The sequence below is a fragment of the Pholis gunnellus genome (genome assembly GCF_910591455.1).
Source record: "Pholis gunnellus genome assembly, chromosome: 13".
NCBI lineage: Eukaryota > Metazoa > Chordata > Actinopteri > Perciformes > Pholidae > Pholis > Pholis gunnellus.
The window spans coordinates 11,121,548-11,192,963 of NC_136540.1; the positions used below are offsets into that span (position 1 = coordinate 11,121,548).

At 40.1% G+C, this 71,416-nt stretch overlaps 6 protein-coding genes across 6 annotated transcripts in view; 2 read left to right on the plus strand and 4 right to left on the minus strand.

Annotated features, from left to right (window-relative positions):
- Positions 1-1,190, minus strand: part of arhgap31 (Rho GTPase activating protein 31) — a gene marked incomplete at its 5' end in the record, with an annotated part of 11,027 nt that extends 9,837 nt beyond the window's left edge. Inside the window, one exon of the mRNA XM_079172402.1 lies at positions 1,091-1,190. Coding sequence (XP_079028528.1) covers positions 1,091-1,190 — 100 coding nt within the window. The remainder of the gene's footprint in view (positions 1-1,090) is intronic.
- A 5,053-nt stretch (positions 1,191-6,243) lies between these two features.
- b4galt4 (UDP-Gal:betaGlcNAc beta 1,4- galactosyltransferase, polypeptide 4) lies at positions 6,244-10,507 on the minus strand. Its single transcript, XM_079171785.1, has 7 exons — positions 10,371-10,507; positions 9,194-9,726; positions 8,235-8,467; positions 7,659-7,846; positions 7,352-7,474; positions 7,141-7,245; positions 6,244-7,049 (listed from the first exon to the last, which is right to left on the minus strand). Exons 2-7 carry the CDS (start codon positions 9,453-9,455, stop codon positions 6,914-6,916), a joined length of 1,047 nt encoding a protein of 348 aa, XP_079027911.1. The 5' UTR covers positions 9,456-9,726; positions 10,371-10,507; the 3' UTR covers positions 6,244-6,913.
- A 2,701-nt stretch (positions 10,508-13,208) lies between these two features.
- On the minus strand, positions 13,209-17,914 carry casr (calcium-sensing receptor; the record flags this gene model as incomplete). Its single annotated transcript, XM_079172276.1, has 6 exons — positions 17,693-17,914; positions 17,302-17,608; positions 16,267-17,106; positions 15,938-16,168; positions 14,437-14,560; positions 13,209-14,344 (listed from the first exon to the last, which is right to left on the minus strand). The coding sequence occupies exons 1-6, from the start codon at positions 17,875-17,877 to the stop codon at positions 13,209-13,211; spliced, it is 2,823 nt and encodes a 940-aa protein (XP_079028402.1). The 5' UTR covers positions 17,878-17,914.
- A 3,319-nt stretch (positions 17,915-21,233) lies between these two features.
- LOC306705206 (cationic amino acid transporter 2) lies at positions 21,234-25,739 on the plus strand (the record flags this gene model as incomplete). Its single annotated transcript, XM_079171910.1, has 11 exons — positions 21,234-21,603; positions 21,744-21,899; positions 22,065-22,221; positions 22,479-22,612; positions 23,103-23,325; positions 23,533-23,669; positions 24,273-24,375; positions 24,773-24,906; positions 24,999-25,165; positions 25,376-25,484; positions 25,597-25,739. The coding sequence occupies 11 exons, from the start codon at positions 21,234-21,236 to the stop codon at positions 25,737-25,739; spliced, it is 1,833 nt and encodes a 610-aa protein (XP_079028036.1).
- A 1,616-nt stretch (positions 25,740-27,355) lies between these two features.
- On the plus strand, positions 27,356-35,282 carry kif20a (kinesin family member 20A). Its single transcript, XM_079172403.1, has 19 exons — positions 27,356-27,482; positions 28,323-28,496; positions 28,658-28,780; positions 28,862-28,981; positions 29,176-29,314; positions 29,457-29,632; positions 30,071-30,170; positions 30,576-30,788; positions 31,174-31,285; positions 31,378-31,452; positions 31,571-31,714; positions 31,841-32,009; positions 32,118-32,270; positions 32,517-32,656; positions 33,112-33,214; positions 33,409-33,604; positions 33,689-33,780; positions 33,884-34,021; positions 34,580-35,282. Exons 2-19 carry the CDS (start codon positions 28,329-28,331, stop codon positions 34,955-34,957), a joined length of 2,739 nt encoding a protein of 912 aa, XP_079028529.1. The 5' UTR covers positions 27,356-27,482; positions 28,323-28,328; the 3' UTR covers positions 34,958-35,282.
- A 616-nt stretch (positions 35,283-35,898) lies between these two features.
- On the minus strand, positions 35,899-42,962 carry cdc23 (CDC23 (cell division cycle 23, yeast, homolog)). The gene is made up of 16 exons (XM_079172168.1): positions 42,849-42,962; positions 42,447-42,519; positions 40,642-40,779; positions 40,472-40,514; positions 40,269-40,374; positions 40,019-40,151; positions 39,634-39,811; positions 39,460-39,557; positions 39,263-39,344; positions 38,862-39,015; positions 38,350-38,469; positions 38,154-38,229; positions 38,011-38,072; positions 37,728-37,806; positions 37,352-37,471; positions 35,899-37,249 (listed from the first exon to the last, which is right to left on the minus strand). The coding sequence occupies exons 1-16, from the start codon at positions 42,959-42,961 to the stop codon at positions 37,097-37,099; spliced, it is 1,728 nt and encodes a 575-aa protein (XP_079028294.1). The 5' UTR covers position 42,962; the 3' UTR covers positions 35,899-37,096.
- Between the last annotated feature and the right edge of the window lie 28,454 nt (positions 42,963-71,416).

Consider the following 71,416-nt stretch of genomic DNA (forward strand, 5'->3'; position numbering starts at 1 on the left):
TCATTTAGCGCCTCTCAGTCTCTGCACTGAGGGAAGAGCTCTGCTTCTTGTCGACTGGCAACAAAAGTACAGTTTGGACAGATTTCTAAAGGCACTTTATGTTGACACATGAAATCAAATTGTTTCATGGTGTGTTAAGAGGTAAACTATCTATTGCTCATTATTATTCTCTCACTACTTCTTAACTTAACATCTACTTTGTGTCTGTTAGTTTGTCAGGAGCTTGCAGTAATATTCAAAAGCAGTAACAAACTAATGCAGTACCCAATCTAAAAACACAATATGTCTGCTGGACATCCGTGACGGAGAGGTACGACACAAACCTCCTCCCTCACTTCCTGCACTGAATGCACCACTCTTACTGGTCTTCCTTAAAGTTATCCTCGGCACCGCTATTCATATGCCTCTGCACGTGGGATACTTCTCTTTTTTGGACATATCATGGTCCCCCCCCCCCCCCCAAAACAAATTAAAATCACAGATAATGGTTGTAACAAAGGAACATACGATCAGAAGACTGAAAATAGATCCAATGACATATTACCCCAAACAAACCTGACTACTTATTTTAATATTTAATGATGCGTTTAGTTTCTCTTCTGTTTTTATCAGAACTCATGGTTTTCATCCATAGTCAGCAGCACCGCCCAGTCTTTCGTCAGACATAAAACCAGCCATAGGAACTATAGTCACCTTAAATTAAAACTAAAACAAGAAATGTAAGAGCCACACCCAAAGTCACAAATGACCATTTAATACAGCCAATGTGCGAATGAATGGCCTTACTACAGTAAATGTAGAACACACGTAGACCTACTATTCATATATGTACTCTTTGAACAAAGCCTGTATTTGTTACATAAACATACTTTTTTTGTCTTTCCTGTCCTAATTTAGCCACATGAAGTGTATGTAAAAGGTTATTATAGCTATAATAATCCAGAAAATGACTAATAAACCTTAATTTTCAGTATAAATATTATCCTCTACATATGAGTCAAGTAATAAATGAAAGAAACCGTGTGTAGTTTGATGATAGCTGTTTGTAAAGGAGTGTTGGTTGTAAAAGAAAGCTAAATAAATAGTTTACCATCTTGTCCTGAGTTCTGGAGATGTTCTATCAGGTCACAGCCGAACACATTTTCACTTCCTTTCTTTTTGGACTTCTGCTTAGTCCCTTTATTCTTCATGTGGCTCCAGTTAGTCGTCCCGATGATTAAAACAAACAGATCCTTGGGAGCACAGCGATCGATCCATATGACCCCGACAGAGGTTGAGTTAGTAGGTCAGAAAAGCAGCCACATAGAAATCCCAGCGAACAGCTCCGAAAACTCTGCATCCGCTCACATTCTGATTAACCACACTGTTGGAGGCTGAGAGCAGAAGTGACGTCACATTTTGAACTTTTAAGTCCTTTAGATTGTCATAACTTGAAGTGATGATCAATGAAAGTTCCTGGTGTAGCTGTTGCTTGGTTGGGACGTGGCAGTCTGTTGCTTTATCTCTGAAGGATTTGCAGAAACAGCATTAGAATCGGTCGGTTTCCTGTTGTTTTTTCTTTTACCCCCAGCCAGTCTCTCTCTGCTCCTTTTTTATCTCCTCCTCTTTTCCTTCATTCCACAGTCTCCCCTTTTCACTAGCTCCTCTGTAGCCCAGGAAGCATATGAACAGAGGCAAATCCCCTCAGGAGCATTAGTTTTTATTTTAAATCAGATTTCCACTTTGAGATTTTTAGAATATTCTATATTTAGAGATGGACTCGTGGCAGGGATTTATGAAATGTGTAAAGAGGAGGGAAGTCAAGTGAGGGGAGGAGAACAGCTGACTTCTGTTTCTCTCCTGGTTTAGGAATTACTGACCTCCTCTATCCATTTTTTTTTTCATGTGTCCAAACTTGGAGCTAACGGGAAAGCTGCTCTCTGCCTTCCTGAATGCTCCCAATGTGTACAATTTCCTGTGCAAAGAGCCCGGGCTCGAAAACAAAAACAGACGGGTTCTGAAGGAAGAGGGAAGTGGGAGGCGACTGAAGTGAGGGCCTGAAGGGCACAGATGGGAAATGGGGGGGGGGGGGGGGTTGGAGGGTTAAGAGTGAGGAGATGGACGACACACATGGTTCTCGTTACTAACTGCTATGCACGTTATGTTTTTCTTTTTCAAACCAGACTGCAACGTTATCACAAAGACGTAATCCGGGTTTGCATTAAACGTACAGCTTTTAGTCATGTACCACAGTGTCTTTATTACTTCCTGTCTTTACTAAATGTAATTAAATTACATCCCCAAACTAACCTGAGACAATTCATGAAAAACTCCCTGGGTAGTGATAACATATTCCTCATATGTTTCGCTGTAACTTTCCCTGGGGTGATATTTAAAAAGCTAATCACTAATTGCAGTATATCTATGTTAACCCCTGTTGGTCCACTGTCAAACCACTGACCGCAGTGATTTACTGCGTTGGAGATAATTTATTTAACTGGAGGCCGAAAAGCTACTCTATGTTTGGAAACTTGGTTTGATTTGTTGGCATACACAGTCTAGTCTTACTAGCCTCATAACGGTGCAACAATTATGGTTTCCAAGTCACATTTATATGAAAGATTAGCATTCTGCAATAACTTGGTGGCAGTGAAAACAAGCTGTGAAACAACACCACAAATTATCACCTTTTAAGTTGATATAGCAAACTTCTTTGCTACACTGTAACGAATTACTGTGAATTTACGGTGGATTTTCAACGGTATCTTACAGTATTTCATAATAACTGTAACATACAGTTAAATGTTCATCCCTTCAGTGGCGGCTGGTGGAACATGTTCTAGGTAGGGCCATCCAATCAACTTCAGCAAACATCCCAGTATGATTTAATGCAAAAAAATTAAGCTATCAAAGATGCATTACTACTTTGCATTTAAATATTTAACATTTATTCCAACACGAAAAAAAGTAGTAAATAACACTTTGATAAACACGTCAGGACATCTTATTTTAGTCACCCTCACAGGGAATTCAGTATAATATATATATACAGTATAATATATATCATATAATAATATTCAGTATAATATAAAACACACACATACATATATAGATATAAGCTATGATGAGTTTTCACTGTTAATTTACCATCTCATTTAAATGTTGATGCCTCCATGACCAAGTTGTCATGAAACTATGTAGAAGAAAAGATGTTCACTTTGCCTAACATGTAGCTTGACAGAGTTCTCATGTGTGCCCTGGTGTTCTCATGTTTCCTTACCTCCTCCTCCCTCACTCCCGTAACTGTCCGTGCTGGATCTGTCCCCGTTGTTTTAAAAAGCTAACTCAGTTATTAGCATGACTGCATCCAGCTAGCCAAACCTGTCTGGTGTACAGCTAGTTGAGAAGCTTCGCATGTACTGCCTCCCTTTCCCGCTAGTCTGCTGTCTGATTGTGAGGTCAGGCTGATCTGGGATCAGCTCTTTGGGCTGAAGTTTCTCCACCAAAGTTCTCCTCTCAAACGGGTCTTGGAGGAGTAGTGCTCGCGCTCGCCTGTAGAGACTTCTCCTGACGAAAACGCGCAGTTTTGGGCCAAATCGGTTTGGCCCCAAACTGACTCTATTTGAGGATGCTGATTGGCTAAATTGTATGTCACTCATGTATATCTTTAATCAGTAACTGGCTCAACTGCTTCATAGACCCGCCTCTTTTCGGCCAAATTCATTTGGCCCCACTCGCTGCGCGTTCTAAGACGTGTCGTGCACACAGGCGGAGAGGACGAGAAGAAGAGCAGACAGGCGGAGAGGACGAGCAGGAAAAGCATATGTTTTGTGCTGATATCATATTTTACACATATTACTATATACATTCCATAGAGCTAGACTGTGATGCAGTTCTATTACACTGTTCTTAATGCTATTTTAATTCAGAGTCTGAGGGAATTACACCGAGATTGAAAAGTGTCCGATGATGCCACTGTGGTTCAGCGGTAGATACCTATCCCTAGAGTGGTATGCTGTTCAGCGGTATTTACCTATCCCTAGAGTGGTATGCTGTTCAGTGGTAGGTACCTATCCCTAGAGTGGTATGCTGTTCAGTGGTAGGTACCTATCCCTAGAGTGGTATGCTGTTCAGCGGTAGGTACCTATCCCTAGAGTGGTATGCTGTTCAGTGGTAGGTACCTATCCCTAGAGTGGTATGCTGTTCAGCGGTAGGTACCTATCCCTAGAGTGGTAAACGGTAACATCCTGGCCTATACCTTAAAATCACCGTAAAACCCAGTTATCCTACTATCACATACCGTAATCCAGTATACGGTAAGATACCGTAAAAGTAAATTAAGTTTGGTTCACCATAAAAAAACAGTAAATTACTGGGCAGAGTGTACAGTTGCCCATTTAGACATCCAGCAGACAAAAGTAACTTCATTTGAAATCATGTTTCTTGCCACCTGATGAATATACTGTAAGTCTAATCACTTTCTTTTAGCTTTGTTTTTGGTCTCCACCCTTCCTGAGGGAAATATGTCTTTTTAGCTGCTAAATGCTCAACAATGTTCACCAGCTAGTCGCTAAAATTGGCTGCCTGATGTTTAATGTTGGCCAGGTAGTGTAAAGTGGATTTATCAGAGATATTTTGCAAAAACTAGCTGCCTGATGAGGCCAAAACGACACTGGTGAGAGTGCTGAACCAAAATTGCGAAGTTGCAGTCCTGAAAACCAAAACAATGAGCTAACAGAGCAAAAACATGATTTACATTTTTTTTTTAATTGCTTACTTTTCCGTCAAATAATAATCTTTTGAGAAAGCATGAACTAAACCAAGAAGTTTTCATTCAATCTAAAGCAAAAATGATTGCTCTCCTTGCTATTCAAACATAAAGATACGAACACCTCACTCTACATTCTACACTCGTACAAGTGTTACTATATTTACAAGCAGGAACGATAAAGTACACATTCCAGGCACCACTGGCATTTTAACATATCTGAATGGACCAGTTTGTAGTGCTCTGACTTGCAGAGTTGATATTTTGTGTGCTAGAAGTCACATGTGATCTAGATGACCAGGCTCGGCCTCAACAAGACAAAGCTTTCTTTCTGCACTATAGGAAGAGGAGATGACATCATTCTGTCCATACAAAGCGTCAGACACCCCGCTCTTTCTTTGCTCTGGTAAAAAAAAAAGAAAAAAAAAAGCTATGCTGTCTATGCTGAGAAGACAGTTCATTGTATCTGAATAGTAAAGGGGTTATTCTTGTCCTTACTTTTAGTACATGTCCTTTATGTCCTCAGAGGGATGCAGTGCTGTGATATATCTGCAGCGTAGTTTAGAAATCGCAACACATTCCTTTTGTTGATGTGAAGATGACAATTCAATTGTAAAACTGATTCCAGTTGCCCTCAGCTATATAGTCGGCATATGGTGCTAGACAATTCATGTTTTGGATGCCATGATGTATATTCACACTCTGTATCTCTCCTCTCACTAACAATGCGTCACTAAGGGAATAAACTTCTTTTTATGGGAATGTGAGCAGCTGATTTTATTGACACAGTAATGCAGTGTTCAACTTAATCCAGACCGTCCATATTTGTGCAATCATATATTTACAAGAGTAAAATATTTTAGTATTTAACATTTATTCATCTTTAGTTGTTTTCTTGAGGGCAAACAACATCAAACGCATCTGATTTGTCATTTAAAAATGAAAAATCTGCCTTCTTTAGTTTACACATATATGGTCCACGCTTGTGCTGTGTGACGTCTTCCCCCATTTCAACCAAACTAGACTTAAATAGGTTGTTATTTTGTTACCATGATGAATTAAGACTACTGCTGTGCAAATTGCCAGGCAATAAAAGCACTCTTTTCATATAGTTAACAAGGAGCAGAGACTTCACTCCAGAGGCTTTTCCACAATGGTGGGTTTTGTGCTCTCAGGGCCCCCTGCTGGTCAGATCCACGTACTGCACACTGTTACCATCTTGGTGCCAATTATATATAACTACTCCAATCATCCTGTAACATTAATTCCATAAAATAGTAGTAACACAATTAGTTATGGTATTCCAAATATCCAGGGGAGAAGCTTTTTAGAGGGAGTTTGTTTTATCCTAAAAATCATCCATATCCAATCATCAATCCATAGTCAGAAATATATACATTGTTATAAATTCAAGTGCACATCTTATCGAATAAACTAAAATTGATTTGCCAAAACTGTAGATTCATGCCCCTGCATTTATAAACACCAGAAGACAATTCATAAGAAAATACTATTTATTATATATGTGTTCTAAAGAGAAAAAATCCTATTAGAGGTGATGATCTGGGTTCTCCCATCAACACATACAAAACATGACAAATCAACACGCAAACATTCAAAAGTAATCCAACAGATGACAGTCTCAAAGAGTTAGTATAGCATCATGAATTTCATACATTGATTCATATTAAGTACAAATTCAAATAAAAAGTCAGTGAAACGTGTGATGCTACAATATTACCACAATTTTCTTGGTTGTGATATTTTTACAAAATCTTATTGAGAAGTTGTAGTTTAAAAATAGTTTTACATGTAAAAGCGTTCAACCCACAGGAGAAAACCAACCCTAAAACAATCATATATGTATGGAATGTGACCATGAAAGGAACAGACCGACCACCAACAACTTGTATAAAATGTATATCTAAAAACAATGTAACTCTTCCCAATGGCTGCAGCACTCTGTAGACTTAAGAACAGTTATTCAGTTCACCAACAGTGTGAATAGAGCAAACTGTAGTTATAATAAAGCTTATGAATACATGAAGAGGAGTGGTTGAAGTAAACCGTTTAAATGTGTCACTATAGTTAGTAATATTGCTTAGTCTTAAAAGACGTGTACCATGAAATATTTTTTGGTCACAGTAAAGCTTCACAGTTGTAATCTCAATTCTGTGGCTTACCAATGTCCACAGTAACATTCACATAAAGAGGCTGCCGCTCGAGCAACATAGTCTTATATGAGCAGCTGTTCAGTCCGTCCTTTTTCCAAACCAGAGGTGTTCGTCCTAACAACCTCATCCTGAAAAAAAATCAATAAAGAGATTACATTTAATTGACCACTAATAATGTGCTGAGACAAGCACATTATCCCTATCTCTACATTTACTGACCTGTCTTTGTTTATTTCGTTGCCACTGTCCCGTTTGTGAAACACCATAGTGTAGCGAGCGACCTCAGCGGGCGGCCGCACAATCTTCATTTTCTGCAGCTCAACCCTGCAGACAGCAGACCCACACATGCATTAATGACGGAGAGTCCTACATCTGCTCCAGATGTGATGAAAAGAACAATTAATCCTGTTTTCTCTTGTTACTGTCTCACCTGATGCGAAGGTCGTCATCTTCTCCGCCCCAACCCCAGTAAGTGTTTGAGAATCCATTCACTTGATAAAACTGGTCTTTGGTCATAGCTGTGACTCCTCCAAAGTAGCCTTTGTAACGCAGCCTGAGAGAGGAAGAATACGAAGAAACATTACTGTTCTTTGTTTGGATTTTATATCCGAGCTTTCAAGATAATAGCAGGCCTGAGGAGCTCGCCATCCGTTAACATTGTGTAGTTTATTCACATGGGTAATATAAAGTTTGACTGCTATTGGCTTGCAGTAAACGACTCTTAATCATATACTTACTTGTATCCCGTGGCGTTCCTGCCGACCACTAGGTGTTTGGGCTGCTTGTCACAGACGTATAAATTGTGATCATTTTCAGGAACCAGGTCCACATCGTGGAAGATAAAGCAATCCCAACTGTAGTCCTTCAATGCTTCCAAATACCCGACATTGAGTAACTTGGCACGGTTAAAAGTTGCATCACCAGCCTTTAAAAGAACAGAAAACATAATATAAGTTGACTATCTGCTGTTGAACCGTTTAAAGTTCAGTGTGGATGTCTGTATCTGATGCGTCATTATGCTTTATCAATTAAAAAGAAGATTATTAATAGGTAGGGGCTCGGAGTGTCGAGTCAACTACAGAGCAGCCGCAGCTCAGAAAGTGATTTAATGCTACTTGTGTGGGCCAGTTATTAAATAAAATATTCTTATTAAAATATACTTATATGAAAGAGTTGATCAACAATTGATCAACCAGCTAGTTGTTTAGTTTTCCTTGCAAGAGCAGTTCATAAATCAATACTCTCAGTTCTATGAGCATGACACCTAAACATGAATGGGTTTTAAAACCGTGCGTGGTGTGGAGCCTGTATACCTGCTGGATGACATATATGGCGTAGTGTAGCTGCTGCCTCTGCAGAAAGGGGTGCAGGTGGTTCAAGAGGTAGAGGAGGTGTCTCTCTCTGCTGCGATGAGGGATGAGCACCGCCACGCTCTGCCTCGCCGTGCAGTCTGAGGGCTCGTACTCGCCTTCAGTCACTCCTTTGTTTTTACTCTCCACGTCCTTCAGCGTCAGAGAGGATTCAAAGGACAGCTTCACAGCTCCCTCTGTGGAGGTTAGCAAATGCAACAACAGATCTGAGTCTCTGGGATTATACCTTCATAGGTAATTCATAGCGCAGTACATATCACATATAAACGATTTATTTTGCTCCCTTTTCGAACCTGTACTGGACAGACAACATGTAGCCTCTACAAACGTGTTTATGGAGGAGTAATCCCTGTAGTGCTGGGCGGTATAGCGGTTCAAATGGAATACCATCATACCGGTTACCCGCTAAGACCAAATCTGTTGGAGCTAGTTGCTTTATGTGTCTTGAGAGGGAACCCTAGTCATGGTTATAACTTTAAAACAACAATTAACCCACAACTAACGCTCTTTAACAGGGCATAACACCACGACACAACAGTTTGAAACTGCCAGAATCTTAAAAAATACCGTGATACACATTTTTGGTCATACCGCCCTGCACTACCCTGAAGTGTATGTTTGTGTACAACAATATTGAGAAACATGTACTTACAAACTAAAATTGTCTATCATGCACAGCACAATCAACCATTCATTTTTTTTTTTGAGAAACTACGCACACTGCTGTAGTCGTTAATGTTCAAGGTGACATCACAGACTAGATTGGCACAGACCCTTGTCTAGTTTATTATAGTAAGTTAGCTACACTGTCATGTCGTCACTTTAAAAAGGTGGAGAACGTATAGAAGGAAACAAGAGGGCACCATAAGCAGATAGATTTAAATTACAAACGTAATACGTACGTAGCAATGGTGACTCCTGAGGGCATTCGACTTTTGTCGGTGGAGTTTTTAATCGATTGGGTGCCGCCGTCCGAGTGTTGGGTTTCTCCATCAGACTGTCTGCTTTGATGAGAGTTTGTGGGGAGGCTGAGAAAACCTGACCGGATTTCACCGTTTCACCTGAAAAGGTTGCGATCCATGCCAGCACGGACAGCGAGACGAAGAGCAGGAGAAAGTATTTCCCCCTCCGCAAAGTCTTGCACACAGGCGAATAGAAGCCCATAGCTGTGTGACTGCACTGATGTGGAACAGTAAAGGTGGCAAACTGTAGATGCTGGTGGTTCTAGTTTAGGATATTTCCTCTGTGCAGGACATTTAGGCAACAATGCCGACAGCCACAGGTTCACTATCCGGTCATCCCATGGCGATGAAACATGATGAAGTAAACAGTGAATCAAATATATGATCACTATGAATTAAGGAAAAAGTTATTGGTGAAAATCCATCGCTGAACCCCTCAAAATCCAGTTCCAAGGACTTCAGTTCTCCGACAACTGTTGATTGATAGAGAGAGACATGAAGTTACTGCCATAAATGGTATGTGCGTCACAATCACTCTGTCACTACCACATGATATCATGTAAAACTGCACCCTGATAAGGCATGTTCTAGTTTTAAAGAGATATCACCATTGCTTTACATGTTATCTTCGAAAACAAATGTAGACAAAGTGTTCAGGTTCCTTATCTTTCCCATTTATTCTGTTACACACCACTGAAACAGCTTTCTGAATGGTAACTTAACACCAGTAACTACACACCTATGCTTTATACCTGTCTTTCGTCTTTTCCCCTTGATAACGTTTAGTATTACATTGCAGAGTCTCACTTTTCTCCTCACTTGAACATGTTAATATATCAAAATATCCAACGGTTTTTAATTATTGATTAATTAATTGACAGATCGACGAATCATTGTTCTAAAAGCATGCCAGATAAAATGTTGACCTCGTCAATTCACTTGTTTTGTCTAACCGGTAGCTCAAAAAGCAATATATTCAGTTTACAGTGATACAACTATATTAAACTGTAGGCCATGAATTTCAACACTGTATCAAATACAACAACATGAATGGAGAGACAGGAATGCGGATGTTACGCTGTAGAGCGTTGCCAAACAAACACTCTGAGAAACATACCGTTATTCATATAAAGCTCCGTCGTCTCCTCATTAAACGTTACGGTCCGTGGTTTTTTATAAAAGTAAAAGCTCAAATATATTCCGCAACCTGCAGCTGCACAAAGGTGAGCTCTCTGAGCAGAGTTAGCGTAGCTGTTTGCTAGCTGACGAATGCGGATGTTACTGTAAAGTGCTGTAAAAGTGAACGGTGCGGAGCTTGAACACACCTTGTTTTCAGTTATAACCGCTGATTTAACGCTTCAGATTACGGTTACTGGTTTGGTTGACGCATCTTACCTTTGCCACGAGCTCACATTATTCCATGTTACAACCCGGCAGTGTGTAAAGTCAATATAAGTACACAATACTTCTGCTGGGTGTATTTCATACTAAAAGCTTTCGCACTAAAACTGCGAAGAATATTGATTAAAAAAAGAGCAATTTATTTAGCAATGTATTCTGCAGATACCTCAGATACCTCAAGATATCTGTGTGTTTTATTATGCTACTGAAACAAGATTAACTCACAGCATTTTGAAGGCAGCATCAACAAAAAGGAAGTCATTGCTGTCTTTAGGTGGCTTGATGCATAATGTCCACGCATGTTTTGTATGGACACTTCCGTTAAGTGGTTTTCAAAGTAAAAGCTCGTCGCTCCTGGTGACAATTGCTCTAACTCTGATTTACATGATATTTTTCAACTTTTGTTTCATAAAAAATATATATATATATATCGCTCTATGCTACTTTGCAACTGCATAGCTATTTCATTTTAATATTACTATTTGTAGCACAAATAAAACCATGTATATTCTGTTCTGACTTCAGCAATTTGTAAATGATATGGATAAATTATACAAGCTCCTCTTGTGCCCAGGACTACGACTGCGACAAACATTCCCATCATGCAATACCCATCCTGCAGATCAAAACACAGACAACAGCTGGTCTCTCTGGGCTGCACTGGCTTTGAGGATAAATGTCTTGTCCTCCTGCCAACAGAGGAGGTGGTTGTCCAGCTGCTCCTCAGCCTGTTTCAGGTCAGCTATATGACACTGGATGTCTCAGCATGTCATCCTCCCGTTGAGCGATGTGTGAGGTCCTGCAGTCCTCAAACGCCTTTTTACATACTTTTTATTGTGTGTAAATAGTAAAACAGAAACAGTGGGATGCATTTACAGTATCGTACTATTAATTGCTGTTGTTTTGCCCTGACAACATTATATCACTCTTTATTGAGTTCATTTGATTATTAGTATATCTTGTCTTGCATGTTGTGGATTTTACCACAGATTTTTCTTGATGAATATTTCCTTGGGTGCAATTCCTAGAGTGGCATCGTCGAGTCACACTCATACATTCAACCATGCAAGTTCCCAAAGACCTTAGGGAATATTTTAGGAGCATGGACAAACACAAAGTATTTCTCTTCTCAGCTCACATTACAGGAGCCTTTACTTGGTATTTATGTGAAAAATAAGTACTCAAATCCTTTTCTTACAATACGTAAAAGGGAAAATATACATAACAAGTAAAGGTCGTGTTTAAAATTAGAACTTCATTTATAAATACAAATATACTTAACCGCTCCAAGCTGCTCCTCCCTCTTCTCTATACCTCCTCCAAACTGTGAGGCCATGACTGTGTGGTGTAGTCCTATTGCGAGAATGACATTAACATGTGAGATAGGCCTGTACTGTTTGCAGTTGTCAGAGACTTGTGATAATTTCAAGCAGCGAATGTTCTTTGAGAGATCTACACCAAAATGTCCCATCGACCTCCATCAGCATGTTCATTGTTTTGTTTGGATCAGGTTTTTTTCTTTTATTCAGATCTATATTTCTGAGAGAATTTGAGTTATTTATAAAAGCATATTGGTTGTAATCCTAGATTATACTTCAAACTAATTCAAGTACTTTCAGTTGTGTGAGCTGTAATACAACATTTGTAATTTTTAAATATTAGACAGAATGCAGAAAGGAGACTTTGTCTGGACGGAAACCGAGAAATACAGAATATCCCGAATATCCCGAATAAATCCCAAATGATAGATTACGAAAGAGTCTAAATCAGAATAGGGACACTTTAGACGTTGTGGTTTAGTCTGAATGTGATGACAGCAGTGACGCTTCTTTTATTAAACCAAACAAATATGTCTAATTTATATCACACTTTGTTCTACCCAAATACACCCTGAATAAAGTGGCATGGATTTGGCAATGTCAACGGACTTCACATCTGTTTCTTTTGTTGTCTTGTCGTTGACCACAATAGAATAGAAGTATGGAACGTTGTGTCGACATCCTGTAATTGTGTATTTACAGTGTGACTCATACATCCTCCTGTCTCGCTTAAAGAGCCTGGGTTGTCCTCTGTTCAAATATTGGCACACCAGGCATGTCTTTGTGCTGACCATGGAGGGTTGACTTGTCAGTGTACTTAAGATGTTAGATAGATGGATAGACAGAGACAGACAGACAGATAGAGATAGACAGACAGACAGACAGATAGAGATAGATAGATAGATAGATAGATAGATAAACTAAAAGTTCACTAAAGCAAATAAGATATAATGTCTCCAAAGAAAAAACAACAACTTAAAGATTTAATGTCATGTTTTTTAATAGTACAAAATTGTTGTTATTAGCTTAGTGTACATCAGGGTTATGCTGAAAATAATAAGAGTCACAGGATTCAGGTATACTACAGAATATTATTATGTCTGGTCATCTTTCAGACAAATTGTTAAGAACATGGTAAAATGAAAAGGTCTACATGTAAATGCATTTAAAAATAAAGTCCCAAAACCCACCCCATTAATGGGTTAAATGAAGCTGATGTTTTTACACATATGCTATCACATCAGAGAGCTCCTCCTCGACTCCTCAAAGCTCAAGGACAGAGTAACTGTTCCACTGCCAAAGCTCACCCTTGGCTTGTGCTTCCCTGAAGCCGTGTCGCAGTCATTGCCGTTGGTCTTGAGGCTGATGGATGAGGACGGAGTCGAGGCAGAAGATCCGCCGATGCTGCCAGACTTTTTTCTCGCAGCTGTATTATGTTTCAGCGTAGCTTTTGCAGCCACTTTAAAAGCGTGGGCTGCGGTGCTGCATCGGACTTCCTCGATGGTGTTCCTGAAGGGTTTGAAGAGGATGATGTAGACCTTGTTGAAGAAGATACAGGCCAGCATCCCAAAGCTGGATGCCAGTATAGCAATGACCTCCACAGCAGAAACAAACTTGCCATAAGTACTAAAGTACGCAGGGATAAAAGAGATCCAAACAATAAAGAATATGAGCATGCTGAAGGTGATAAACTTGGCCTCTGTAAAGTTTTCTGGAAGTTTCCGTGACTTGAATGCAAAAAAGAAACATATAGCTGCGAGGAGGCATGTGTAGCCAATAAGAAACCCAAGAGCCATCACAGATCCCTCATTGCAGGTGATAAAAATGATCTCATCAATGTCGTGATTCTTGTAGCTTGACGGAGGGGCATTGTAAAGCCATACCACACATATCATGACTTGAACAAATGTGCACAGAAACACCAACAGAAACTGCAGGTTTAATCCCCACCATTTACGGTGGAGACTTGTAGGGATCTTGGCTTCAAAAACCAGAAGTACTCTGTTAGTTTTCACAAGGATGCAAGATATACAGAGAACAAAACTGATCCCAAAGGCAGGTTGCCGTAAACGGCACATCCAATCCTGTGGCTCTCCGATGAAGACGAGGGAGCTTGAGAAGCAACAGATTAGTGAGAACAGGAGAACGTAGGACAGTTCTCGGTTTGTGGCCTTCACTATTGGGGTGTTGCGGAATCTGACAAAGACCCCCATCACAAAGGCTGTCAAGAGCACACCCAGTACTGCACATATGGCCAAAGCTATCCCGAATGGTTCTGTCCAGGAGAGGAACTCGATTTCCTTCAGGAAGCAGAATGTGTGATTCCCATTGGACCAAGAGTTATATGGACACTTGGTGCAAACACTGGCATCTGTATAGATAACAAAAAAACACATTTGTTTCAACACTAGCCAGGTGTAACATTAGTGGATATGAGATTGTGAATGTTTGGCATCTCAATACCTTTATGAATACTGTACTCTCCATCTGAGCACTCGGTGCATTCAAAGCAGCATGTGGGCATACTGTCAATGATCCCCTTTCTTGTTCCAGGTTCACAGTCCTCACTGCAATTAGAGAATGGCACCTAAAGGGATGCAAACAGACAGAAAAGTTACATGAGAAAAAGCAAATGTGGTTCATTGGTGTAACATTTTTATTGAAAGAAGAATAGGGAGATGGAAATGCGTGAACTATTTTAGGAGCATTTTATACTTTTCCTATGAAGTCAACACGAGAGAAAACAAACAAGACATCAGGAGCAAGATGGGTAGTCTTTTGTTTTCGCAGGCTGAATGCAGTGGAAAGTTTAAATACTCACCAAATTTCAAACGTTCACATGAAACTGTGTAATTTGTAATCAACCCATACAGTACATTTCTATTTCTATATTGATTGCACATTTGGCAAGTGAGGAAATGTTGATTAAGTATTATGCTATAATACACTGTCACTGTGTCCTCTATTTTGGATATATTTCAAAACTGTGACAATATGTATCATAATAATAATAATAATATAATAATCTGAGAATAAATGTTGGTAGTATTTAACAAAAAGTTAATTGATTATGCAACTTTTGAAAAATGTAGAGTGATAGACGACCTTTGTTGCACTGAAGCAAGGTTTCTTCACAGATTCGTCATGATATATGTTGCAAAAAGTCCTGAATGACCTGGTGATTTTTGTCAACTTTTTTTTCACCTGCCAAAAAGGATATGGCCATAAATCATACCCTCTTCATTTATTAATAATTGAATGCATTAATATTATTATTATTGTTGTTTTTTTTTGTTACACGATGATAATAATAATAATAGTAAGAAGAAAAATCTAAAGGATTGTAAGAGGATTAAGAAAACAATCAGGTCCCCATTTCCCAATATCAGCTTAAAGCTGCCCTTATCAATTTTTATGAACAATTGGTTAAATGTATATGTGGAATGTGAAAAGCAGTAATGTAGTAGTAGTGACACACCTACAGATAATTATCAGCCAACTCTTCCATTCCCCTCAGCTCTACAAAGTGTTCTAACATCTTTCATTTCATTGTTTTGGTTTTTATATCCCTCACACTTACTGTTTGGTTCACTCTCACTGCTGAATGCTGAACGCCACCAAATGCTTGCTGCCCAGACAGCCAATGTTAGCGACTAGCAAATGATATGAACAAGTATTTGCTAACATGTTTGCCATAACATGTTCAAGAGGTATCAATGTTGTGTTTATAGTGAGTTCTGCCGCCCACAAGTGGACAAAAGAATCCAGTTGCTGCAGCTTTAAGTGACCCTGCAGCAATGGTAACAATGCACATTTGCAAAGGTGTCAATGTTTCCCTTTTTTGCTGTGATTACCTGCTTATTAATCTTTCTAGATCATGCCAAGAAAAGGAAAATACACCAAATAACAGGGGAGGGAAACAATACATTAATGTGGACATCCTCTACAAAACAGTTAGACTGACCTCAGAACTGTATCCATTCCACAAAATCTTTGTCTTGTCAATGAACAGTTTGGCTCCTCTCTTGAAGTGCACGTTGTAGTATCCGACCTCCTCAAACACCACAGAGCTGTCCTCGGCAGACCTGTGCCAGTTTACAATGGTGTAGTTTGCTGCCAGGTCTGCGTTCTCGTCAAAGTGCATCTTTTCCCCCATGCTGTTGGTGTAGTTCAAATGTCTGAGCTGCTTCAGGGCCTGCGAGGCAGAACCACACATTTAGATTCTTCAAACATGGCTAAAGGTATATGATTTGGCAATGAATTGATTTGGTTTGGGGTTAATGTGTATCTTACCTGCCATGCTTCCATTTTCTTTATATCTGCACAGGAATTGTTGGCAAAGAGTCCATGTCCAGGAGTGCAGGTGAGTATGTCCTGCAGGGCCTGTGCAATGGAATAAACTGCAACATACACGTTATAGGAGATACGAAGGTGTGTGTAGTCCAGGTACGGGGTCTCAACACTTGTGATGTCTTCCTCACCAGTACAACAAGGCCTGAAACTTGTGCTGCCATTCTCACTTTCTTGCTGTCTCAGGCTGTCTTCCAGATAACAGTTGAAGGTTTCTTCCCAAAACTCCCTGACAAATTCATTATGACTGTCTCTCTTCGGTTGCACTTGCTGCAAGAACTCTCTTAAGCCAGGAATATTCCCTGCCTTTAGAACAAAGCCAATAGTCCCCGCTACAACACCAAGATACTCTGGTTTAGCTATAAGAGAGGAGCTAGCCCACGCTTCACTGGCTAACCAGATACGATCTGTGATGTTTCTCCTCACCATCTCTTTGATTAAAGGCTCGATATCTGGGCCGCTGGCAAACACCACGATGACTTTAGCTGTGGAGTTCTCAATCCTGTCAGCCAGCGCTTGGATTTCATGATCCTCAAAATACTGAGAAATAAGTTCATTTAGGTGAATGCAGATGTCTCGCTCCTCCATCTCCTTCTCAAACTTTTCAATCCCTGGGCGTCCATAGTCGTCATCTGAGGCCACAGCAATGACCCAGTTCCACTCAAAGTACCCAATGATGTCTGCCATGGCTGTGGCCTGGTACTCATCTGTAGGAATGGTTCTCATGAAGGACTTGTACTGATTCTTGTTGCTCAGTAGGCGACTAGAAGAGGCATAGCTGATCTGAAACGGTAAAGATTCCAGGTAATCTTTGATTATCATTATTTAACATACAGGTTTTGTCATTTTGTTGTTAAAACACATCATCCAGGATGCATTATATTTCCTGTAAAATGTATAATCCACTGCAAGTAAACTGTATGTTTGCATAATATTCAGGATACAGTGTTGCCTTGTGACCAGTAATCACTTACTCACCTGAGGAATATAAAAGAGACCCAGTAGGTTTGCGACAGCTGTGGAGACTGCGGATCCAGCTGCTCCTACTACTGCAATGGTCGCTGGGATGTGATCAGTGCAGTTGCAAAATTCATCTAAATTCAAGGAGTCAATCTTATTTTGGGCCACAAAACTAAGCGTAGCTTCCAGGGCTTTTGACACCGTGTTGCATGTGTCAAAGATCCTGTAGCCGAGGGTGATGTTGGGCAGGAGAGTACTGCTGTTGTTAATCTCATCAATCGCAAAAATCATGGCCTGCAGCCAACGGAAACCACGGAAATTGAACCTGTAAGAGCAAACAAGGCATGGATTTAGACAAGTTAAGCACACTCATTCAGTCAAATAATGTAAACCGGTCTCAAAATGTTACCTGACACACTGTGTGGACTCGGGCCGAGCGGCGAGGTCTTGGTCTTTGGATGCAACTCCAAAGTGTATGGGGAAAAGACCCCCGAGCAAAATATCACCAGTCATCTGTGCTCTCTGATGGGGCCCATAGGTTGAAATCACATAACTGGACCCCAACACTATCAGGTAATACAGAACCAATCTCATCTTTCTTTTTTTTCTAATGCGTAGGATTATTCTCTACAACTCCCGAGAGTGAAGGTATTTCTCAGTATTATCTTCTCCCATCAATCTGCCTGCTGCGCTGTTTTGTGTTATTCATGTTTGCACTGATGAGATTGTCTGACTGTAGAGAAAAGGGAAAAAACACATCATGCTTTTTTAATCAAATGGGCTACAGTCTGATGTTCAATATATTTCTATTGAAAAATAAACACACATGTAGAAAAGGAAACTTTGTTTTAGTTTGAGATGCTTTTTATTTTCTTGAAAATTCATTCTGTGTGGAAAAAAGTCCAAGCACTGAGCTCGCTTATAAGCATGGAGAAAGGTAAGAATGGTAGAAGCCGACATGACCCTAGGCTATTATTCTCTAGCAGGGCTACGCAGTTACATACGTTTTTTTTAAGAGTCTGGAAATCGTTTTTTTTTAAGAGCTGACTCCTCTGGTAATGTTTCTAAGAAGAGTTTAATTTTAACATTTCACACCTCAGTAATGCTGCAGTCATGCTGCTTGAAATATCCATCTGAACTGAAATAGATTGTGGACATACATGAGTGAAGTCACACTCTAATGACCCTCCTTCTTTTAAGTGCTGGGTCTCATGCTGTGGCCAGTGAAGCCAGTCACCATGGAGAGAAGCCTACTGCATCTGGCTAATACTGCTGGAAAAATGCTGGGGCAGAGCTGTGATAATGAAGTGACTAACGGCTGTAAGAGCCAATGTTGGCCATATTACCAGTATTAGGAGAAGTTCTTTGCACAGCCTTATAATTATATTTAATTTTCTTAATGTCAGCACTTTGGATGGGAAGGATATTTTGCATTAAATTATCAATTTAAACAAAATGATTAGAGAGTATAATCAAATAATTATCCATTGTTACATTTAGTATCCAATGTCCCCCATGTCTTCTTTTTAAATAACAATGATAAAAAGGCCGAAATAACAATTCACACATTTTTTGCCTATTCCGAATTTATTAAAAATAGATAAACAAATGTTTTCAAAGCTAAGTCAGCATATAGTAATTGACTGTATGACCATCTGTTTTAAAAAACGGGTTAATTCTTAATCAAACCTTAATCAAAAAGTAAGCTGACGATGGCTGAATTCTAACTCTCTAACAGTTATTCAGTGCTTTTTAACTCCAAAATAAAAACAATAAAAACATCAAACATGTAAAATGATACAGAATCAAACTTACCACCTGAACTCCTGAGTGCGTGATTTAAATGAAAAAGTTAATCTGCAGGCATGGACAGATTTTAAGGTCTTTTTCCTAAAATATCCAGGGTGCTGAATGAATTCACTGAACAATAGTGTGAGCTTCTGAACCTCTTTCTGCAGATGAATCATTAACAGGGAGAGGGATAGTCCATTTCCTTCAGCTAATGAAGTCTACTCAGTTCACTCCTCCTGAACTAAAGTCATCGCAACCTAAAGTGGGAGAGATTTAGAAATGATCGACTACTACCACATAACTAGAATACAATCATACATGCTGGCTTATAATATGAGAAGAAAGAGACACGTGGTGAAGGTTGTCTTTGTCTACGGCCTTCATAAACGTGTATTTTACGTTGTGTAGGCCTAACTGGATGTTTGTCTGTATTACTACAAACATAATAATTAATTTTTCCAGCAAACATTTAGGTTTATTTTAATTGATCCTCATGGGGTTGACAGTCAATGATAATTTTTCCAGTCAGGTTTAAACTTATATTGCATTTTGCCAGAAGAGCTGCAGCATGATACCAGGAACCCCTGGAAGCAGTGGATCGCACCATTATGTTCCTCAAACAATTAGCTGCCTCCTTATGCTCTGATGAACGGGTCTTCAATTTGTTGCTGGGCAGATGTCTCCTGTGAAAACAATTTTACTTTACAACATGTTGACTTATCTGTGACACGACCCAAAGCTGTGCGTCGTTGAGATATCAGGCACAAGGGATAAAAAGCCTGCACTACACGTTACTCATAGTTTCTTATTTGTTTGAATCATTGAAAGAAAGTCATCCACCTCTGTGATCATGTCTTTTTTGCATCAACATGACCTTTTCTTTGTGTATTGTTTGAATTAGTTTAATTCACAAAAGCAAACTCACAGCATAACTTAGTTCTCAACAGTGTCAATAATTGTGTAAAATTCATTATGTTTTTATGGCAATCATGGTATTATTATTATTATGATTGTGTTTTATTGTAAAAAGAATATGAATCACAAATGTGTGTGTGTTTTAATTTGTTCATTGTAAAATTGAAGTAAAATCTGGCATAAAAGCCTCCATGCTTTCTGAAATGTGTGTTATTGTTTGACATTGCAGAAGTGCCCTCAAACAAATCATTCGTATCCCGTATTTTTCAGAAATGGCATGTATGTCTGAAATGTAACATAATGTGTCAAAAATGTTGAGCAGCAAAGAGTTCACAGTGAATGGATTTATGCTCACAAGTAGCGTGTGGTCACACACACTGCGGTATTCAGCTGAAAAGGTAAGGATGTCTTTCTGATAAGAATAAGTCTATGAATCTACTGGATATGATCTCAGTTTGTTAGATAATATAATATGTCTAGCTCTAAGTGTCTATCATTGTGAAAATAAATGTTATTAAATGACTCCTCGTGTAGTTATTAATAATCGATACGTCATGTAAACAGTAAAATAAAACTTGTACATTAGTGGAGCGACTACCTACTTTAATTTCTTCTTGTTTCATAAACACTGAGCTTTAATTACTTACTGTGGGTGTTAGTGTGTGTTTGTGCTTGCTGCTTACTGAATGTGATGTACTAGGTGATCATTTTCTTAGTGATTGCTTGGCTGAAAGACTTCCTGCGTTACAGCAATTTTACAGCAACTGTAAAATGCAACTGTAAAATGATATGATGGAATTGTGACAATTTAATCATGTAAATGTGTGTCTCTCAAACTTAGACAATTTTTCAGTTTTAAACTATTGCAGTATTTGTTTTTATCAATAGCTGAACTTGGACTCAACCTTTATGCAATGCAATTCTGATGAAATGGACTATAATGAGAAAAATGCTGAGGATTAGAATAACATTTAAGTTACAAATGGTTTTATTAGTGTCTAACATTTGATTTGGAAAAGTACTTTGGAAAATGTAATTGAGTATGTTCTGAATAGCTGTAAACTAAATATTTAGGTAAAATCATAATGAGTGCTATTTTCAAACAACCGTGTACTGAGTAATATTCTATCTTTTCATTTCTTGCTTGTCTTTAAGCTCCTTTAAATTCAACATACATGCTTCAGCTGTTTTTATGTTGCTTTGTCTTGAGCGATCAATGAAACCCTGATGTCTTGATTAATAGGATGTCTGGTGCAAAGATACTGCTATTCCTGCAGAGCTTGTCCCGTAGGAAACCTCTGGAGCCTGAAGGAGAGGTGTCCAACTTTCGGCGATGCCTGACCACCCTCGACCTGGTGGCCCTGGGAGTCGGCAGCACACTGGGGGCCGGTGTGTACGTGTTGTCGGGAGAAGTGGCCAGAACCGTGGCCGGGCCGAGTATCATAATCGCCTTCCTGATCGCAGCAGTGGCCTCCGTCTTTGCAGGACTTTGCTATGCTGAATTTGGAGCTCGTGTTCCCAAGACTGGCTCTGCCTACCTCTACAGCTATGTGACTGTGGGAGAGATATGGGCTTTTATCACTGGCTGGAACTTGTTGCTGTCTTATGTCATTGGTAAAGATAGTGCCACTCTCTGAATACATTTACTGGATGTGATGGGTGTTTATTAGTCATCTTGGAAAAGTATCCTGTAAATACTTCTGTCCTCTTAAACTTTCAAATGAGCCTCAAATCTAAAATAAATTGTCTTTAAGGGACGTCAAGTGTTGCCAGAGCATGGAGTGGGACCTTTGACGATCTCATTGGAAATGTCATTGCCAACTCTCTGGGCAAACAAGCTGCGATGAACTTACCTGGATTGGCTCCCTACCCAGACTTCTTTGCAGCTGGCCTCATAATGCTCTTGGCAGGCAAGTTTCAGTTTGTAACCAAGTGTAAGAGTTCAATATTGTAATTTATGTGTGGAAACTGAAGGAAACAATAGTAGATTATAACATTTTATAAGATCTTTTTATGAACAAGGTTCCATTGTATTCATGACCAACTTTTATATTTTCTGTCTGTTTTCTTTCTAGGGATTCTTGCATTTGGTGTTAAAGAGTCTGCTATTGTAAATAAGGTTTTTACAGCAGTTAACATCCTGGTGTTGCTGTTTGTTATCATCTCTGGAGTCATTAAGGGGGACATCAACAATTGGTACATCGGTGAAGATTCTTTCCTGGATGGATATGAGTATGGGTTCTTGTATTTTATATATAATGAAGAAAAATAAAAGTGCTTCCACCCCATACTGTGCCACACCAACATGTAACATCTCGACTCAATTAGGACTGATGTTGTGCTTTTATGTGTTTAATAACAGTATTGTACAGTAACAGTATTATTCAGGCTGCTATTGTGGACCTTTCTTGCTAAATGTAGGTTTGAAATATGTATCATTCATTGATTATTGTTGCATGACCAAGCATCAACACGTCTTCTCTTTGCAGTAACTACACATCACTGAATGACACAAGCAGATATGGCAGTGGCGGATTTTTCCCTTTTGGCTTCGAGGGAACATTAGCAGGAGCCGCCACATGCTTTTATGCATTTGTTGGATTCGACTGCATTGCCACAACAGGTAAACTAACACCGATGTGCAAGACTGAGAGGGGATGCAGGGGCTTAGCTCGATATAAAAGTCCAATGTTACAATATTGTAAGATAACCCTAGTTCTATAAGCACAGGCAGGGTCCCTCAATGGCATCTATGGGTAATAATCTTCTCCAATCACGACCACGCATTCGCCCACTTAAAATGTCCACAAGCGTAGCTGGCAAATCAGGACATGCCTCCTCAAATATGAGCTGACCCCAGAGTCTATAACGAAGCATACACTGCTGTCAGTTAGGTCCATCCCTGTTGGGGGTGCGCCCGTGTACACCGTGATGGAGGAGGTCAATCATCCCAAGTGTTGTTGGTACCCCCAACTCTGGGGTCCATATGTATTCGGGTAGGCATGTCCTGATTGGCCGGCTGCACTTATGCAAATTTTCAGCAGGCAAATGCGGAGCCTGTGTGAGTTAGAACAATAAGTTACTATACAGTAATAATGTGTTATTTTCTTCAGGAGAGGAGGTTCAAAACCCTCAGAAGTCGATCCCACTAGGCATCGTGGCATCCCTCCTCATCTGCTTCCTGGCTTACTTTGGTGTGTCTGCAGCCCTGACTCTTCTGATGCCGTACTATTTGCTCAGTGTTCACAGCCCGTTGCCGGTGGCCTTTACATACATCGGTTGGGGACCTGCAAAGTATGTAGTGGCTGTGGGATCCCTTTGTGCACTGTCAACAAGGTATGAAATGCAATTCAACTCTGCAAATCAAAGCCAAATCAATCATTACTTGGATTTACCTTTAAATTTAAAATTAAATTGGATGGTTTCATTCTCGGCTAACCTTTCAACTTGGCTAACATACAGTACATCCTGTAAATTAAGATAGTTGGAATCACTATTACGGATTAAAACAAACGCAAATAACATGAATAACCATTCCCACAGCTTACTAGGATCGATGTTCCCGATGCCCCGTGTCCTCTTTGCCATGGCCAGGGATGGACTTCTCTTCAGACCTCTCAGTAGAATGAGTGACAGACAAAGTCCTGTTATCGCGACCCTGGCTTCAGGGGTCGTAGCAGGTAAAACTGCCAACACAAGTCATAATAATTTGAAAGCTTTTTATTGTTTCTGAAAGATTGAGCCTGTTTTGTTTTTGTTTTCAAATACTGTCCTATTTTGAGCTCAGGAGTTAAATGGTTTATGTAAACTACACTTATTCTAAATATATAAATGTATTTATTTATTTGAGGGGAAATATTTGGTGAGAGGATCATTTTTTACTTTTAAAGTTGTATGAAAAAGTCAAAGTCAAAGTCAGCTTTATTGTCAATTTCTCAGTTGAAAAAAACGTTTCTCTCCAGTCCAACATATAAAGTGAATACAGATAATAAAGTGCAAATAGAAAAACATTGAGACAACATATATATTAAGAAAAAACTATCATTTTGTATTTAGCAGCAGTGAGACATAAAGGAGGGAGAGAGTTCAGCTTCCTAACAGCTAAAGTTGTATCGTACAGAGTTGAGTAAATCTGCAGAGGGAACCCTTTAAACTGTTGGTGTCGATTAATGTATGATTGTAGACCAACCTCAAGATAAAGTTATATGAAAAAGGGTTAATTAAATGAGCATTTAAGGAAATTATTTAAGTTTATGTTGTCATTATTATTCATGTCATTTCAGCTATCATGGCGTTATTGTTTGACCTGAAGGCGCTTGTTGACATGATGTCAATTGGGACCCTTTTTGCCTACACACTTGTTGCCATATGCATCCTCATATTAAGGTATGATTCATGATAATGAACATATGTGTGGTATCATTACTCTATGTTTGTTTGTGATGTTTATGAGTGGTGTTGGTGTCGTGGGTGGAAAATGGTTAATGAGCTGTTAGCATAATTTGGTCATTTATAACAGCTGGCAGATACTTTCAGCTTCTACCTTAAGAATGCATTTTTTATTCCATTTAACTACCTTCACTGATAATGACAAAAGATCATTAAGTAAGATGACATTGATCTGTATTATAGACTGGGATTCATTTAATTGATGTGAACCAGGAAAAACAAAGAAACAGGAATAAACTGATGCCACTGATCCTACGTTTAAGTCACAGCTTTATCAATATATATAATTAAATTATGCTTGAGTGCATTTATTTATATTTCCTCACTTTCACAGGTACCAAGCAGACCTCAGCGAGGATTCAAGTTCCAGTAAACCAGAACCCTTTACAGTTACTGGATTGATATTTCCTCCTTCACAAGCCACGTCACGGACATCAAAGAATGTGTCTCTTTTAACTGTTTCTATGAGTAAGTGAACTTAACACCATCCTTGAATATTACACAGCATAGAGATGATTTCCATTGTTAACAATCATTGGAACTTACATTGTCCTCCTCAGTCTTTTTAACTATCATCCTAAGCCTCGTCATATCTGGGGCTGTGGACTCCCAGCAGGCCCTCGAGTGGTGGTGTTTACTTTGTGTCTCTATCATCATACTGATGCTGATCCTCATTACTTTGATCATCTGGAGACACACACAGAACACAACCAAAGCTGCTTTCATGGTATGACTCACCAAACCTAAAGTGCCTAAACCTAAAGTGCACGTTTAATGATTTACATTACCAAATGTAGGAAAAACAGGGAGAACAAAAACCCAACCAGTAACATTTCATATATTTTGTGAAACTGCGTACTTCTAAACAGGGAAGTTGAGTATTTTTTCATTGCTTTGATATTATTGTGTCAATGTTTCTGCTCTTTCATATGCACAGGTTCCTTTTGTGCCAGTGCTTCCTGTTTTCAGCACCTTTGTCAATGTCTATCTTATGGTTCAACTTGGATCAGACACATGGATCCGCTATGCAGTGTGGATGGCAGTAGGTAAGTGAATCACCATCACTGTAAAATACACGTTTTCATTTAACCAAAATGTGCACAGGCATCAAAATAACAAACATGATCATAGGAGATGTATTATTTTCTCTTCAAACAGGTTTGATCATCTACTTCTGTTACGGTGTTCAGCACAGTGTGCAGAAACAAAGGCTCCAGAATTCACACAACCATGTCAGTATTCACAGCATCACCACCACTATGGAGCAAAACTTTGAACCAGGAGAAGACTTACATGGCTAAACAATGTGACGTGCAGATTTACTGATATAAGCATTCAGTGGGTGATTCATCAAGAAAAGCTAAATGCTTTCAATTCATTTAAAAGAAATGGCCAGTATGCATTAATGTCCGAATGGTGTTTGTTCATGAATTCAGAAAGTTAAATATGGTAAAAATATAATAAAGCATTTCAGTCACAACCCTGACCTCTATTTGTATCTCGTTTTCTGGGAAGCTGAATGTCTGGGAAAGTTTGTTTATTTTTTATTTTTTATTTTAACTGTTATTCGTGAATAAAAATTGCAGTCACTTGTATATAAATCACACTGACTGATTATCCCTGAATGAGGCTCCATGCAATATTGTGTTTTCATTTAACTGTTTCAGTTATTGATATTACCTAACAGGCTAGAGTGTACAATTTTGCAAAGAATGGAGCAATGTTTGAGGTTTAAGAGAAACTATTCAAGTACTTTGTCTAAGTGCCAAAACACAACATGAAGCTGATACGTCAGAGGAAATTATGTTATTAAATACAGCTCTTCCAATGTGTAAGTCATTATTTTGTTATCAATATACTACATTTGTTCAGAGACATTACAGTGTTTCACATCCCTGCATGTTCTTTATAGGTGACATGGTCATATTACCCACAATTACTTCACATTTATGCATTTGACTGTTTCATGTATGACATATTATATTGCTAGTGGCAGGGGTTTCTTTTGATGAGCTCCTTGGCTGTTTGTCCACTGCAGGAGCCTGTGTTCCCCATCCTGTGTTCCCAATCCAGTGTTTAACATATTTGTATCACTTCTATCATCATGTAAAATGTAGTCTAACAATTTGTGTGGTATGCATGTGAAATAAACATGATATTTAAATTATGGGGTAAGTCTCCACTTCTCTGTCATCCACCTCCTGTCTTTACTTCCACTTTCTATCCAAAATAATAACCGTCTCCTCCCTCACACATACAAAATGATGTCCTCTTTCTTTTTTTCTGATTATTTCCTATACGCAATACGTGTGACAACGTTGATGACCCATGCACATATGTTTTGATGACACGCAACATTTATACTCAACGGGTAATAGGACCTCATGAAAGGTGTGTTTGTTGAAGAAGTGTCAGTTTCAGTGGGGCGCTGAGCTTATCATTTGGAAAACGAATTTACCTCAAGCACTGATTGTTCACTATTTGGATGCATTGAAGGGGTTTATTTGATTTGATAGTAAACAAAATGCGACACCTGCTGGCCAAACTCGTGGTATTGCACTTGTATGGATGAATTAAATCTGAGACCATTATGAAAGTCAGAATTAGTCTAAATACAAGTGATTTGACTGCTTTCATGCTGTTGCTTAGTTAAACACTGAGGCAGACTGACAATAACATCCCGTTTTCAAAACCAACGAGAGAGCTTCTCTAAAACGAATGGTCACGGGACGTTTTGTTGACGAGATGCAGTAGTATCGCGATACTTCTGCTTTGTCGACGTCGCGTTGCGTAAAATGCTTCTGAGCGCAACGTCACTCACTTTAGCCAATCAGCGACTCGCTCTGTCGGGGAAGCGCATTGTTCAAAAAACCAAACGCAGTCCGGTAAAAATACATCAGCTGAGGCTCAGAGTGCTTCGGTATCGAGAAGAAGAAGTAGGTTAGTTTCACGTAGCTTTGATAAACATACTTAGTATCTTAAGAACATTTAACGTTAGACAACCTACTGAAATCCAGCCGCTCATCGCACTTTCAACATTCGAGGTAAGTTAAACGGTTGGATGGTTAAGTGTTCTCTGTATTTAACGTGTTCATAGTACGGTTAACATACACATACCAGTTAAAGTTACCTCGAAATCTTGCAATGTCTTAAATAATATATAATAATAATATTACGTTTAATGCCATTCATCTAAACGTAACTCGTTGTTTCCTTTTTTAAAATAAATATATAGCGTGAGAAACGTGCTCTCCTGTGTTTGTTTCTGTGGTGGACATCCAGCACATAGCCGTATCCATTCTCTGTGCCACGGTTAGCTTTACTGTTGGTAGACTCCACGTCTTTGACTCTGAATACAGCACAGTAATGTGCGGGCCTTTTTGTTGTGTTTACTGCCGCTGTTTAAAAATGTGTTTTGGTGTTCATGAGAAGGGTTAAATAGGAGAGAAGAGCAGTGCAGCCTAAACATTCATTTTAATTGATACCAATGCTGTCATTCTTCTGCTCCAATACGAAACTTGTCAAGACAGGTTGATTTCCTGGGATTTCATTTTCCTGTTTGACTAGTCTTTTCAAAGCCTTTGTTTGGCTTTGAAGCAAAAAAGTGTGTTCATCCAGTTTCTGTGTGTGTACTCAGCATGTCTCATGACACGCCTCATTTGAATTAATAAGGTGGGTGGGGCACACTCACATTGGTGTGTGTGAGTGAGAGTAATTGAGACAGGTCTGATTGAGCATTATAATCTATTTATTAATTAATTTCTTTATATTTCATACTGACAAGGACATTACATGCATTGCCTGGCTCATGGTCGGGGTTTGAAATTCGTCGTAATTACTTAATTCCAACTTCATACTCGTTACAATGTGTCCTCTTGTAACAGGTGAGCATGGCGCTTACTTTGTCCTCCCCGTGTGGATATCCCTTTGACGAGGACGAGGAAATGGCTGTGTTTGAGTCTACGGCAGCAGAGCACGGAGACCCGACCAGACCGCGTCTCCCTGAGATCTCTGTCATTTCCCCCGGCCTGGACACCCGGCCTTCCATTGCTGAACCAGTGAGTATCCCTAAGAGGTGTAACGAAAACAATTACAAAGCCTTTTATTAAATGTTTAGCAACCTATATTTTTTACATTGACTTGCTGTCTTCTTCTTAAGGTTTTAAAATATTCAATATATGCAACAAAACATAAAGATATCTTTAATGTGTGTCTCTAGAAGCTAGCAGTGAAAGCTGCAGCGGTGAGACAAGGTAGTTGTGACGAAGGGGACAGAGAGAGGGTGAAGGTTTTTCTGCGCATCCGGCCGCTGACTGAGACTGAGAGTCAGGGGGAGGAACAGGTAAGACTATGATTCTGTGGGCTGATTATGTGCATTTATTGTCTTTGGTACACCTGTACTCAAGGTTCACTCTTCTTTTAGGGTTGTGTGGATGTCCAAGATGAAGAGACACTCCTGCTCAAAGCTCCAAAAGAATCTCAGAACATGAGGACCGCAGAGAGGGGCATCACCCAGAGCATGCACAAGTTTAGTTTCTCAAAGGTAGGCTCATCCTTGTGCGTTTTGTTAAAGTATTGCTAGTTATGGACATAGCAACTGATGCCATTAATAAACAACAACAAGGAGTATCCTGAAGTAAAGCATATTGCAATAACATTTTGCTTTTGTTAATATTTTCTAATTGAAGAAGAAAAGACGCCACATACTGATGTTTTCTCATCACCCATCTTTCATAGATTTTTGGGCCAGAGACCACACAGCAACAGTTTTATGAGTCTACAATGAAGAAGATGGTGAAAGATGTGCTTCAAGGAGAAAACAGGCTCCTCTACACTTATGGTGTCACCAATTCTGGAAAGACCTACACCGTGCAGGGTAAAAAAAAACAATAATCTTCATCAGTATAAAGCTCTGGATTGGTTGTGATGTTGTGTTTGCAGATATAGCATTCTCAACGCGTATGTGGCCAGTTAAATGCCTAGAATGCAAATGTAAAGTCTCAAACCTTGACCTGTAGGCAGCGGTCGAGAGGCGGGCCTCCTGCCCCGGGCTTTGGCATCTCTGTTCAGGAAACTGCAGGGTCGCCTCTATGGTGCCTTGGACCTGAAGCCTGTCATGTATCAGGATGTGAGACAGCTCGACTCCGGTGAGGTCCGGGTGGAGGAAATCCGCAGAAACTCTCTGCTCAAAGAGGTAAACAGAAGAACAAATTCTAAAGGTCGTATGAAGTTGATGATGTAATTTTCTTGCTACATTGTGTCCCAGTGTCTTATCGGTGCCAAGTATACAGCATGTTAATAATGTACTTTTGTAAAATTGTCATTTTCAATATCTTACTCATCCTGAACTAGTTCAATGTCAACCAACCTGTTTTAAGACAGAAATATATCCAGCTAGAATCACATGACTCTCAAAATATACCTCTCTATGGAACGCAACTGACACGAACAACCAACGAAGTAGTGTCAAAATAGTTTACGCCGTAATAAAGTAAAAGAACTCTGAAATGAAAACTTCCAGTACCCTTTGTACATCAGACACAGGAAGAGATTGGATCTTTTAATACAAAGTCTTAAGTATAAACTTAACACAAAGATATGAGCTGACATCCTTTGTTGTTGTTTGTTACAGGATGGGAATCTGACTTCTCGTCGAGGTGGTAACACTACAGTCTGGGACAGCGGCGTTGGAGGACTCTCCTGTACAAGTAGCATTGCCACCCAGCTTGAAGGTGAGGAGGACATCAGTAGTATATCCCAGATGAAGACACATTTGAGACATTTTAAAGTCTGTCACACATTTTTCAAGTACCTTTACTGGGAGAGGAGGTATGGTTAACAGCATAACACACCACATGTTATCCAGGAGAATACCAGTTGCAGTTATGAGGGGTGGGGAGTGTAGGAAATCTTAATATAGTATTGTTGACCAATTACAGATGACTGCATAGTACGAGACCACGTAAAAATGTCAACAAGATTGCTGTATTACTCGTGCCTAATTGGATTTCATTTTGTAGTGCGCCATTGACGTAAAGATGTTCTCCGTTGACATCTTTAATTCAAACCATTACTGCCATTGTATAAGCCTTTTCTTTAAAAAAAAAAAAAAAGACCATCCCACATTGATTTTGCAGACACCGACAGTGTTTGTCTGGAGCCTGACAGCCTTTCACACAGTGGAGCAGGTGATCTGGCGGAAGGGGTGCAGTTTTCTATCTGGGTGGCCTTCTACGAGATCTACAATGAGTTCCTGTATGACCTGCTGGATGCTTCGCCCTCCCTGCAGCCCAGAAAGAGGGTCACGTTGCGGCTTAGCGACGACAAGCACGGCAACCCTTATGTGAAAGGTAACGCTCACTCCTTCACAGGAATACTGTTTCTAAAATGTGAAACTGTTTATTTAGTCGTGTGTGTGTGTGTGTGTGTGTGTGTGTGTGTGTGTGTGTGTGTCAGTTTGAACCTCGTGAAGCTCAATCCCAGTATTCAGCGTCTCTCCTCTGATGGATGTTACATTTTACTAAGCAGGAATTTATGTTAAAAACTGACTGATTCTTTGGGTGCAACTGAAACACTACCAAATTAAAAACACTGCCATAGATGATAAAAACTTAATTTTTTGATATAGTCATTGATACTTTAAAATCTGTTCAGTAGCACTTAAAACATGTTTTGTTTTTGCTGCTGCGGCCGTTTGTCGTTAAATTTTTCTGCTTTTTCCTCTTGTTGCATCAGACCTGGCCTGGATCCAGGTCCGCAGTGCCGAGGAAGCTTGGAGGATTCTGAGGGCTGGACGCCGTAACCAGAGCTTTGCCAGCACTCACCTCAACCAAAACTCCAGCCGTAGGTAGGAGCCCAATAAACTTTTGCCTTATTTTTGACAAATGTGTTTGGCGCACACTCATTGCATCTCTGATAATAAACGTGTCACCTACTCAGCCACAGCATTTTCTCCATTCGTGTACTGCACGTCCGCCCAGAGACTGACTCGGCCCAGGCCACGCCCATCAGCGAGTAAGTTCACCTTTAGTTACTGACTTTAAATTTGAGCTTTAGTTGATTTAAGGTTTTTTTTTTGAGTTTGCAAAAGCAATAAAACGGTGCTGCGTCTTGCGCGCTCTCTCCTCTTTAGACTGACTGTGTGTGATCTGGCTGGCTCTGAACGCTGTAAAGAGCAGCGTAATGGTGAGAGGATGAAGGAGGCCAACAACATCAACACGTCCCTTTTGACACTGGGGCGCTGTATTGCTGCTCTGAGGCACAACCAGAACAACAAGTACGTGTTTAACCATAACTTGGAAAGACGGTACACCACCGGTCAACGCTCTTTTTGATGCGTTAGTAGTACATTTTGAAAATGTACATAACTCCTCGAGTAAATTGACATCTCTGACATCCCCAGGTCGCGACCCCCTCAAGTGGTGCCCTTCAGGGACAGTAAAATGACCCGGGTCCTGCAGGGTTTCTTCTGTGGCAGAGGAACTTCCAGCATGGTGGTCAACATCAACCCATGTTCCTCCATCTATGACGAGACGCTCCAAGCCCTCAAATTCTCCGCTATTGCTACTCAAGTAAAAAAAACATCTTGTATTGTACAACTTCTGTGAATGTGACTGATTAAGTCTTCCATGTAAGACCAAAGAAACGGGAGAAATAAAAGATCCCTCGCATCATTTCAGCTGGTCCATGGCCCGTCCACAAAGACCAGAGTGGCCTACATCCTGTCCCTTCTGCGTGAGCCAGCAGCACATGGTAACGAAAGCACAGTGATGGAAGAAGACGGGGATGAGAGTGACGTTGAAGACGGAGATATCACCATGTTGAATACGGAGGTAAGCGCCCCTGACGTCATATGTGATAGTTACATATTTATTACACAACTACTTCCATCCCCAAGACTTTCTATCAATAAGTCTATAAAGCAATCATAAAAGGTTGCCATCAAGGCTTTCAACGGTTGTGTTTTGTCTACTTTATGTCTTAAAGATCAACTAAAACCAGTTCATTTTTTTTTAACCCACATTATTAAAAACAGCCACTTGTCCAATCTTCCTTATAGCTGACTGTGCTTTATTTAGGCTTTGCTGCAGGCCATCGATGTCCTGAAGAGAGAAGTGCAGCGCCAGCGGGAAGAGAAAGATGTTCTTGAGGCAAATGTGAGAGAGCAGGTGGTCTCTGAGATGATGGAGGTCATTTCTGGGATGCAAGACGGCTTCAGGTGTGTCTGCTTTGTTCAGATCAACTGTTTTTGAATGAATATAATTATGGCATTGAAATTTTATGGCAAATGTTACTAAGACTTTGTCTATGGCATACTATGCCAAGACCTTATCTGACACATTTATGGCATACTGCTACTTTTATTAGACCTTTCGTGCGGTAGAACACAGTACATATAAAAGATAATGACATAAAGAATTGACATACAGTATGCTAATAGTGTGTGTTATAGGGAACTAGCTCTAATGATATTACTCATTATAATAAATAATGCATTGGGTTAGTCACTCAAGTCTTTCTCTTGTGCTTTATTTGCGTCATTTCCATTCCTTGTATTTTTTTTTCATCAAAAACATTGCCCACAACAGGAAGCTGAAATGTAAAAAATTATGAGAAATGCTGGTATTTGAAATTCATGCTGATAACAAGTTGCGTTGTCTTCTTGCCCCACAGTGAGACCCTGGAGGCAGAAAGGTCTCTAATCGAAGAGAGGTGCGAAGACAAGATAGCCAACGTTCAAAAACATTTGAAGAAATTCTACAGCCAGGAGCTGAAGGTGAGCAATAAATCTTCAGCCTTAAGTTGGCATTATTTCAGGCAGTCTGCCCCCATGGTGTGATTTCAATACACACATTAAATATATTATATCTTTCCCTAAATGCAACGTGTATCCGCAATGTAGTTATATCAATAATTCTGTTGTGTCCATGCTTTTTCACAAATTGATTTCTTTTCACCCTTTTCTTTTAGGAGCGTGATCAGGAGATTGAAGCTTTGTCTGCGGCCCTTGATAAAACCAAAGCAGCTGAACCGGTCCACATGTCGGCGCCACATGGAGACTTTGAGGGGCCTCGGCGCTCTCAGCGCCTCACCGGTCGGGCAGATTATGGCAGACAGCACGTTGAACTGGACCAGTGTCGCGCTGAGCTGCTCGCCAAGACACAAGGTGACTGAAACGCTGCCCTGATAATGTGTTGGTGTTCGGACGTTGTTAATGGTTTTGACCGTCTTGTTCTGCTTGCCTGTGCAGAGCTGGCAAAGCTGAAGACGCAGCTGGAAGTCCCAGGTTCAACCGGCACTCCCGCCAATGCTGCTGACCGCAAGCTGGAGGACGGTCAACGGGTCAGTTATCACTGTGTGCCGTATGAAATGCACCATTGATTTAACCGCATGCGAGTCTCTTTACCCTCAGGAAAAACTAAAATTCTGACTCTTTTTCCAACAGAACCTGCGTCAGTTGCGCCTGGATTTGCAGAGGCTCGGGGCTGACCTGCAGTCGGGTGAACGAGCCTGCTGTCGCAACACAGGAGGGGAACGGCTGCGACAGGCTCTAGCGGCTGCAGATGAGACACTGGCCAAACAGGTAGAACCACAGATATGTAGAGTACAATGTTATGTAATTTGTATTTTTCTATAAACTGAGCTTATTCTGTTAATCGTGTGAAAGCGTGCTCGGCCGTCTATTCTGAGAAAACAAAGTCTGCAAAAAATACAGGTTTCATTTATCATTATTTGGATAAGACAAATTTAACTGAGAAAAATGCTCTCTACTGTAGACGTAAAGTAACGGCAGCTGAAAGAAGTACTGCTGTCTGCTTGCATCTCTGCATGTACAATTTCAGTCTGAGCAGAGTTTTGACAGACATGGTGATTATTAGTATCTCAAAGCAGGATCTGTTTAAGTTCAAGTCTCTATTTAAAACACCTTGTTTTTCTCTCCCTCTACTCTCTTCTCTAACAATCTTAATGCACAGCCAGCTTTTAAACTAAATCTAGGTTTCTAACCTCTGCACCAGGTGATTACTGTGCAAAAGCATGTTCAAGGGCTCACTTTACTCTCTCTCTCTCTCAACCTCCCAACATAATCCTTCACTTCCCCCTCTGTGGTCTTGTCTAACCCTATTTACTGACTTCTTCTTAGGACCAAATCCTATTGGACCTCCAGAATGGCCTCATGCTTGTAAAGGCTGACTTGAGGCGGAAAGCAGAGACCCTGGCCCAGACCCAGGCCGTCCTCCCCCCGCTGCCCTCCTCAGGCTGTGCTGCCTCCATCACGCCAGGTTTCTGCAAGAAGAGGGGCTGTGGATTCGCTGCACCAAGTGACACTGAGAACCGGCCGCCGCAAAAAAGGCCCCTTTTCCAGTCTCTGTTCCCGACACGTACCCCAACGCGTAAATACAATACTCGTGCTGGTGAAGAAGCAAACGTTACACCTTCCGCACGGATCTTGCGGTCTCGCCAGCAGTCTCCACCTCCCAGCCCTGCCCCCACCCCTCGTAGTCTCAGGGGGAAGTACTGAGCTCTTTGGAGCGTCAGTTGGAGTGTGTCCTCTTATATTATGCACATTTTTTTATATTATATTTTATATATTCACTTTTTGCAGTGCAGTTAACTCACTGTTTTCATGCCAACTACCGTTATGATGTTCATGCCAGTAAAACAGTATAAACATGCTTTAAATAAGGTTTCAGTACACTACAGAGTAAGGAAATGAGGTGCTCTCGATCCCAGTGGCTAATGGATAGACTGTATGTTAAGAATAGTGCATGTGTGTAATCGGCCTTCGCTTTGAGTATGTTTCTGTTTTTGCAATAAAATTTATGAAGACATTGTCTTGAGTGATGTCGGCACTAAAGCAAAAAACTGACATTTTATTTCCAATACTGCACGATATTAAATGTGTCTTATGTTCTATTACACAACCATAAGAATGACACAAAAGTCAGTTTAGTTTACCATGAAAATGTTACAGGATAGTATGTCATGAAGAAATTCACAAAATAAGTAGTGTATGTAATAACAAAAAGCCATAATAGCCGATAGTATTGTAGCCGAAAGGGAGAAAAGAAAGAAATGCACAGAATAGTCCTTTTCCATTCCGACAGGAAAAGAAGGCGATTAATGAATAAACACCTGTGAGCTGGGGGAAGGGAAGGGAACTTTTTTCGGCATACTATATCGACTTCTTTTGGACATGCTATACTATGACTTTTTGGACATGCTTTTTTATTTTTATCATGTCACTTTTTTGTGACAAACTATAATACCACTTTTTTCATGACTGTTTTCAACATAATACTAAGTTTTTTTTTATATTTTATATGACACACTAATATGATTACCTCATGCTTTTTTTATGACATCTTGAGACTACCTCAAAAGTCTGTTCATAAAGAGACACTACTGGGTCAGATAAAACATTTTTATTTAAAAAAGGACAAAAAGAATAGATAAGGGAACAAAAAAAGCGGCCTCCTGTGTCACTGACAGAGTGAGTAAGGGAACAGTAAATAGCCACCCAGCCCACATACTCAAACGGGTACCCAAGATGATTTGTCAGTGAGCTGCAAGAAGAACAAAGACATAGAACAAAATCATAGTATAGCATGTCGAAAAAAAGGCAAAATCCAGCATGACGAAAAGGCCTGAAAAAAGTAATGGTATAGCATGTCGAAAAAAAGTCATACAAAAGTCATAGTATAACATGTAGAAAACAAGTCTTCTGCTGTGTTCACACCAAACGCTGCGCAAATTGTTCGTGCCGCGTTCATCGCGTCATTCGCGCCGCCGGTCTCGCCGGGGACTATTTGTGTTCCATCGCGCTGGACGCGCCGGAGAGGGGGCGTGGCTTATCGCACTGGAAGCCGTTCAACTGTCCGCCATCAACCATGGAAAAAAATAACCTATTTCTGCTTAGTACTGTTGTAGAAGTCCCAGATATCACGGGAAACTAAAGCTGAAGCTGGCTTTACTGATGGCTTTACTTGCTGCAGCAGTGGCTCACAGGTATGGAAACTATATGTTAATAGTGAATGTGTGCAATTAACCTTCTCTGCCTTTGCTGTCAGTACTTTTCTGTTTTTCTTTTTACAATAAAATTGTTTTGTGTAGTCTAAGCAGTATAGCATAAATATTTTATATATTTAAATTTTCAGAACAAACTACAGAGAAAAACAGACTGTCCTAACAGGTATGCTTTATTTAAACTATGTACATGTACAGCAATGATAGCGCATGACTGCAAGTCAAGTGTGCCTGTGTATATACACACTGTAAAAAAGATGTCCCTTCTTTGTTTTGTGCTTTTTTTTTTTTTACATTACATTGTTGAGTTAGCTTTAGATTATACAAAAGCTACATGCGTCTTAAAAAAATCGACTCAAAAAAACCTTATTAGGTTCTCTGAGTTTTGTACCTCAGGCCAACCGTCCTAAGCGTTAATTGAAAGAGCTTTGATTGGTTTTAAATTTGCAGCATAGAACTTGTCTTATCCTGGACAAAAAATGATCAGGATTAAAAATGTTACAAACAAACATTATTTTAATGTCATTAACAAAATCTATGCATCAACAAGTAAATCCTTCCAACACTACCTACCCCCCAAATAGTTGGATACACAAATTGTCCATTTTAAAGCCAGTGAATAGGAGGGCGAGTGTCAGGGTGTGAAGGAGATGAGGTTCAGCGGCGACACCCTCCTGACGGGAGTGTTGTTGTTTGAGAGCGGAGCGAACAGATCTGCCGACGGCGTCTCGGTCTGATCTCTGACCTGTGAAATCTGCCTCAACAGGGCCTTTCCCTCCTCGCGAGCCTGAGAGCAGAGTGACCAAAAACACCAGTTAGTGCGTTACTTCAACCTGCGCTCTACTACAGGAACTAGAACACAGGGCTCCCGTTACGCAGGCACACTTACATCATTGTAGTCGCAACAGCGCTGGGCACAGAGGGACGCCTCATCGTAGAGCTTGTTCTTGAAATAGTACTGACCCAGGTACCGCAGGGCTGTGCTCACCTCCGCATGCTCCAGTTGTTCCTGTGATGACAAGATTTGATCAGAAATGGATTTCTTCCAAACGGATACAATACAAGCATGTGGACACGATCATTTTTTTGATTATTGAACATCTCATTTGAAAACCACAGGCATTCATATGCTGCTATAGTTGAGGTCGGGGCTCCATTCAGGACAGTCAAGTTCTTCCACACAAAGCACTTTTAAACACATAAGTGTGTGTGGACGGGAGCATCATAAATCTGCATTATGTGTTCTGATACTTCAAAATGCTTACCCCACAAGAGAAAATGTCTTGGATGTAAAGCATGTAACACTGGGCAGCATCATCCGACTCGGTCAGCTGTTCATGGAGCCTGCCAAAGGAAGAAGATTCACATTTAGCTCCTATTCCTGGGTGATACAATTAACATGTTGGGATATGACAATGGGGGGAAAAACAGCTTATCGGATCATTAACTTGTGCTTTAATGTTTAAGAACATGTGATGTAAACTCCTCAGTTTTTAGAGCATATTCTCTTCACTTGTAATTCCTCAGGATACAGTAAAAAACACTTACTTTGCCAACTTCAGTAGAGCCATTTTCTCTACATCTCCAACAGAGTATGCTCTCCAGTAACACTAGACAAAAGCACAATATGTCAAAAACTTTGTGATGTTATTACACAAACCAGGGATCACTGACGGGTGTAACATGCGTACCTTCTTGGCTTCCACTTGCTGTGACAGTTTTTCGTAGCTTTCCCCCAGCGCGACCAACATACGCGAGTCATTGGGCCTACAGAAATACATCAATGTACGACAAAGTGACTTATTGGGCATTTGGTTTATGGGCATGCTTATTTTAATTCTTAGTAACACGTGCATAAAACATGTTTTTTGTTGTCAAACTCCCTACCTGAGCTGGTGAGCCTTTCGATAATAGTACAAACAGTAAAAGGGCATCTTGAGGATCTCATATGTCTGACCGAGGCCGTACCAGGCACGGTAGTCCCGCTTGTTCACTTCAATGGCATGCCTGAGAGGAAGAACATACATGTAAACAAGGACACAACACACAGCAACAATACAGTTGTTATGAATCCTTCACACTGCTGTGAAAGGTCTGGCAAGAAGTGAAAACTCCATTTACACATTAAAAAAGGACCTACAAAAACGTAAGCTTTTGATCAACTGAGAACACCACCTTGGACCAGGTCTGCACCAACATCCCCGATACCTACAAAGCTGCCTCTCAGACTTTCAGACCATGTGTCCCCATTTGTCCCCCAAGTACCTGGACCTCAACATCTCAAAAACTACGAGACTTTTAATGTTACGCACTGCTGAAGAACCGCCAAACAGACTTTCATTGTTCCAAACGCAGTGAAAATAAAGATCTATTCTATTCTACTACATCTTCAGTCTGACCTGTAGGCCTGGATGGCAGCCGAAGTGTTCTTCATTTCCATGTATTCGTGGCCCATGAGGGTCCAGGCACCGAGGCATCGAGGGTTCAGTTTGAGGGCCCGCTGGAAGTACAGAGCTGCCTTCTCATGCTGAGAGCGTAAACTATAATAGTTACCTGCGGAGGAGACACAGAACTTATTACACTAATTACTGGAATTTGGAATAATGACTTTAAAATGACAAGCAGACAAATCTAGAACTTAGGTAAAAAGAGCAAGTCAATGCAGCAATGTGAAGCTGTAACCAGACAGAATTACAGCCAATTTATGACAAGTTACAATATATTTTAAGCATTCATCAACCAACTGTCCCATCACAGGAAAAATGAAAACATTAGTGTTGATCAGATTGTCTCTTCTTACCGATAACACAGCACGTCTCCACTCTGTACTTGTCGATGTCCACCAGGTTGTGGGCCAAGTAACTCAACTCTGGCTTCATGCTCTGTGGAAACAACAGAAAATAAAATAAAAACACTTCGATCCTACGCTTGACTTAAACTTGACTTAAAAGGGTCAAATAAAAAAAACATCAAGATAATATAGAGAGGTGAACTCACTTTGACATAGAGTAGGTTGGAGAATGTGTCCATGTTGTCAATGCGATACGGATCCTGCTCCCTCAACTCGTTGAAGAGAGACAAAGCCTGGTCAATATCTGAAACGAACCGAGCCCGTTAGACTCACAATCTTCTGAGAGGCGAGCGTCTTGATGAAAAGGAAGAAAAACAAACCTCGGATGTTGTGGTAGGCGACAGCAATCTGTGAGATGATGTAGGTGCTCTTAGAAAAGCCGGCCTCAATGAGGTTCTGGTATTTCTGCAGCGCTTCTTTGATCATCTGCAGCTCGGTGTACATGTGGGCCATGAAGAAGTCTTTAATCCAGCAGTCTGGGAGAGAAAGCGACTTCAGCTGGGGGACAAAAAACAAGAGATCAAGGTAGATTAAATCATTTTCGTCCATATAATTGCCTTTTTGAAGTGTCTTTGTAAAGTATAGTTTAATGGTCAGGAGGGTGTTGTGAGGATTGCTTTTGGGGGGAAACGGTTACTGTGGACCTGGGCACATTTAGTTCATGTTATCTCTAATTTGTGTACACGTAAACACAAAGGTAGTTACCATTTCAATGTTGGTGACAAGGTTACTCAGCTCCAGCCATGCTCCCCAGTGGAGGGGAAGTGAGTGAATTGCCTCAACAAACACCTCCACCGCCTCCTTCAGCAGATCAAGCTTCCGTAGCACCACCCCATACCTGTGTACCCACAAACACACACACACACACACACACGTATGCAATTTAGGAGCAGTCCATTGTATTCCTCTGCATGATCTGAGGAAAGCATGTACACATGGGAGGAAAAGTTCTTACAGGTACAAGGTGAACCCGTCCAACTCTCCCACAGTGTGCTTCTTACTGAGCTCAACCCTCAGTTCTCGCAGGGCCTCATTGCGCACCTGACCCTTCTCCAGAGGACCTAGTACCGCAAAGAAAAACACAAAAAAGGTTTAGTGTTAAGGGTTACAAAAGTACTCACAGTTCTGTTTTAAATGTCTAAACAGACGAGTCCTCACCCAGGCTGTCCACAGTCTCATCGTCCTTCTTCTTCTCACCTGACTTAAGACATAGAAGGACACTTTCAAAATGGTTCTCGAGCATCACAATCCTAGTGAAAGCAGTCTCGTCATGAAGTTAAATCAAGACTCAGAGGATGTGGGCATGCCGAGAATGTACAGACTCTTACCAGATAGCGAGAATACATATAAAGGAAATAAGCCTTCCGACTGCAGCAGCCTTTCAGAAAGTAAGCAGAGCGGTCGTACTCTTTCAGGTCAAAGTAGGATTTGGCCAGTGTAAGTGCATCCAGGTCTTGTGCGTCCTCCTGTATTTGTGAAAGAAAATGAAAAAGAGAAAAGTCAAATTCATTCATGAAAAAAAAGAATGAATCTCATTTAATAAAAACAAACGCACTTTCATATGGTGGTAACTGTAGCAGTGACTTCTGAACACATGACTAACAAACTGCCTCCAGGGGGCAGTCGAACTTCTCCCTTGGAGAGAGATGGACAGAAGCGATTAACATTAAATAGCAAACCAAACAAGAATGAAGTGCTGCAGCTATACTCCACATATCATTTACTTCCTCCTCGTGTATTACAGTTGACTTTAACTTTTTAATGCTCAAAAGTGTGTCTTTATTTTTCTTGTTGTATACAAATCCGCTGAAAAGATCAAAACCGGATTTAGCTTATTCCTCTGCACCACAGACCATCACTGTTGGTGAAAAAACCATAAATAATCGGATCTACATGTTCCTTTATTATGATGAACATGTGCACTGCAGTTTATTCTGATGATATCCCACATAGTATCTACTTATAGTTTAATAGTTTGTCTCCAAAAAAAATCCCTATTTACTGCTGTTTGAGTGACATCTGCAAACATAGTGGGCTCACCTTTAGAAAAATGAAACTATATTTAGGGTTGAAGAACGAAGGAAACATGAAACTCGGCTAAATAATTGGAAATGATGTGCAAGTGCTTTCCAAGAAATATGGCTCAGACTCCTGCTGTAATTTATACCAGAAAATGCAATTTTGGAAAGGCCACGCCCCTCACATCGCAAGTTGAATACACTTGAAACATAAGACGCAGGACCATGTAAATTCAACAGACTAGATTTTATGTAATTTTGACATCTTCTCTGAAACCAGAGGTCTGATTAGTACCAAATGTTCTGTGGATAAATATTGGACCACACTTATCAAAAGCTTGTTGATGTATTAGTCAACATTCATTGGGCCTATCATCACAAAACTTGCAGGTATCATTGCACATATATCCTAAAATGTTCATATAAATTGACCACTAGGAAGCACTACAGATGGCAAAAATTAACACGGCACAACACAAAACAGACTTTAAAGGATTAGTTTGTCCAATAAATACAAAACTAGCGGGATCATTTGGCCATAAATCAATGACAGTTTGTCCAAACAGCAACACTGCTTAATATTTTTAAACACCAAGACATGACTTGTGGGACTTTGAGGTTGCAATTACTGAAAGGCTGCATACACTGTTGTGATGAAACCAGTGTGTGATCGCTGTCAGTCCTTCTTTAGACAGAATTAAATCAGCTGAAGTGACTTTGCTCATCTTCGTGAAGCCTGAAACACACTAGCTGCTCCCTAAACACTTAAATCGGTAGGAACCAATGGGGTTGGAGGGCCATTGGTGGGTGTTAGGCTGAATTTTTAGGAAATGTGTATAGTATAGTGCACAAAGAAAATCTAGTATATTTCCATTCGATGGAATGATAATGTAGTCACTCAGCATGGATACTTTGGTTTGAATAGATTGAATAAAGAGCTGGAACAAGTGGACAAATAATAGATTGCACATGTGTGATACTGATAAGACAGCATGACGTATAATGATGTTTAACCCTAAAGCTGCTTCAAGGGGAAACTGGACGCTAAGAAGTTAAAATGATAAAATGACAACTAACTAAACCCACAACATCCTCGGCCCTGGCGGTGCACAAACCTCAGTAAAAGGAGGTGACGGGGGTAATTCATCCTTGGGTAGACGGTCCAAAGCAAAAGCCAATTCAGAAGCCCTAAAATGTAAACACAGACAGCATGCAAGCAATAACATTAACGTTTCACATGTAGCTAACGTTAGCGTTGACACTTTGAAAACAGCGCTATTCATTGTTTTAACGCAAGTAATCACTTAACGACGCTCTTAACTAGAATGTGGCATTAATAGTGTTGTATAATTAGCTAATAATTAGTATTAATCAGCTTTAGCTAACTTGTTATAATGAGACTTGTCAACAGCACTGCTAACATAACGTTAGCTAACGTTAGCGTTAGCGCTAAGTTATTAAGTTAACAGAGCAGAATAACAGGCAGTTAATAACAAGGTAGCAACAGTCCGTCTCACCACTTGCCGCTGTGTAAAAGTCCTCTTTCTTTACAAAGAGATATCACCGATATTAGCTGTTTCTTGATTTGTACCAGGTCCCCAAACTCACTACAGAGAGCCGCCATTTTCATATTTTACCAAGCAAGTCTGCTATTGGTGGAAGTTGCCAGCGGAAGTCCCGCCCACTAGGAATGACATCACTTCTGCTCTCCCAAAGCTTCCAAAATACAAGTACCACTGCCAGTAATTTGTCATGCGAGAAAAACATAATTTGTAATTTTGAATATACCTTTTAAACCATTTTATTCATCTTTAAAAAAAAAGAAGAAAAATCACATATTTTTCTGCTTGCCTGCAAATGCAAACCTGCATTTGTAAACCTGATAATACTAAACGCCAGCTGTGTATTTTTCATAATAGGCCAATTTCATATAGGCCTAACCATTAAACATTAGCAAGGAAAGGCTAGAATGAAGTACACGATCAAGGCAGCATAGTTATTCCAATTTTTATGTAAACGACACCTAAAAACAACAAAAATCACTGACTAGAATATAATATGTATTATGTTGTGCATATTCAAGTCCTTAAGGCATGCACCAGTTTACATCTCTTCAGCCACTTCATAAAAAACATTTTATAACATGAAATGAATGTGAAGTTCTCAAACCTCATCTTACTAACATGTGCATGGAATCATAGTGGTTTCATCTCTCCCTGACAGTTTTGTGTCACTGGGGACAAATGCTGCAATATCGCAAGTAATGACATCTTTGATAAATACAATAAGTATGCACATTGGTCATTGAATCTAATATATTATATCCATTTAGACCAAGAACAGTTCTGCTTTGTTTTCGTCAGCTGCAATCACCAACTGGATAAAGACATCACAACATCATAAAGACTTTTCACTCTATATTTAGCCTTTGGCTTCCACCTCCCTTAGCCCGGAGCTTACAGCTCTGTTAGCCCTGAGCTTATAGTCATTTCACATCCAAAACTTCAATTGTGGGATATCCTCACTCTGAGCCTAGTGCTTAACCCTGCTTCAGAGTAGAGTTATCCCATGACTTTCTGAGGAACCTAAAAGATCAGGGTCAAAATATCTAATGTGAACGGAAGTTAGATCAAAGCAACAGGATTTTCATTGTCCAATCAAATTATTATGATTTTACTACAGGGTAACCAATGGCAATTTTATTTATATAGCACATTTCATACATGAAAACTCAAAGTGCTTTACTGTACATTTAAAGACAAAATATAAGAATATAGATACAAGAACAATCAGCATAATCAACATACATATAAGAATGCAGTTGTACACACAAAAACATCAACACAATCAAATAGAAACCCCTGAGCACACACAACAGTTAACCATTAGCCAAGTTGAGAGCTTTAACTGTTCCGAAGATATGGACTCTGGATTTTCTTTTCCTCCCTAGCACAGTTCCTTTCAAAAGGTATATTCATCATGCATGACTTCAAGTTTTCACATGCTTGTTGAAGACCCCTATAATGTCCCTGTTACTATTTACAGTAACAAAAAATCCTAACCGGCAGTCTATTTTCACACCACTCTCTGTTGATCTTGTGCTGCTGAATAGTTGGACCACAAACGCGTCTGCCTTTGAGATTGTCATTGAGGTACAACTTTACATTTAAAGGATTACATTTATGCGACGCCACATGTAATTTAGACATCCACTGACATCAATTTGACAAGCATTGCCATAACATTTAATCAGTTCCTATAATAATTTCAGGAAACAAAACTGAATATACACTTAAACTTTATTTCGATGCTCACATACAGGTACATACATGAAATTTGATCTCTGCATTTCACCAATGGGGCTGATGTGAAGCGCCTGGGGAGAAACTTCAGGTTCAGTGTCTCGCTGAAGGACACTTTGACATGCAGACAGTCGGGAGCCGGGGATTGAACTGCCAACCTTGTCATTAAAGGTTGAGTCGCCCTTCCTGTTGAACTGCAGCCACCCCAACCAATACACCATGCTGGTTCAAGTATTCCATAACTATCCAACCTTCTGAATGTACAATAAAAAACTTGCTGATAATGCGAGCCTGCAACACATTAACTTCTGTCAAAGGGCTCAATCTTTATTTACGTCTTTAGAAAGACTCTTTTATGCTCTGCTGAACCCGGCTTCTATTCTGTCAGTATAATCTGCATTCGCTCTCATAGACACAGTTACTAATTTAATCAATATCTAATTCAGTTGTGAGTTTTGAAGGAACAGCAATATTTTGACTCTTTCTTGTGCCAATAATGTTTCTTATTTGATTGCCTGCCCAGCCGTTGTCACTGGCCTCTAAGCTCGGCCATGCTTCACTGGTGCAGAGCTGACATGGCTCATCATGTTCTTGTCCCGTCAAAATCAGCAGAATCGCCGGCTTCAGGAAGTACAAGCACAGCTTCTTTATGTATGATATTCAAAATCTCACTTTTTCCCTTGGTATAATATAATGATTTATATTACATATTACATAAAGTAACATTAATTCTCATTCAATGAAAATGGAGTGAGGTGCACTTTGGAGTTTTTAACCTTAAGCTCAATGACACAAAGGCAGATCTGACCAACTACGATCTTCAGCAAAAGTTCAAAAGTTGTAAGTGAGAGAAATTCTAAATCCAACCCTTTCAAAGGCTCACGGGACCAGCATGCGCCCTTGAAACAGTAGAACAACAGGTGTTCACCCACTGAGCTGCCACTAAAACCCACATGACAACTGCAAGCTGCCCTTTGGTCACAGAGACAGCTTGTTGTATAAGTATTGTTTGTCCGAGGCGTTTCTCTTGTAAAGTTTGGACGAGAAACGCACCTCTTTCATGTGTTTTTTTGATCACAGACGTCATGCAGGTTGATCTCCCCGGTCGCCTTATCCATCAATAGCGAAGAGCAAAATAAATTCAAGTGGGCGACGCAGGATCCTTGAACTCTCACGCTCTCCTCTGCACCATTTATAAAGCGTGAATAGGCAAATGATTTGCGTTTGGATGTTCAGTGAAGGTAATGTAGCATAACACCTTGACACGTGAGCTTCGTACCATTTGAGGAGAAAAATCATGCAATGCACTTGAGAGGAAAAAAAGCTTTGGATATAGTAATGGGATTAAACAGATGGATGTAGCAACGGTCCTATTCATTCCAGTAATTAAGACGCACTCCTTCAGTGAATGTAGAACACAACCTTACAAAGTATCATTTTTATTAAGAATATAAATCTTCATTTCACATTTGTATCAGTGGTTCAACAACTATGTATAATGCTTACCCGTCACAATTGTCAATAGTTTAATTATAACTTTATTGTGTTATGTTATTTTTCTACAGCAGGTGACCCAGAATTTATCTATTTAACATCTACTTTGAGCAGATATTTGGATGTGTATGAAGAAGTGAGTACCTAATATTGTCAAGGGGTGGTGCTGTCTAACTGGTGAAAAAAACACCCATTATGAATATGAATATGAAAAATATTTAAAAAACAACAACTTTTAAACGTGTTGATCAAATCATTCAAGCAAATCAAGTTTAATTTTGATAATGTGTATCCCTTGAATGTGCCGGGCTAAAATAATGTGCTGATATCCTTATAATTTGTCTACAAACCTGACAATGAAGTTGACCATCCACATCCTTCTTATGCTCTCCATTAAAGGCACCTTAGAGAGGATTGAGTCTAAAATATGTTTCTTAATTTATTTTAATTAATAAAATGTAAAAAATAATATATTTTAATTCATTATTAAATAACTAATTATCCAAAAACTGAAATTGGAATTCAGAATAGTATAATTGTGTCTCCTCCCTCAGGTCTCCTTAAGGGGACATGAGGATGACAGAATATGTACACAGCAGAGGTAGAGTTGGTACAACGCAGAAAAGCTGCATGATACTGAGGTCGTGGTTGTTTGGTCTGAAAAACGTGACGCCTCCGATGATTCTCCAATATTCTCTCACAAGACAGCAAAAATATAATTCCCCTTCATTTGGCTGCAGCGTCTCCTCTCGCCTCCCTGCACTTCCTTCTCTCTGTCGGACATGTCTCCCTATTTCTCCACAGAGAAAAAGCCACTTTAGAAGACTGACAAAGTAATCAAGTAGCACTGCAGTTTACAAGGCCGGGCACATGGCTCACTGAGCAGGTTGAAAGAGGGGCAAAGACGGACCACATATAGTCCATTATAGACCATGCCTTTCACTCAGCCCTTCCTCACTTCTCTGTTTTCATCTCGCTCCCTCTCTCACGCACAGACACGCAGATTTCTGATGTCATTTTTTGTTTTTGTTTCGTCAAATTACTTCACTTAAACATCCCCCCCACACACACATATATCCTTCAGGTATGGGGCAATGGAGTGCATGACGGAGCTGCTGAGACAGAATTTTGAGACAGTTGTGTAATTGAAAGGGGAAATACGCCAACAATGTGCTTGAGTGAGTGTGTGTGTGTGTGTGCACGTTCGTTTGTGTGTGTGTGTGTGTGTGTGTGTGTGTGTGTGTGTGTGTACACTTTCACCTTGGGACTCAAAGCTCTTTGAAAAATCCATACAATGCATAATTATCTAACCTAGTATGTTGTTTTGGTTTGCTGGGGGGGGAGGGGGGGGGGGATTCACACAAAAGTTTCTTTTCAGACCACCTTTTTGATTCTCAACGTGTGTAAATAATAAAAACAAATACTGCTCTTCAAAGGCAGAGATCAAATGTTCAGATGAGTTCAAATAAACGGGGTCGATATCTGCTCCAAACCAAAACATGTGTACTCATCCTCACTAAAAGAAGCCTGGATGCTGTTACTTTTTGGTTGTTTTCTTCTCTTATTTCTCTTTGCAGCTGTAAGTCAGAGACACAGATGGAGTATGTTGCCTCCACTGGTGTGACTAGGGGAGGTAGTAACTATATTCTTGAAAATAATATCAGCCAAAGTTTCAAAGCAATAGAAAAGATATTTCTAAGCAAAAACAAAAACAGCTATATCTCTCCCTTAAAGCAAAAACATTTTCTGTACATCTGTTACATTTGTGTAAGTAAGCGTGAAAAAGCGGCTTGACACACGTGCCCCGTCCCTGTGGTTTTGATCTTCAGGGCCCGGTGCAGGACCCTGTGATTGGCTGTTGGTGATGTTGTCTAGTTGGACTGAGAACAGCCAACGGCCATGTCTCATCAGGGCAGCGACCACCTGAGCACTGGACACTGCACCACACTGCCTTCACAGGGACACAGTCACGCACTGGTCTGCACCAGATTGTATTCATGGCCTTAGCGGGATTCATGATGAAGTAAAAATATTCAGATCCTTTACATAAGTACCAATTCAACTATGTAAAAATGAATTATTTCAAGTTCATTCAAATAAGTACTGTATTGAGGTGTATTTAGTACTGTAGTTGAGTACAGTACTTGAGAAAACTGAAAAATACATGAATCCCCTCAAGAGGCAGGAAAGTAGGCTGTTCAATACATGATTGTGAGGCAGTTTTAAGGTCTTAAGTCTCCTTCCTTTGGAGCTCATGTCTGTTTTCTATTCTTTACCATGAACCAAATGTTTAGATTGAGGTTATATGAGGAGAGAAGAGTGGAAGACAGATTCTTTAAAAAGAAAGAAAACAACTCAGTTGTTGTCTCCGTCAGTCAGGCAGAGTGCTGCAGTAACCTTTATATCAAGGTGGCGTGAGACATGTCCCAGAAACATGTCAGGCCGTGGATAATGGCTGAGACAGATGTGTCATGTCTGTGCACAGAGGGGAGGGGGGAGGGATATGTTTTGGGTTTGGGATTAATTTGCCTTTAGGGACAGGTGCTGAGTTGAGCGGGTGCAGACACAATAAATCTAATGTTACATGCCCCTCCCCCATCCAACTTCACAGGACTTTGGGAACATGTAACCGACTAATTCATATGGAAAATCTCTGTCAGCGATACGCTTTTACACCAGTGTTATTATTTCCTGCAATGCGATGCCCCTTGTACTCTTGGTCTTCTTTGAGCGATATGGATTTTGGCTGGTTGCACTCATTTAGCCAGCTGGTGACAACAACTGAGAGTCACCCTTGATTTAAACCAGACATTGCATCATATTTGAACTGAAAAAGGAAAAGAACACATTTAAAAAATTCATTTCAAACTGTCCCTGGTCCACCGCAGGAGTTATGGTGCACAGATGAATTTAGACTAGTAACTAAAGATCACACCGGCCAAGACGCAAAATCAGGCCAGGGGCGTGAAGTGGCTGTGGGGCCGGGGGGGAATGATCGCTTCCTACCACCATACTTCCAGCGCCTTTGCTTGGACAACACCCATCTTCAAACGCAGCCTTCATCTTGATCTGAACTACACACTTGTAAAGTTTTGGGACTGCATCTCAGACGGACAAATATACAAACACCTGGAAAAGTACTCCAAACTGCTTCTGTGGCAGTTCTCGTTACAGTAGGTGACTCCAGGACCAGGTTTTGTCATGACGACGCACAAAGACTCACAAAGTGAAAACTTCACACAAGTGAAAGCCATACTCTGTCACAGCTGGTAATAAACCAGTCAACAGACGTAATTCAGGTCAGAAATGGCAGCACAGAGCAAGGATGGGCGTGATGGATTGCTGCAGACAAGGCTATGTAAATACATTTATACATTTTTTATGATTCAAGACTTTTTACATAAATTCTGAGATAAATTCTCTTTCCTCCATGAAACCCAGAAGAGACATATTCATAGCAGGACTCCATGTTCTCTTCATCAAATGGTGCAATGCTCTAAGGTTCATGGGATGGTCCCAAAAAATGAAAAGACAAAAAGGTTTGATCAGGATTAGAAGACAAAGTGTTTCTCGGCCACTGCTGTAGCAGAGACTGATGATGATGATCAATGTTAATGTAATGAAACAACCAACTTGTCATAACAGGTTATTTGGATCTCCTAAACATCAGTGACAAAGTCAATACACTGTTTTTAGACTGTCCTCCTCCGAGATGCCCAGAACTCTAGAAATCAACACTGAGGTTCAACATAATTCCATAATTGCTCCCGTAGCTGTGCCTACGGTGTAGAAATGTGATAGAATCTGAATTGTAAGTAGCTTTGGATAAAAGCGTCTGCCAAATGACTGTACTGTAATATAATGTAAAAAACATTTGACCGTTCTAGCTTCTGCAACCGACGTTCTCTGTAACTCTGACCTCTTGAACCTGGCTGACCTCCCAGTGGACCCGTCGTTACAAACTCACGCTGTGGAGCCAAACCTTGTTCAAACTCACAAAAAACTCCATTTTACATTCTAGTGGAGAACCTAAAGGTGATGCACAAGATTTGTAGAATATTTACATTATATGCACAAAAAACACACACATTTGTGCGTAAACTGAACAAAATAAGAAATATATACATACATATATGTATACATGTATACACAGCATAAAATAACTCTGACATTTCATACATTTTTAAGCTATAGAAAAACTGCACACTTTCAGCAATTTTGGAGCAACATAATTATACATTTCCAAAAGTGCAATAATCACTTTCTTCTAGCTGTGTTTTTGGTTTCTACCGACTCCTGAGGGAAATATCTGGCTCTTTAGCTGCTAAGTGCTCCACTAAGTTTACCGGCTTGTCACTAACTGTCTGTCTGCTGTTTGGTGCTGACAGCAGTTACTGAACAGTTGGCTTTTAGTTTTCTGTGAGAGTGAACCAAAACAGCAATGTAGTCCAACTATTCAGGTATAAAATGAACTCTTGCAAACTATTTAAACCGAAAACACTAATCTGTACCGGAGCTTGAAATGAACCTTTCCGGCCCCACACAATTGTTCATGATGACAGAAATACCCTTTAAATTTAAAGGTGAGGTTATTTGTGTCACGGTTATGCACTGCCGGTGCCACATCTCCACATACCATTAACAGTTGTGTTCACCTCACTGGAAACTCACACAGTGCATTCTCCCTCCGTGAACAGTTCATTTCTATTGTTGTGACCGATGTTGACATCCTGCTGGAAGCCACTGCCTTCTTTTGTGAGCTGGCTCAGCTCCTCTCCTCAATGGAAGGTTCCCACGCTAAGAGCTGTTATCATGTTTGGTAACGTTAACCACACCAATCTGGCTTTTGAGCTGCCTAACGACAAGCAACAGAAGACATGCCCCCTGTGGACAAAACACAACACTTGAGTTTCATGTCAAAGACTGACGCTTACCGTCTGGCCCGTCTGGCTGGGACTGTCTGACCGCGTCATGCTGCTCCTCTCAGGGAGTGTTTCAAGTGTACAAACTGGGTTATGTTCACTGCAGCTTGGGACACTTTTGATGAACTTGCTGACATGCGGACATCACACAGTGCATCGCTGTGGGTGAAGATCTGTGCACCCTTGTAACTGCTGAGAGGGAACGGCTCTTTTTTTGAGATCAAGGCCCAGAAGAAGCAACATGTCAGATAGACCTCTTAGAGGCTCGAAGAAAGCCGAAACATCACTGACTTCCCTTTATGCCACTATTTTATCCCTCCGATTCAGACTGCTTTTTGTGTTATTCATGCTCGTACATGGCGGAACACTTTGAGCTTTTAAAAGCTGATGAAGCTCCGGCAATTTCGAAAGCAAACAGAAAAGTATTCCTTCCTTCCGTCCTTCCTTCCTTTCTCTCTCTCTTTCTCTCACTCTTCGTTTCTCACTCTTAAATACATACAGTGTCCTTGAAACTAAATTAATTAAAAATTGAGCATATTAATTAACAACTGATGTAAGGACAGAAGAATCTTTCAAATGACTTGACAGTTGTTTTGAAAAAAAACTCTACTTTGTGTTTTTTGATTTTCAGAAAGAGTTTGATCTCCTGCATCAAGTAAAAATTTTCATTTTGAGTGACTTTCTTATATATATATACTGTATATATATATATATATATATATATATATATGTATGTTAGGCATATCCAACTCCAGCTACTTTTCTCATAATTATGGGTTTTATATTCTATGGTTGTGATATGTTTTTGTTAATCAAGCACAATTGATAGCATGTGACTGAGCCTTTGTTTTAAACTCTGATTCATTTCACATTAATTTCAGGCTCTGGTGGTGTGCAGAGAGAGAAGTGCCAAATACAATTTTACAGCAGCTGTCATTCAAATGAGTGAGCGACCCAAAGAAGTTGAGACAAACATAACACAAAATAAATAATATATAAGTAATATCTGAATATTAATGTTACAGTCAGAACCCAAACCAGACAACGCTGCACATGACAACACTGCAGAAATGTAGATGTGTATACGTGCGTGTGCACAAACATCTGGTTTAAATCAGAATGAAGGACTATTAGAACAGTAAATGTCCCGTAACTGAACGTCACTGCTGATTCATTAGTTGAAGCAATTAGCTTTTTTTTTTAACTTGTCTTGTTAATGTGAAATGTCTTTTGTTGTTTTTAACTTTTTGTTGTTTTGTTTATGTGTGAAACCTTTATGCTGCCGTCTTGGCCAGGACTCCCTCGGAAAAGAGATTCAACCTCTCAATGGGACTATCCTGGAAAAGTAACTGTTAAATAAATAAATCTAAAAAGAATAGAGACAATGGCGAAGAAAATGAAGTGGCTTGACTGTGATGTTTTGTTAGTGTTGAGCACGGCTTAATGAGGTCTCTGGAACTATTTGGAGACACCAGAGTTTTGAGCTTCAGCATCTGTTGTAAAGTATGGAGCAGCATATCTGAATTTCCTCCAGTCACAGCATCACAATGACCAGAACTGATTAAAAATGTACTCACTTGAGCAAAAACAAAGAGCTTCTTCCCAATGTGTAATGGAAGTCATACAATTAATTGATATAAAACTTCCACATGTGAGAAAATGTCCAAATCCGAGGATAAGTGATTCGGTCTCATATTTTATTTAAGTGTGAGTGCATTTTATGTCTTGACTGTTACGTCAGAACATCATAAGCCATCATGCTTTATTTGATACGATGTATTCTTGAATGAGATCTAGGGCTTTATATGTGCACACACTCACAGAGAGAGACAGACAGACAGACAGACAGACAGAGAGAGACACAGACAGACAGACAGTCACCACAACAGGGCCACACAATTGCAACTAATGCATGATGCAACTCTTTCTGGTGTGTCAGAAGCAAAATAAATATGCAACCCTCTACATTGATCTTCTTAAAAGCCTTGAACCGTACTCACTATAACAGCCTCGTGCAACTTCATCATGTGATATAATTATGATTGAATTATGTTTTTAAGCTTTAGCCTCTAAAGGTTCTCTATATGGCATTCTGAACATTAATAGCAGCAAACAACTGTTTTCTATGATATATTGGAGTAATCTCTACCTGAGTAGAAGTTACTCCCACTGTGTGTGTTGTCATCAGAGCTTTTATGTTCTTTGTCGACATAGCCGGGCTGGCTGAGCGTGCTTTTAGTGCATGTGAGCGTGTTCTTAGTGCACGTTAGTGCATGTGAGCATGCCCCATTGGCTAGCTAGTTAGCTGCAAGCCATCTGCTCAGCTGTCACCGCGTTGAGAGCCGTGTGGAGGCACTAGATATGCTGTGAATTCCATATTAAGCACCTTTAAGTGCAATATTGTGAATAATGGAGGCAGATATTCTTACTACATTCTCTTATACCCAAAGAAGAAGAATATTCAGATAGCCTCTGATGGCTTTCAGAGGGCGTGTTTGGTCTGTTCATGACACAGTAATGCTGAATCTTTAGATAGCTGTCCAGGCCTCTGTGGTCAATTAATGTGACACCAGTATAAATGTCAAAAAAGTTAAATCTAAGACCTAGTCTCCCATTTTTATTTCAGTCTTGTCTGCAGACAAAGGTACTCTAAAGGACAACTCTTGAGTCAGCTTTTGATTAAATAGATGGATCCATTTTTCATCCTCAAAACCCTTTTTTCTCGAGGCAATTACTGCAGAGTTTGCCAAAGGTCTTCTCGGTCTTCTCTCCCACCGTTTCTCCCTCTTTTGCTCTTCCTTTGCTTGCATCCCTCACATCTGCCTTTGTGGAGTGAATTAGTAAAAGACTGCACTAATAAAAGATCAGCCAGCCGGAGCCGACTGATTGGATTAAAGAGCAACATAATCATAGCTGATCTGTAAAGTTATCTACAAGCCCAAGCATTAATAGCACTGGGTGTAGCACACTGGAGAGCGCCTAGCTGCCTGTCACATCTCTGCATCTGATCCCTGCTGCCATCAATCCCATCTTCGCCTAATTGCTTGAGATGCAAATCGAGTTAAAGAGCTCCCCCTCTATTCAATTTTGCTCAAATAAAACTTGGAGATGCTTGGTTTGTTCATGGCTGCCTCCTTCAAATGTTTACTGCAGTACAATCTAAATAAACTGAGAGATTTAGAGTCTCTTGTACATCTTGCAATTGTAGTTTGAGAAGGATTTGATTTTGATACCTTAAGCTGACAGACCTTATTTCACAACTGGCAAACGTCACTTATATTTTGTAGAAACACTTTCTGAGCCAACATAAGGATCAATTCGGGATTTCCGTGCCATGTGGCTGTTACATAGTTCTCAACTCTACACAAGATCACAAATTGTTCATGTGTTTGTTGTGTGGCATCTCAAGTATTCAAGCCAAAAGAATGGTATTTGATCAGTGATTTAAATTCAAATTCAGGGCTTTGGGTTGAATGTGCCTGAAATAATGGAGCTGTCAGTCTTTATAATGTTATCAAAATGCATTACACTAGATCACTTTTATTGTGTATGAGCAAGGAATCTTGGGAGATTTGTCAGTGTCAAAAAGCTGAAAGACTTCAAACTGAGCACTTTGTGAACACCTAAATACTGGGATTGAGAATGCATACTCGATGTTTTTGGCCATGCATGTACCTCAGCAACCAGTCGATGGTTTTCTGGACATTCCAGGTTGCCAGAAGAGAAATCCTAATGTCTTTGGGGATGAGATGATGCATGGACATGAGGAAGACAGTTGTGGTTTGAAGTCAAAGGTCTTGACAATTATTGAATGAATTGGCAAGGAAATTGCTACAGATATTCATGTTTTCACGTTATAAAAAACGTTTTGATTTACTGACTTTTCATCTCGCGCAATCATTAGGTCAGAGTTTGACTTTGTCCAATATTTTGGTTTATGACCAAATACCTCACAAATGTATTACATTCCCATCAGCCTCAGCTTAACTTTATGTTTGGGGCAAATTAGAAACTGTAGACGGCAAACATTACTTGTTAAACATCAGCAGTTAGCCTGCTGATGTTTAAACTCAAAGCACTGATGGCCTAAGTACAGCCTAAGACTGTATATAAAGATAGTTATTTATTATCTACTTTAGAGAATATGTAGTACTTGGCAATTTGACATAGTCAAGGGAAACGAGTTAGCCACCATATTACCTGCTTCTTTTGACATCTAATCTATATGTCAGACAGTTTCATTGCTTCCCTCTCCCACTACATGACACCCCGCTGATATTCACTTTTGAATAACCACTCCCTACATCATGTCCTGCTACAACATCCTCTATCAAAAGACAATAAATAGAAATAAGGAGCAAGATAACAACGTGCTATTTTTTTAATTGTATGCATCATGCTGTGACTTTAAACAGAACATTATTGTCCAAATGAATTTCCTGTCCATAGAAAACAAAGGACCTCTGACAAAGAAAGCCGTCTCTACCTTCGTCTTTCACCGACACAGAAATACCATTAAATACTAACACATCGTCATGCCAGCAGCCACACAATCAACAACTCTACACACTCATTAAATGCTCTCACTCCCGGCTGTACCTCAGGCTGTGGCGCTGTTATTAATTTCCTCGTGGAGGTATCTGTGTGTATTTATCTAGACAATTCCTGTAAATAATTGCTGTTTTTGGTGGAGAGCAGGAGTGTGAAAGAGTCACTGATACCCAGTCTATTAACTTGTTGACACTTTGGGGTCGGCCTGACTCCGGGCTAATGTGGAGTGTGACCGAGCAGAACCATCTTCATTATCTGGGAGTAATGTTTCATCTCCTCAGGCTTGTGCACTGACGGCCACTCGCCCACTTCTCTGCTTCAACCTCCCTTCTTCTATTGCTCCATGTCTCTATCTTCTGCGAATGAGAACGGCTGCTCGTCATCCAGCATTTCTTCCAAGGATTTCTAGTTTATTTCACCCTCCGTCCATCCGTCTCCTTCTTTGGCTTCCATCTTTCTCTGTAGTGTCAGAGTGATATTGCATCATTTATTTTTGGTGTACTTGCACTCATATTTCCTCCTCTCATTTTGCTTTGCCCTGAGATGTTGCCATCTGTCTCCACTTGCTGGCCTGACTGCTCTTGTATTATTTGTACATCTTCTTTCACGTCTTCTTCCCATTTTGTTGCGCCAAATCACAGCCGCTCTTGGTGATTTTCTCTTTCCTCAGACTTATTTGGTCTCTGTAGGACATTGAGGTTTTTCAGCTGTTTTTAAAGGTAACAGCTCTTGATACCTGAAAGAAGTTTTGATTGACTGCTGCTTGAAAATATTATATTTTCCATGTCAAAAGAGACAGTTATGCATTACAGTTATGTGAGAAAAGCAGTGTTATAAAATTGAAAATTGCATGCTAGGCTTTTAGTAGTAATGAAATTTCCGCGTTGTACTGTGACGGGGAGTCAGGGGAACACATTGGCTTTCGCAAACATGCCCCCATTTTACTTTATTTGCATTCTTGATGCTTATTGTAAATCATTGCACATCTACATGAGCTGTGCCAATTAAACTTCAGGGAGTAAACAGCTTCAGAATAATTATGCATTAAAAAGAATAACAAGTAATATGAAGCTGTCCACAAGAATCTCTCACTGCCTTTCCATTCCTTCCACACGCTGTCATTTTGTCACTGGCTCTGTCAGCAGCTTTTAAGTCACGCTAACATGGAAGCATGAGGGGGAAAAAAAAATTAACTTTTCTTAAGTAAGATTAATTTACACAGGTGTGTGGAAGAAGAAGAAGAAGAAGAAGCAGCAGAGGAAGAAGAAATCAACCAGGTGCAAACCATTGATTTAAATCCAAAACGTGACCTTTGTAGCACATCCTACTCAATTATCTCCCACCTTTCTTCACGCTTTCCTCCTACACACTAATAAGGCATAAAAACTGCATCCTCATCTTGGAGCTACATGTTATTTTGCTGTAGGATTCAAAGTCAGTGTGGGAGAAACATTGTATGAGTAAAACGTCCTTGTAGACTTTTAGGAGGCTATATAAATATGAACATAACATTCTAACAATTAAAGCCATTCATTAATATGTTTTTAGTGTCTGGAAATTCCAAATCCATAAAACAAGACGTGAAGTTCCTGTGTAGGATTTGACATTGGGTTCTGCATTAGAAGCTGAATGTTATGACGTTGCAGGCAAATTGGGCAAGAGGTTAATACTTTAATATTTCTCCATGGCATTAATGAATAAATCAAACGATCAAACTTAAAGTTTGTAAAAGTTGGCAGACGATGTATCCATGTCCATCGCTAAGAGTAAAAAGCGGTTTGAAGCCTTTTCAGGATCTTTAAAATCCCTATGTCGCTATAAAGTATGGTCTAAAAACAGCTGGAGTGGCTGTGTCAACACTTACCCCCGTAGGGCTGCACATTCCCTGAGCTCCCGGCCAGTGAGTGTGACACGATGAAGACCATCCTCTGCTTCTCTGCTGTGATTGGAAGGACAATCTCCCTTGAGGTCAATCATGTTGACCCCGCTGAAGAAGAGGTTCAGCTGGATGTCAACGGAGGGTCATGGTGACCTCTGTCTGAGGTATAACCCTGTTTCTCTTACATTACAGACTCATTTATTGATACGTTAAGTCATTGTTAGTGTAGGAATCTAATTTTCTAAAAACGTATATATCTGCATGAACTCACTTCAGACCCACTTTGATCATTTAAGTCAATCTCAAATGGAAAACAGCTTTTGCAACAAACAATGACAAACCTAGCCACTGAATGATGCTAAACCATCCCTTATTATGTATATTCTGTATATATGGGGAACTTACAATGATGACAAAAAGAAGGAAATTGAAGAAAAATGCTTAGGAAGACGCAAATAAATAACTGAAACGTTGCATTGGTTTCTCCTGTGTGTGTATTATTCTCTGAAATATGAGTGTTGTCCTATTAGCATCAAATAGATTAAAGAGTATTTGTACATAAATCTGCAACGATGACATCAACTGATCAATAATAAGCTAAGAGGTGACAAAGTGCGAACATAACTGTCATTTTCATGAGATGAATATTATTAATTTATCTGTTCCGTCTCAAATGGATGGTGTGCAAGTCTGATGGTAGATGCTGTTATTGCTGCTGTTTTGACATTTTCTTTTTATTTCCCAAAGTGGTCACAGGATAATTTTTCATAAACCTCACTCAAAATGAATCTGAACCACTTAATGAGTCCCACATAGTGCGAAATAGACTGAAAACAACATCCCTCCAACTAGACCGGGGCCCCTACGGAGACTCCCGACGTTTTCTAATAATTCTCTGTCAGAATCCATGAAGTTGAGGTCGTTTCTAAGAGAGAACGTTCTCTGTACAGTCAAAGCTTGGCTACAGCTGAGGTACAAGCTGACCCTATGGCCCAATCTCAATGTCCCAATGTTTATTATATATTTTTTACCCCCTGCTTTGAACATCTTCCAGGCTCTCGCCTTATAAGATGAGAGGTAATGGTAATCAATACTCATTTTTGGCAAAAAACAGCTTCAATAAGCAAAATGAAACAAAATGGTTGATGAATAAAGTGTAATAAAGCCTAAGCATACAGTCCTTTGATTTCATGTTACCGTCTTTATTCCTTAATGTTCATGTTTCGTTACTCTTTGTTCAGCATGATGAGCATCAATTTCACATGTTGTGATTGGCTGAAATGCCACAAAGGCCTAATGCATTGTTTGATATGATCGCACTGCTGATGCGTTCGCTGCCGTTGTCACGGACATGTTAGCCATGCATGAGTAATGTCTGTATTATCTCACAATGATTGATGGTCAACCGAAACATTTCTGTTGTTGTTGTCAGTGTCAAGACGTCTTTGACCTTGATTGTTTGCCCATTTCATCTTTTAGTGCACCGCATCTAGTCAGAGAAGATGCTGCTTGTATGCTTTAATTTCCACAAACCGTAGCAAACCTCTGCAGTATTTGAACCTTTTTCGGTTGAAGTTTACAACTGGTCTCTGTGCCATGCTTCCCTTTGCACGGGCCCCGTAGCTAATCAAAGCCTCTTTTTACGCTTTGCTGTCATGCACACAAATTCCCAACAGCACATCCTTATTAGCCCTGAGTCTAAAGCGCACCAAAGTCAACTGACAGGCCCTCCAGACCCTGCAAGAGCAATTCTAAAGAAGAGTTTCATTCTGTCTGTCAGACACATGTGGATCTGAGCTGACTTTGCATTTCATGTCTGAGTCTTTCTCCTCCCACCTCGGCGCCTGCGTTCAGGGTGTGATGATTTCAGTGCAGGTGGGAGTCAGCTGCGTGTATAGCAGCTGCAGAAATTTGGACGCAAGCAAGGCCAAACCTAAGATCAAGCACAAATTGTCCCTTTGATAACATTTCACCATCAGTACGTGTTCCCAGAAACTTCAACCAGATTTCAGTTTTTGGAGGAAAGTGATAAGCCACTAAAGAGCATGGATTTTCTTTCATACCTCAGGGTGTAGTCAAATGAGATCGTTGTCAATGGATGAACTCGTAAAGAATTAAATAGCTCTTTTATAAACCCCTAAAAGTTGAAAACCCCTGCATGTCGTCGCCATCTCAGGCTGTGAGAGGTGACTGAAATTATGAACTACGGCAAGAATCTGCAGAGATGTTGTGGGAGATTTTGTAGAAGCTTATTGCGTATTGTTTACATTTTAATTTAAGGATAAACCCCATAAGATGCACCATCTTGTTTTCAAGGGGGTCCTCGTTAGAATCTACTGACATATATATCATTAATTATATATACACACACACACACACAAACACACTTACATTCTAGTATTCTAGAAATGTTTTGTCATTTGTTTGTATTATTGTTTGGTATTAGTAAAATCCCAAACGATATAAAATACAATACAGTAATCTGTCTCAATTATGTACACAAACATTAACTGCTGTGGAAGGTCAATTAACGTTAGCTGAGCAATGCAACGTGAGAAACAGTTTTGTGACTCGTGACTACTAGACTTTGCTTTCACAGTCTTGAGACTTGGCGTGACTCCTGTGGATATATTAATATGTTCTTAAACTCATGTGAATCTTCTGTGTAATCAAAGGAAAATATGAAGCTCTCCAGGTCTTCCTCCCGCTGCGAGCGCCAGCAGATGAACTCGCACTGGAGCTTATTCTGTTCTTCGGAGGCTGTGACAGAGGCGATGGATTATTCAATAGTGTAATGAATGAGGCGTCAGAAACATTCAGCTCCGCTGTTGGGCAGAGTGATTTCTCTCCGTCGTACCTCTGCCTAGCTATACGTTGCCCTTATTGATTATGATGAGGCTTTCTCCTCTCCAGTTATTACAATATTGATCTCAGACCGACGCAGAAGAACAGAGCAAATAGAGGAGTGAAGATTCCCTGGCTGAGAATCTAAGAGCAGAGGAAGTGAGGAGACTCGATGGATTGGGACCCCTATGAGCCCGCTAAGCTGAGTTTGGTATTGCTTTAAGAGAGGTAGACAGTTTAAGTATCCTGAGATGAGATGGGGGGGGGGGTTGAAGTCTTTTTTATGGGAGGTGACACGCAAGGAGGAGCTACTGCAAAGTCTCAAGAGAAGTGTGTTTTTTCAAGTTTGCAGCCTCTGGATCTCAGAGACCAGCAAGATTTGAAGTCCAGGACTGAAATATTTTTGGTGCCGTCTTAGATTTTTACTTTTATGTTTATAAGTTTTGGTCTATGATAAAGTCAAACTGAAATTTTGATTATACTCAATTTTTGTCTAAGGACCCTTTTTCCCGACATATTTGAGCATCCGTGTTTCAGCCCTCTGGGTTGACGTTTTTCGTGGAAGCGGTTGACTGACATCTGAGCCATCGACTTCTGTGGAGCACTACAAGCATGTCACTGACCCGAAGAGTCTACAAACTTTCAACAAGCACACATAGCATTGGTTATGAAGCATAAGACATCAGTTACAACATTTGATGCTATTGAGTTTGTCCTACACAAAGTAAGTGGAAGCCAGTCAAATTCGTTAGCTAATGTTAGCATTGATTCCCACTAGACGTAGCCTACTTTTAATTCATTAATATTGAAACCTGTTGAGTCACTGGCAGCTCGCACACAGTGTTGTGTTCATCTCACTTTACACAAAAGAGCACTTTGTCTATTGATCTATCTGTACTAAATTTAAAAAAGATTTCATGACCATCACATTTTCAGAATAGTTGGTGTCAAGTAAGACTTCACTCTGACCAAACCTCCCTTTAGTCTTGTGTTTAACTTAACTAGACATTACGTCTGTAGAACTTTACTGAGGTCGTCCTCTGTGCGTCCCCGTCTGTCTCCCTGTACTTTGTCTCTAAACACAAACTCTACCGTCAGAAGGTCCGGGGAGGATTGCATCCCCTCAGTTCATTTCTGTGTCTGTTTGCATGCTCCTTAAAGCTTAAAGAGCAGAAAGCCAGTCTCTCTCCAAACTCAGCCTCCCCCGGTGTGCGACCTCAATTACAGAGGCAGAGAGATTACGGGTCAGAATTAACACCATTCTTAAGCCTCCGTTATACTTTCTGCAAGGACGGTCGCCTTCGCGTCCACGTAGTTAGAAAATGTTGAGTGTGCATGCACAGGCAAAAACCCGCCACACGGAAACCCTGCGAAAGGCCGCGTCCGACGGTGTTATGCCACTGTAGCCGCGTGGACACTCGCAACCCTCGCGTGTGCGTCAAGTATAACTCAAACTTCATTCAGTCTCACTTTTTCTGTGACTTTTTGGCCATTTTTACCTTAAAAGGTTTTCCTGTGCTACAACTATAGTAGATATCATATCCCTCACACACTGCCACCAACATATTTTTTTACAAATTAGAAGTGCTCATAGTAAATTTGATAGATACATAAACCAAACTGCACAGTCACTACGTCCCTTTATTTACGTGCACATCTCGACCACTGCCATTAAATTTGATTCCCTGTCTCGTCTTAATTAACTATTTTATTACTATAAAAGTTATCACCTCTGCTAAAATTTTAATGTTCATCTCGACTATCGAGACGACTATTAGTCACAGAGTTGTCAGCTGTCATCATCAATAAGCTATTCGCTGCCAGCCGCACATTATCACATTTAAGTACATACAAAGTAAGAGAGAGGAAGTCACTGAACTTTACAAAAAGTACAGGAAAGAATGTCTGAAAAGAATGAAGCGGAACGGCATCAATGCACAGGTAATTCAAATGATAATGTCCGGGGATAAAAGCTGAGGTCCCTGTACACCGTTCCCTTGCCAGCATGGAAGCATATTTACTTATCTTCTTATACTTCAGGCTATTTCTCATAGATGGCTGGATGTTATGGATAGTGCAGCAGAACGTCTTTTAGAGTGTGTTTGTGCATTTTTGTTAGTGTCTGTAATCGAGAGGGGAGAGGGAGGAGAGCAAGACGGGGGGAAAAAAAACCCTTCTCTTCAAGAAAGGAGGATTTACAGTTAAAGCCCTTGGCGGTATCTTTACCTCTGAGGTATCTCATCTCCCCTTCTCCTTCACTCCCATTCTTATATCCCTTCATCCTCCGTAATTCTCCACATTCCCAGACATTTCGCTGTGTTCTCTCCAGCCTATCTATCTGAGCAGAGAGGACCAGAGATGAATCCATTAAGTTGCATAATTTACCCGCAAAGCAAAAGCCTCGTCCATTGTGCGTGTTTCAATGGAGAGGAAGAGCTTTTATGTAAACCTCACCCTACCAGACTGTAGGCTTTTTAGGTCTGACCACTGGTCCTGACTCCTGGTGTACTCAAAAGGGCTCAAATATGACTTTTACAACCAACAGCACATGAAAATGCCTTCACGCTTTAAAACCGTATCTTCCTGGTAAGATTTTCTTTTGGGTGTGTTGGTAAGTGTCTTTGTTATGGTTATTTACGGTATAATATTGTGAATCTTTCGGTGTGTGTGTGTGTCAATATGTTTGTAAGAACAGTCTAAAAATAAGTAAGTGCAGTGACATCATCAGAGACACACTCTGGGTGGTATTTACAACGTCATAACAGTCTTAACTTGTGTGTATGCGATGGGTAACTTTAGCAGTCGTTTAGCAACGTTTGTATGTCCATTAATATATACATCCATACATTTTCACCTTTATTTGACAGAGGACAGTGTATACAGGGGAATCTATGGAAGAGATATTTCTTATGGGGTTTATCAATAGTATGAGACATGTGATTAACAGCACGACACATATGAGACATGACAAGGCAAGAGAGACAATCAACAACGACAATAACAAAGACATATAAACACTATGTCAGATGTGCACATGTACAGATAAGCTCAAGTTATTAACAGGAAGGTACCTGACTAAAATGTTATAGATACAGTATGTGTGTCAATGGGTTTTGTGTGTGTAAGAAGAGAGAGAGAGAGAGAGAGAGTCCTCTCTGTATGGTCCCTGTGGAAGAGGAGAGTAGGGATGGGACCTGGATGGGTCAGTATAGCTGGGTCAGGCCCGAGTTTACGTATTTATTCATCTTGCCATTTTTTATTTATTTTCCCTTTCTTACATTTATTTATGTTTAGATTTGTTTTCCTATTTTCAATCGGCCTTCAAACAAATGTATTTTCTCGCCAAAAACTAAATTTAACAAGATTACATTTGAACACATCATGATGAAGTGGATATTTACCTTCGCTGAATAGTCTTTTTACTTTTTAGGGATCGGTAACTAAAACACATTAATACCGGTCTCCCAGTCGCATATTTGTAATGAATATCGGCCCCTACAAAAGATCACATTTATTTTCCATTTGACCGATCGGACAACTGTATGAGGCATTCTTACTTGGCCCAACACAGAGTTCACTTGCCCCGGGCAATCGCTAATGTCGAGCCCTGTCCATTCCAGTTTATTTCCACCACTCTACCCTCTACTGCCAGCGGCTGGTCAGAGATTACCAAAGTGATTGCAATTAATCCCGGCAGGGCATGAATGTGACACATTTATGGTGATCCAGCCAATTGTTGTCATTTCACTCAAAATCACAAATGTAAACCTCATGGTGTTGCAAGAGGAAAAGTCAGAGGATCACTAAAGTCAGCAGTGTTCAACGTCGAGGAAGCATACGTGTATTGTACCATGCCTCCAGTACCAACCGACCAACATATTTACATGAACACTTTGCCATGCCCAGAGCCACTTTTGGAGTTTCTCAGCCAACAGGTGTTTACAAGGCAGTGAAAATGAATTGAAGACTAAAGGCAAAACAAGAATTTTAAACAACTACTTCATCTTGCATGGTTGTCTATTCAGAGCAGGTTTTCTAGTATTTGATAAGTAGCTGTTGGCTAAAGGGACGACTTCTTTTTATAACTTGCAAATATAGCAACAGTGGTGCAGCATAAAAATCATTCAAGTGTGAAATTCTGTTAGCCAAGAAATGTACTGGATAGAGCTCCTTATTCAATGTTAGTGGTTCAGCTTCTGATCTTAAGAGTTTATGACATTGTGGCTTGAAGCATTATTCAGAGTGGCTAATGCTGATTGGACTGTGGTAGTGAAAATGAATAGGAAAACTGGAGTATGTCAATGACAGTGTAAATTGTAGATTAAAATTTTAGATTACCGATTACATACCACCCAACAAATCTGGCCATACACTTTCATTCATTCCCTGAAGCCTAATCTAACCTGAACCATAATTCCTACTGGACAGCGATTTGATTACATTCCTGTAGCATTGTCCGACTCATGATGGACAGTTTTTAAATAGAATCAAAAATAGATCCAGCAAAACCTTGTCTTATCTATACCATCTATACCATTTTCTTCGTTGTCAAAGCCTCATGCCCACATTACCCACAATGCAACTCGACTAATGCCAGTTCTGTCAGAGATTATGGTGTTATGCTAGCAGCGGTTAATGTAGCCTCGGACTGCTAGCCTCAAGCTAGCAGGGAAATTAACTTGAGGCAATTGATCAGACTCCACACAGCTCCCTCTGGAGCAATAAAAAGCTTTATACAACTGTTTACGTGTGAGGTAGTACTCTCCAAGTAAACAGGTGTATAAAATCGGGCCGGTTTCTTTTCAAACATTACGTCCTCAGCTGGGTTTCTAGTCCCCACAATGTGACAGTGTGAAGAGGCATTTGTCCCCATAATGTAGGTAATGCATAAAACACACACACACCACTTCAAGTCAGCCACCTCTGCTTTTGATTTATATATATGTCATATAAAGTTGAAGACCCGACATGTACGCTGAATAAACCAGCAGTTTTCCCCGTCTACCTTCATTCAGCTAAGTGGCTCAGTTACAACTGAGTTATATCTGTTGCACTTGAGGCTGTTTTCCTGACAAAATAATTGTTATTTCATACATTTGGTGAAATAATGAACAGGAGATAAAACACGCTTTAAACCCGAGAGTCATTGGATGAAATTGTAAACAAAGCTTTAATTCTGATCAAATTCTGCCTGCTGCAAATTAATAACTGAAATTTAGTTTTCTGATTCTGGACCAATACATGTTTTATTTTTTTTATTTTATTTGTTGCTAAACAGAGTGGGTGCTGCCAGCACTCAATTATGTGTTTTATTTTCCCGTGCCTCCTCCGTGGCTTCAACACTGTGCATCTTGGAGCATGAAGGTTTAACAGTGCAACGCTCTCACTCATCACCTTTTATGCTTACGCTGACAGGCTTGCCCTGTCCACTGGCAGACTTATTCATTGGCAGTGTTTTATCATTAAGGCCGTTCTTGTTCTCAAGACATACATCAAACACTTCATCTTCATTGTACTCCTCCCCCCTCCCTCCCCTTTTCCATTCCCCCTCTTTTCAAGTGGACACATTATGGCTGTACATTGTTGTCGAGTGTGCAATTTGGCACACATTATGAGGCGTAATGACATGCCGTCGCTCAGCACTACATGCAAATGCAATCACAGGTAAAGAATAACAAAATTGGCATTTTTGTATTAGCACACATGCAAAATCCCCACCTCAAGCTTAATAGACTCATATATGTCAATATATTGTCTAAGGACAAACTTTGAAGCCCATTATTGCTTCTCAATAAGGTTCTGATAGTTATTCAGTGGACGCAGGGCTTCACCCCCCTCCGCCTTCTCTCTCTGGGCCTCTTCTCTCCATCTGTTGCCTCGTGTCTCTCACTATGTGCTCTCTCACAAAGATATTTCCTCCACCACCCCGTCAACCACCACCACCCCCTCCAAAATGCCTCTCCTTACTGCTTTTTGCCTGCACAAGATCCGCAAAATTGCTGACCTGCATTTGTCGAAATTAAACAAAGGCATTAGTCCTTTTTTTACTCCCACTGTACACACAGTTCCTTAAAGGTTTGTGTGCATGCAATTGCTTCTCACTTGTGCAAAAACAGCATATGCGGCTTTCACACATCCTGCCATGCTCCTGTTTTGATAACGTCTCTGGGAACTGCTTCCTCTCATGATTGTGTTCTTCCTCTAGGTGACTTTACTTATTCAGCCAGCAGCTGTGTTTTGGCTGAGGCTCATCTCCCCCTCGCTGCCTCTCTCTCTCTCTCTGACTCTGTGCTTTATATTTCTATCTGTTATATCTGCATCCAAATATTTGTTGTGTTCAATGCAGCTGGTTCAATACTTAGCTTAGTTCACTTTCAGTCTTCGTCAAGTTTTGTAATGTGCCAAACATAACTGAGCGATAATATGTGCTTCACAAGCCTTCTCTTACAGCAGTTTGTGATTCCCTAAAAGAGTGATACAATGAGAATATATCCCAGAATAAGGTTATAACGTGGAGTTATTTCAACTGTATAATGTATTGATAAACAACCTGAAACTTCTCTTTCTGTGTCAATGTTGCAATATGAAAATAGTGCAACAGAGGAAACAAGTAACTGTTTTGTTTTTCCATTAAGTTAATCTTAAACATGTTTTAAACTTTTTCAGTCCATGAACAACAATTCAAACATGCTTCTCTCAAACCATGCAGACCTTCTATCATTTTAATGACTTTTGGATACTTTCAGGAGGTGTTTTTTAGTATATTTCAGTTTGCAAATAGTTGTTTCACCTCAAACATGTGTGGTTTTAATATCTACCAAGTATCAGAATTTTAGAGCCTTTAATTTAATTATTAGCAGGTGCGTTGTGTGGAAATATCCAAAGAAAATACATCATCATTCTTCTTAATACTGTTGTTCTTTTGTTTTGTTCTCATAGCTCTCTTTACAAGTATAAAAATTGGATTTCTTTCAACCCATACTTCCACACAGTATGTAATTTATGAAAGTATATAATGAATATTGATTTTTGAAATCCTCAATTGTATAATCAGTATTACAATAGACAATTTTTGCTTTGAGATGATTTCAATGGTTTTCAACATAACTCATTATATATAATGCTCCAAACACTCTTTCATCACTTAGTTTTTTTTTTCTCGTTTGTATTGTTAGATCAAGATATGTTCTTCAAGATGAAACTGTATTAATTCAAAACTGTTTATGCCACTTTTGTAGGAGGAAGAGCTCATTTTCATAGAAAATTTGATAATAGTGTAGTTCTTTGTTGTAAAGCATTTGTGTTAATTATTGAGTGAAAAGCTTTACACACAAAATCAACAACAAAGGAGAATAAAGGGCGCTGTCGGAACAAACTGGTTATTCGGGGTTTAGTGTGTGTGTGGGTTGGAGGCCGGTTCCCTTAATTATAGTGGCCTGACAAGGACACAACAGAATATAATGACGCGTCATCCCTCATCAAAATCAAAGCAGTGGTGTCTGAAACGTCACCTGAGATATCAGGTTTGATAGATGTGTTGTGGACAGATTTGGTCCTCATACGGTCAGATTCTCATTAAAGGAATGCTCCGCTGTTTTTCACCCGTATCTCTGTGTTTGATAAAGTACAGGTGATGGTGCAAAGTCTGACAAATGTACCTATGCTGCTGAGGTGACCGATCCATACCTTGGTCTATAGTTCATACAAATATACCTGCATAAGCTAGAAAAAGAGGTGTACATTTCTAAGAAGGACCTGTCGTATTATCTACACTATTTATATCAACCTGTGCACCTTCCACTCAGCCTAAATATGGACGGAAAAGGCTTTAAAGAGGACATGAAGCATGCATGTTTTGGCTTTTTTTTTTTTAAACTTGCCAAAACTGTGATTTTAAAACGTTGTTTAAACCACAGATATGACAAATTTATTTTTGTAATTTCTACTTAGCTTGCCAGCCAGTGACGTTATTGCATCGCCTCCAGCGGTGGGCGGTCAGACAGGCATATAGGGGAAACACCGGCCATACCTTTGTATCATATGTTCAAAATATTCTGATTGCCTGCAGGTGAAGGAAGATCTTGTTTTCTCTGCTTCTAAGGCAAGAGCAAAATTACCGTATAGCTACGAAATTTGGCACCGTTTTCCTCAAAGATTTCCGATACCGGGTATGACCATCATTGTCCGGTTTTCTGATCGCCAGTCCTACTCAGCACAGAGGGAACCAATTGTAAATTCAAAATCAATAACACAATCAAATGGAAGTTTTACTGCATGCTCACTCAGTATATAAATGAAGTGTCTACCCTAGGAGGCCTTAATAGATTTAGATTGCCACTATCTGGATGTACTTCTCTGCGGAAAGCCAACAAGAGTTCATGCAAAACAGCAGATTCAGAAGTTAAAGCCTTCCTAGTGTGGCTTTGTAACGGCAGAGGGGATAAACCAATGCAAAATAATTGAAAAGTTTAAGTGTACGAAGGAAAAATTAAAAGATTTGTGAGTCTTAAGATTTAATAGCCAGAGCTGCAGGACTGTTTCAGCAGGATGCATATATGAAACAGAAGAGACACAGCCAACGGCCAGTCAAGAGCTCAGACATGATGAGATATTGTAGGGCAGGTGCAACATGGGCCAGCGGGGGGAAGAGAAATGGTTATGGAACAAATACAGGCAGCGAGGCAGCGAGGCTTGTGAAGGAAAACTCTTAAGCAAAGCGGGGTCAGAGGCTGAACTGTGAGGACACGGAGAAACTCAGCTGGATCGAGCTGCAGAGGACGATGCATCTGGATGAAACTAAACCTCTTCTCAGGTCAGTCTTTTTAGAATTGCTGCAACATCTTCCTGAAAGCCCTTAATTCAACACAAGTGTTCATGATCAGCTCTTTAAATCTGCTCTTAAGACCTAATAGTCACCCTGTTATTTCCCATAAAGAGAAAGATATCAAAACATCCTGGATCCTTTGCCAAAGCCTTCCACTCACAGCAGCCAATTTCATGCTGACATCACTGAAAACTATCCGGTACAGCACAGATTCAATGACCCGTGTCATTGCAGCGATAGCCTACATGGTTAATAAAATGAGATTGGCCCTCAGCTTACAAACGTACTATTATCACAAGTCAGATTTATGACATCGTCACATAATCCTTCCATGGTAGATGAGCACAATGTTCACATAAATTTGTGTGCACAAAACAAGATCTTGCATTTCAGAGTTCTCAGGAAAACTAATTTCACAAAATGTGTTGGGTTTAGCGGCAGTGTTTCTCAGCCTGACAGGCCGAGAGTTGCAGAATTGTTATTCTGGATATTTAGCACTGTAGGGCAGTGTTTATATGCACAGCCACTACAGCGAGGGCTACAATTGTCCATATGGAAGAAATTGTGCAAATTTCTTTTTTCAAACGTTTTGGCAATCAGCAGTCTGAGGTGCATTCAATGAGGCATCGCGATTGTGAGCATTCGCATATGTTTGTGTTTGCAGAGAGGTCTGTTCATGTTGGCAAACAGTGGAGAGGTTGTGTTTGTCAAATAAATATCAGTGCAGAGTTGAAGAGTCTCAGGCACGAATAACAGCTATAGTCAACACTTGCAGCGAGGACGCTGATTTAGCTTTTATATAAAATGAACTGTGGACTGCAAAAACACACATTGATGAAATGTTTTCCCAAAACAGTCACGCACATAAATCCCCAACTTGTTGTTTTTCTGTTCTGGTTAAATTGAAGCTTTAAGCTTATTTTTGTAAAAGAATCTACCTACACAAAAAGGTTAGCGACCTGTGAAATGCGCCACTCTCTCTCTGGACATGAACTAAACGACACGTTCCTTTTCGTGAGTGAATTGTGAGAGAGTGACTGTTGGAAGCTTAGTAAGAAGTCCAAAGATGTCCATCCAGGAAGTAATGAATAATGACACAATATCGTGACATTATTCATGAAAAACATCATCAACCTGTCTGATTTTGGAAATGAAATAGCAAAACTAAGCTAAAAACAATTTAAAGTTTTGATAATGCTTTTCATCCATCTAATTGAAATGGACGGAGTCTCTGTCTCTATCTCATTCGATTTAGTCGACAACCGTTCACCCGGTCGATTTCATCCGGTCGACTTCACGGCTGTATTGCTGAGAACCCAATGAAGTGCAGTGTCGGGTAGAGCTCTTGAGATCTACGGGACATATTCATTTGAAGTGCGTTATGTACACACTGTGTTGTGTACTGAGAGGGAACCTCTATTAAGGGCATGCTGGGTAAAGCTCGCTCTCCGTCCTCTCGTTTACTCGAGCTTTGCTCGGGGATGCGACTGTGTCGTGGCAGGTGTAATGCTCAGCACCCGGGGGTGCACAGTGTCGAGCGTGAAGTTATGAGTATGAGCATTTCTCAAGGAGAGCTCGAATCAGCAACGCCACAGGACAGGCATTGGACCAGTTCTGAACAGACACGTTTTGAACACACAGGTGGAATACAAGCTCTGACCTCTGAAAACACACAGATGTTGAGATTCTATTGACTTGTATTCAATCTTGCGATGCTTACCATTTACCCAAAATCCTCATCATTTCATGCCTGACCCCAACTCTTTAAACCTTCACCATATCATCATTGTAACCGAAAACCAAGTCTGAGCCCTAAAATAATGGTTTGAATGTGCACTTTTTAAAAAGAGAGACAAACAGGAAACCGTGACACTGGAAGACTTTTGTTCCTTCGGTAGCACCGGACTTTATCATATCGAGATACTCTAAGAATGAAGGAGTGAAGTGTCAATGCCAAACAACAAACAACATTTGATTGAGCTCATTAGCCTAAAATCATCACACAACACAAGCCTTATATTAATGATTTGGACATTACATGGCTGCCATAACGACCCTGCAGGCCCTGCAGCTTCATTCACTGGTTAAATAAGATAAAATGCTCCGTAACAATTCAGTTAGAGAGACTGGGTAGACGCCTGGATAATGAAAAGGACGAGATAACCACATTTTGTTGACAGAGATGAGGATGACCAAATGGAAAATACGGACTGTGTGCAGTTGAAACATAACATTGGTAGAACAATAGCTTTTCTAGTTGTTCCATCTA

Bases quoted from the DNA above. Each gene is read 5' to 3' on its own strand.
- b4galt4 (XM_079171785.1), bottom strand. From the start codon at position 9,455: ATGGGCTTCTATTCGCCTGTGTGCAAGACTTTGCGGAGGGGGAAATAC. The intron at 8,468-9,193 runs GTACGTATTACG...TAACCTCCACAG, and splicing joins TCAGGAGTCACCATTGCTAC to AGGGAGCTGTGAAGCTGTCC. The intron at 7,246-7,351 runs GTGAGACAGTAA...TGCTGTCTGCAG, and splicing joins GATGACGACCTTCGCATCAG to GGTTGAGCTGCAGAAAATGA.
- kif20a (XM_079172403.1), top strand. From the start codon at position 28,329: ATGGCGCTTACTTTGTCCTCCCCGTGTGGATATCCCTTTGACGAGGAC. The intron at 33,215-33,408 runs GTGAGCAATAAA...CTTTTCTTTTAG, and splicing joins TCTACAGCCAGGAGCTGAAG to GAGCGTGATCAGGAGATTGA. The intron at 33,781-33,883 runs GTCAGTTATCAC...TTTTTCCAACAG, and splicing joins AGCTGGAGGACGGTCAACGG to AACCTGCGTCAGTTGCGCCT.
- cdc23 (XM_079172168.1), bottom strand. From the start codon at position 42,961: ATGAAAATGGCGGCTCTCTGTAGTGAGTTTGGGGACCTGGTACAAATC. The intron at 40,515-40,641 runs GTAAGAGTCTGT...CTATGTCTTAAG, and splicing joins ATATGTATTCTCGCTATCTG to TCAGGTGAGAAGAAGAAGGA. The intron at 38,470-38,861 runs GTCAGACTGAAG...TCTTCCTCTCAG, and splicing joins GCTGCCATCCAGGCCTACAG to GCATGCCATTGAAGTGAACA.